Below are 72,089 nucleotides of genomic sequence, written 5' to 3'. Positions count from 1 at the left end.
TGTTTGAAAAGGAACGTTTTTAGGTCTTTGCGGAAAGAAACATAATGAGTGGCAGAACGAAGGTGGTCGGGGAGGGAGTTCCAGAAAGTGGGAGCTAAGGTAGAAAAGTTGGTCCCACCCCACTTTTTACGTTTGAAACAAGGGATTTGAAGGAGAGACTTGGAAGAAGAGCGAAGCTCTCTGGTGGGGACATATTCTTTTACTAGCGAGGAAATGAAGGCGGGGGCAGTGCCTTGGCGGGCCTGGAAAACCATGCAGCCGGTCTAAAAAAGGGAACGTTCCTTTACAGGAAGCCAGTGAAGCTCTCTGAGGAGGGGTGTGGAGTGGTGATAACGTGAGAGACCATAGACCAACCGGGCCGCCTGGTTCTGGACCATCTGGAGCCTCCGCAGGCTGTATGCTGGGATGCCGTTGTAAAGGGCATTGGCATATTCCAGCCGCGATATCACCAGTGCGGCCATGATCAACTTAAGTGCCTGGGGGGAAAAGAAGCGGGAGACAGTGCGGATGGTTCGGAGGGTGAGGAAGCAGGAGGAGACTACAGAGCTGATTTGTGAATGGAGGGTGAGCTGGTTGTTCATTTTAACACCCAGTGTTTTGACCGTGGTTGAAGGAGTGGGGGCGGGACCAAGGGAGGAGGGCCAGAAGAGAGAGTTCCAGGGACTGGAAGAACCACCGGTGAGAACCAACTCGGTTTTATCCGGGTTCAACTTGAGATGGTTGTGGTTCATCCAGTCCCTGATGAATATCATAGTGGACTGGAAGTTAGAGACAGAGAGGGGAGAGGAGGATAGGTCAAAGATGAGCTGGAGGTCATCCGCATAATTGAACACGGTGACCTCCAGCTGCTGAAGTGCGAAGATCAGAGGAAAGATATAAAGGTTGAATAGTAAGGGGGAAAGAGAGGAGCCCTGGGGAACACCAGTTTGATACGCAAAAAACAGAGGGAGGAACGGACATTATACTGGAAGATAAGTATCTGGAGGTTTAGCAAGGTGTGGCAATCCTGAGGACTGAAAATTCAGCACTTGCATCTGTGATATGAGAAAGGAACTGAAGGGAACCGATCATCCTTGTTCATGTAAGGATTTGCACTGGGATTAGAAAACAAGCTTCAGAAATTTTTCGGATTTGGGGGCGTGTTCGATGTTCTCAGAATGGGCGTGGCCTAAAAGTGGAAAGAAGAACACCGAACACACCTCCAAATCCGAAAAGGACGGAGCCTATTCGGAGGGACAGCTCTCTCTTCCAATGGCTGGCCTCCGTTTAGGAAGCCAGCCAATGGGAGAGAGGCAAAAACAGAGGCAGGACAAATCGTACTACTAAGAGTCATTAAATCTCGGTACTTCCGGTTCTGCCTACGGCAGACCGGATATTACCTCGACCTAAAAAGAGGTGGCCTAAGAGAAAACGAAACCTTAGTAAAGAAGGCCAAGCAGATACGAGGAATAAATCTTTGTTACCCCTAAAAACACCCACATTGAAAATATCCATTCAGGAGCAACGCTAAAAATACATTTCTTGAAGCTAAGCCTGAAGGTAGGCGGTCATAACTAATCGAAGTCTCTGAAACCTACTCTGCACTGTGAGTTCCATAGCCACAGAAGGTCCCGTGGCATCAGTTGTGCAGGTTATGCCGTACTCAGCGTAGTAGTGCTAACCATTACTCTGCCCATGCTGTTCCATCGCTGCCCCTTTACTTGATTGTTGTCATCTCTTTCTTCGTCTTTCTCTGTTCTTTTGAAAGTGTATTAATATCTCGTGATATAGACCCACTATAAAAGTACAATATAGGACTAAAGAGCAAGCTGTAAGTGCAAGTTCATGATTTCAGGCAGAGATCTATGTAACTGTACACCGTAAGCTCTTAAAAAACTTCAGCACTCGTAGTAAGATGAACAATAAATTGCTAATTTGAAAAGAAGTTAAGACAGCATCATATTTAAAAAGAAATAAGCCTTAAGTGAGCCATAAGGCAACGCGGTGAGACTTTTATGCCCATCAAAGAAACAAGGTCCATGTCCTAGTGAGAAAAACATTGATGGAGCACTGTGACCCTCTGTGAGAAGTGCATCCGGTTCTGATTTCCTGAAGCCTTCTCATTGGGGGAGTGAGTCGGGACCAGAAGTGCCACAGTGATGTACAGTGGACTTGAACCTGAATTCAAGTGTGTGAACTGGTTTAGCCCAAAAGGACAAACACAGAAGGTGAATGTAGCCAATACAATCAGGTTATAGTCAGGCAGATAACCATGTAAAGCAACCTCTCGCTCACAAGAACATGCTAGCTTTAGGCAGGCAGGATATATCCAGAAATATACTGAGGCACAATTTCTTTATATTGGTTGGTGAGTGCTTGGACAAAGTACCCAACAGAATTAAATAATATAATCATTGGCAAAGTCAATAGGTCTTGGTTTATGGTGCTAACGCATGCAACTTTAGCACATTAGAGTGATGTTTACAGGAAAGAGCCAAGAGGAATGTAGTAGTAAAGTAGCTCCTCCAAGCACTAGAGTGGAGCTAGATATATACACCCTGAGCACCAATAGCATTAGGTGAGAGATGAATACTTCCTGGGCCTGAGGCAAAACATGATTAACATAGTTCCAAGCCAAAGGAAGTGTTGCAATCAAATTTTATTGCGGGGTTGTAGGCACGCATCTGCGACACAATGCCCCTTAACTCTGATTGGGGAGGAATATTTTGAATTCCTCCCATAAGCTCATGCAACCAGTGCTTGCTCCACAAAGTGTTCAAGACATGTGCAGGGAGCCTTGGATTCTGCACTTTTCTCCCATGGGGAAGCGGTGGTTCACTCAGGATCGCATTGGAGGATGGAGCAAACCTGCAATTTGGAAGAACTATGGGGCATATTTTCAAGGGATTTATCTCTGCTTTTTTGGCTTTAAAAGCCAAGAAAGCGGAGATAAAATTATCTCCCTATTAGCAACAGGGTGCTAACACACTGTAACGGCGGGACCAGAAATGGGCAGGAGACGTGTTTTAGTTACTCGTGTTTTTAATCTCTCATACAGCGCATCAGTACAGGTCTTTCTGACAATGGGCCTCCTGGGAGATCGGCTTCTCTCTCTGTGTGGTTTCCTTCGGGTTCCCTCGTCTTTCCGCTGGACCGGACTCCGCCGCTCAGGGGGATCTGGAGGCTCCGTGCTGGCCGCCCACGCCGAGGCCGAAGGGGAGAAAGGAAATGAGAGGCAGGTATCAGTATAGTGCCGCTGTTGCTGCTGTGAACACAGGGAAGGGGTAGTGAGGGGAAGTCTTGGTTAAGTGCTACTGTGCTCGGGGTTTACGATCAAGGAGGAGGGCGAGTGCTCGTGCTTTCCCCCCTGGGGACCTCCCTCAGGATCCTCCCCCCTCGGCTCGTTAATCGTCGAGCTTTATCCGAAAACCACCCCAGGAAGCGTTCACGTACCTCCGTGAGCCGTACCCCTCCTGGCGTACGGCTGGGCGACGCGTGGTGTTGGCCTCCAGGCTTTCCCTGTTCTTCCGTGGGTGTCTCGATGTCTCTTTCCTCCGACCAGGCTCGGTTCTCACTGCTCTCGGGTACAAACTCCCAGGACCTCTCTTGATCCGCCGGCTCTCCCCACTGGAGAGGGGTCTCGTCTATCCTCTCGGTGATGGTGCTCCGCCGATCCTCGTTCTCTCCACTTTCTCCGCTCCGCCGCTCCGCTCTTCTCTCTCGTCCGTCTTCTCTCTGCTCCTCCACGCTGCTTCCCGCCACTCCGCTCCTCTTCGCTCTGACCTCTCCTCCGGTGTATAGACACACCTGAGGTTGGGCGTTCTCCTCTTTTAACCACCTGTGTGACTCCTCCCCTTCTTCACCTCCGGGCTCGTTAAAGGGCCACACATCCTCTTCGTCGCAACTGTAGGAGTCGGGGCTGTACCACTCCGAATACTGCGTGGGCTGTGGAAAGAAGAGGGGGGGGTCACATTGGGTCAGTTCGCGCCCTGCTGCGGGGCCTCCCTGGGGGACCCCGTTACACACCTCCCCCCCTGGACGCTTCCGCTCGGGAAGCGGATGTCGAGACAGGAAGTCAGCCCCAACATTGTCCACGCCACGTTTGTGGCACACTCTGAAGGAGTATGGTTGAAGGGCCAGGAACCATCGCATGATCCTGGCATTGGAGGATTTGTTCCGCGCCATCCATGTAAGGGGCGCGTGGTCTGTGTATAGTGAGAAGGGCCGGCCCTCGAGATAATAGGCCAGCTTGTCGACGGCCCATCGGATAGCCAGGCACTCCTTCTCCACTGTCGCATACTTAAGTTCCCGTGGGAACAGTTTCCGACTTACGAATAGGATCGGGTGGTCCAGTCCGTCCCGGCCTTCCTGGGACAACACCGCGCCAATCCCAAACTCGGACGCGTCGGTGTGTAAGGCGAAGGGACGCGTAAAATCCGGGGAATTCAAGACGGGGGTGGAAGTAATTCTTTTTTTCAAGTCATTGAAGGAGTCCAACATGGCCACAGTGGGATTTGCCAGTGTGGCCTGTTTGACTGAGGACTGCAGGGCATCCGTGAGGGGGGCGGCCACCTGGGCGAAATTCGGAATAAATCTTCGATAGTACCCGATTAGCCCCAAAAACGCCCTTAGTTCTTTTTTTGTGGTGGGAAAGGGGGTCTCCGAAATGGCACGAACTTTTTCCGTTTGGGGCTCGATCATGCCATGACCCAAGACGTATCCCAGGTACTTCACCTTGTGAAAGGCCAGACGGGATTTCTTTGCATTGATTTTTAGTCCCGCCTGGTTCAGGGTATCCAAGACTTGCGACAGGTGTTCCAAATGGGTCTTCCAATCGGGGCTGAACACCACAATGTCGTCTAAGTACGCTGAGGTGAAGGATGTTAGACCATGTAGTACGGTATTCATAAGTCTCTGGAAGGTGGCAGGGGCTCCGTGAAGGCCAAACGGTAGTACCGTGAACTCATAAAGTCCTTCCGTGGTCGAAAAGGCAGTTTTATGCCGGTCCTCCTCCCTCAATGGCACCTGCCAGTACCCTTTTGTGAGGTCTATCGTACTTATGTACTGGGCCTCTCCCAGCTTTTCTATAAGTTCGTCAATCCTGGGTATGGGATAGGCATCGAACTTTGAGATGGCATTCAGGGCCCTAAAGTCCATACAGAACCTACGAGATCCGTCCGGTTTGGGTATGAGTACGATGGGGCTCGACCAATTGCTGTGGGAGGGGCGGATGACCCCTAGTTGTAGCATGTCGGCTACCTCGCGACGTATGTCTTGTCTCCGGGCTTCAGGTATCCGATATGGTCGGATCTTGACCGTCTTTCCTGGATCTGTGTCGATGCGGTGTTCTGCCATCGTGGTTTTCCCCGGGAGGTCTGAAAACACCTGTTCCTGTTTCCGCAGGACGTCCATCAGTTCTTGTTTCTCCGCCTGTCTCAAATCATCGTTAATCACGAGAAGGGGTATCGTGGAGAGGCCCTTGTTTACATCTGGCTCAGCAAGGTGGACTGGGCGGGGTGGTGGTCCTAGCCATTTTTTTAGCAGGTTTATGTGGTAGACTTGTTTTTTTCGGGCGGTCACTTGTAGCCTGTAACTGGTCTTACCGATCTTCTCCACAACTTGGTACGGTCCACTCCATTCCGCCTTGAATTTCTGTGTGGATGAGGGTAACAACACCAGCGCCCAATCACCCTTTTCCATGCTTCTCCACTTCTTTCCTTTATCATAAAGGGTTTTTTGTTTGTTCTGCTGTTTCTCCAGATTGGCGAACGCCAGGTCCCTTAGTTTCCCCAGCTTGGAACGCAGGTTTCGAGCGTACTCAAGCGTGTTGGCTATCTCTTCTGGGGTTTCATTTTCCCATGCTTCCTTCGTCATGTCCAATAAGGTTCTGGGTTTTCTCCCGTACAACATCTCAAAGGCCGAGACCCCTAAACTGCTTTGGGTTTGTCCTCGGATTACATACAAAGCAATAGGAAGCACCTGGTCCCATTCGTTACTGTTGACTTCCAACATTTTCCGTAATGTGGTTTTTATGGTGCGGTTGTATCTTTCTACCAATCCGTCGGTTTGCGGGTGGTAGACGGCGGTCCTGATCTGGTGTATATGAAGCACTTTACATACGTCCCCCATGAGGCGTGACACGAAAGGAGTCCCTTGGTCGGTTAGTATTTCTTTTGGGAACCCGACCCGTGTGAATAGCTCCAGCATTTTGTCCGCCACGTTCTTGGAGGTGGTGGACGTTAGGGGGAAGGCTTCTGGGAACCTCGTGGCATAATCGACGATGACCAGGACATAAGAATATCCCTTCTTTGTTTTCGGAAGGGGTCCAATAATGTCCATCCCAATACGTTCAAAGGGGACACCTATAATGGGGAGGGGTTGTAATGGTACGGCAGGGGGCCTTGTCATGTTTCTAGTTTGACAAATGTCACATTTCTGGCAGTATGTTAATGCGTCTTTATATATCCCTGGCCAGTAAAAACATTTCAGGAGGTTCTGGGTGGTTTTCTCCGCTCCTGTGTGACCGGCAACTAAATGTGAATGCGAAAAGAATAGGACCTGTTCGCGGAAGGATCCCGGTACTAACAACTGCTCGGGGTCCTCTTTCCCCCCTTGACGGTACAACAGGCCGTTTTTGATAAACAGTCTCGGATACCTCCGTGGGTCCTCGTCTTGGGTGTGATGGGCCTTCTCCCAGGCGTTGACCAAGGTGGAGTCATTGGCCTGGGCGAATTGAAAACTGCGGTCCAGTGTCCAGGGATCCGAGGAAGCCAAGGCCGTCACCGCTTCTGATTTTCTTCCGGGTACCAGTGTCTTCGGGGCCTGTGCCAGGCTCCTCTTGAACATAGACAGAAAGGCCGGGTTGTCCGTCCCAATTATCAGATCCTCCGGGAGCGTCGACAATACCCCAACCCTAACCCGAACGGCTGATCCTTCCTTGGGTACTAGGGACATTAGCGCGACGGGATAGGGTTTCACATCCCCGTGGACACATCGGATGTATACTTGCTCGTGGGGTATAAGCTGGTGCGGTCTCACGTGGTGGGCCTGAACTACTGACTGACGGCAGCCAGAATCCAGGAGTGCCTGCACCGGGTTACCGTTTATCCTCATACTTACGCGGTAAGCGTGTCCCATCTCCGCCGAGTAGAGGACGGTGCGAGGCAGGTATCCAACTTCCATCGGTTCGTCTGCTGTTCTTCTCCTTGGGCAATTCCGCGCTATATGACCCCAGGTCCCGCACTCAAAACACTGTGGTCCTGTGTGAGGGAGGGGTTCGTTTCTCCAGGAACGCGGCCTGGGTGGTTCTGGTGCCCTCAGGGGTTTTTGTTCAGGTCTGAAGGTCTTCTTCCCCTTGTCGGTTTCCAGGGCCGGCAGTGGTCTCTGTTGTACTCGGGAATAAGTATTAGCCATTTCCACTGCTTGGGCCGTCGTCAGATCAGGATGTTGTTTTAGCCACCTCTGGGTGGCAAAGGGCAGCGCCTTCACAAATTGTTCCAGATAAATCCGGTCCATTATTTCCTCTTTTGTACTTTCCGTCGGGCTGAGCCACTTGTCGGCAGCCATCTTCAGTCTGACAAAGAGGGTCTTGGGCGTTTCTCCGGTTACCCCCCTTTCTCGCCGGAACCTCAGCCGGTAGGCTTCCCTGTCCAATCCAAGATGGTCCAGGATAATCCGTTTGATGTCTGTATAAGAGGTATCGCCTCTGGGATTGGCCACCTGGTAGGCGGCTTGTGCCTCGCCAACCAGCAGTGGGGCCAAAAAAAACGGCCATTTAGCTCCAGGCCAACCACAGGCTCTGGCCGCCCGTTCGAAGTTTAACAGGAAAGCATTGGGGTCCTCTCCCGGTTGATACTTTTGTAGAGAGACCCCTCCTATGTTGTGGGGTACGTTACTGACCGACACCGGGCCGGACGAGAGAGGGGGGTCTAGAGCACGGGCCGTCACGGCTGTTTTTATCAGCTCTCGATCTGCTTCTGCCGCCCTGAGCTGTTGCTCGGCCAACCTCTCTAGCCTCTCCTGCCCTTGCACCAAGGCTTGCACCACGCTCTCCATCCTCTGGTCGCAGATGGCTATGTTGCCCGCATTCTCCACCAATGTAACGGCGGGACCAGAAATGGGCAGGAGACGTGTTTTAGTTACTCGTGTTTTTAATCTCTCATACAGCGCATCAGTACAGGTCTTTCTGACAATGGGCCTCCTGGGAGATCGGCTTCTCTCTCTGTGTGGTTTCCTTCGGGTTCCCTCGTCTTTCCGCTGGACCGGACTCCGCCGCTCAGGGGGATCTGGAGGCTCCGTGCTGGCCGCCCACGCCGAGGCCGAAGGGGAGAAAGGAAATGAGAGGCAGGTATCAGTATAGTGCCGCTGTTGCTGCTGTGAACACAGGGAAGGGGTAGTGAGGGGAAGTCTTGGTTAAGTGCTACTGTGCTCGGGGTTTACGATCAAGGAGGAGGGCGAGTGCTCGTGCTTTCCCCCCTGGGGACCTCCCTCAGGATCCTCCCCCCTCGGCTCGTTAATCGTCGAGCTTTATCCGAAAACCACCCCAGGAAGCGTTCACGTACCTCCGTGAGCCGTACCCCTCCTGGCGTACGGCTGGGCGACGCGTGGTGTTGGCCTCCAGGCTTTCCCTGTTCTTCCGTGGGTGTCTCGATGTCTCTTTCCTCCGACCAGGCTCGGTTCTCACTGCTCTCGGGTACAAACTCCCAGGACCTCTCTTGATCCGCCGGCTCTCCCCACTGGAGAGGGGTCTCGTCTATCCTCTCGGTGATGGTGCTCCGCCGATCCTCGTTCTCTCCACTTTCTCCGCTCCGCCGCTCCGCTCTTCTCTCTCGTCCGTCTTCTCTCTGCTCCTCCACGCTGCTTCCCGCCACTCCGCTCCTCTTCGCTCTGACCTCTCCTCCGGTGTATAGACACACCTGAGGTTGGGCGTTCTCCTCTTTTAACCACCTGTGTGACTCCTCCCCTTCTTCACCTCCGGGCTCGTTAAAGGGCCACACATCCTCTTCGTCGCAACTGTAGGAGTCGGGGCTGTACCACTCCGAATACTGCGTGGGCTGTGGAAAGAAGAGGGGGGGGTCACATTGGGTCAGTTCGCGCCCTGCTGCGGGGCCTCCCTGGGGGACCCCGTTACACACACAAATTCGTATGTTAGCACCCTTTTTCTCTACGCTTCCCCTTGCATCTCTAATGAGATGCAAAGGGGGCGTTCCAGAGAAAAATAATAGGAGAAATGTTGTTAAGCAACATTTCTCCTATTATCAAGGATATCGCTAACCCTGTTAGTGATAAAAAAAGCAGCGCTAACCGCGTTTAGCGCTGCTTTTTTTACACCTGGTATTTTCCTGACTTAGCCATGATATCCTATGGAAGGTGGATATCATGGCTAAGTTTGTGAGCCCCTATCATCAAGCTAACGGCAAACTTCGAGAGATTATCGTTGTTTTTTCAGCGATAATCTCTCATTTGGCAGTTAGCGTGAGGATTTTTATCACTTCTGAGATAAACATTGCTAATAGCAAGTTATCTCAGCGATAATTTCCGACGATGCTTAGCGATAAAAAAATCGTTGCAAAGCCTAGTTAGCGATAAATATCACTACTCGTTGGTAATATGCCCCTATATTTCCCAGGTTGAGCCTAATGCTTCAGCTCAAAAATGTCTCAGCAACCCATAAATGCCACCTAATACACGTAGGGCCCGTTTCACAGAATGAACTTAAGACTCAAACCTAAACTTACTACTATTTTGGCATTTACAGAATGCACTTAGTACTTTTGGTATTCACAGAATGAACTTACTACTTTTGGTATTCACAGAAGTTAGGATTTTGTCTTAAGTCTGTCTTAAGTCTGTTTTAAGTCTGTCTTAAGACAAAATCCTAACTTCTGCGAATACCAAAAGTAGTAAGTTCATTCTGTGAATACCAAAAGTAGTAAGTGCATTCTGTGAATACCAAAATAGTAGTAAGTTTAGGATTGAGTCTTAAGTTCATTCTGTGAATAGGGCCCTCAGTCATCTGTTCAACAATGAACTTCAGCTACTTTGCTTCCAGGTTTGCAACTGTTTCAGTGTTGGTTGAGATACTATTGCCGATTATGCTTCATATCTTTGTATGAACCTGGTTATTGTATATCTTCTAATTAATCTACCCAATTGATACTTGTAGATTACTTCCTTGGGGCTATTTGAAATCTAATTAACTTGGCAGACCATTTTAATTTTCCTAGTTTCTGGAACCCAACTGCACATTCATCCTGAGCAAGTATATATCCCAGTGTTTGGTGTAAAATTGGCTATCACTATATATTTACCATTCAGTCCCTAATATAGTTTTCCCTTGTCCGCCTCGGATCCCTCCTAAATCTGCCAGGAATACTTCCATACCATCATCATTAAAAATATCTTGACGTTGCGAGTGTACCCAAGTCAATCTCAATTCACTCTGTTTCACCTAAATTGCCACCTGGACCTATGATTTGCTGCAATGCACAAGTACATTGATTCCTGAATGCATTTGATATGCAGGTTAAGTACGATGGCTGACTTCTGATAGTCTGGCAGCGGCTGGTCAAAGAACGCCAGTGGTGGAAGGTGGGGACCCAAAGCCTTCTCAATGTTTATGGTTAGCAATAGGTCTGTTTGACAACTGCACCATCAAAACCTCAGACCTATAAAGCAATTCAGCACACGGGGATGAGCAATGATGTTCACAAAACAGTGAAAAAGATATGGACCGACCTGGTGGCAGAAGAGGTAAACTGCAATGGGCAAAGCTTGGTTTCCATATCTGATGGACCGTCAGTTTCTGTTTCATTTTACAACCACTTAACACAGGGTGGCAAAACCTGACTGGAAATACAGCTATTCGTGTTCACAACAATAAAGTGCACTGCCAACTCCTGGCACATCTGTGATGCGTATTTGCTAGAATGTGTCTCAGAATTGCACTCGAATTGGTCGTTTTCTGGTTGTCATTGTGTGATAACTTGCGGCGCACCTAGTGTGGGGCACAGATAGACCGCAAAGTACGGAAAGTCACAACATTACTTTGGTGAATTGTCCCTTTAACAACAACTGAAATTCCATGTAATCTGCCAAACCTATTCATAGTGTTACAGCAAACAAATGATGGACGGAATGCTGACAATGCAAACATTCTCCCCCAGTCAAAAGATCTGGGTTATATCCATCGTTCTTTTGCCCAATACGCCACCCCAGTTTGGACCCAGTCATATGCAAATCAGTCTTGACCCTGTGCCCCATGGGAACAGTCCAAACCTATTCATAGGACCTCACATTTGACGGTGTCTATTGATCTCTGTACAAAAGATCTTTGTGCAACGAAAGCCGAAAGAGGCTCGTCACCATATAGTAAACCGGGAATTCTAAATTGTTTAGTGTCAGCTTAAACAATCTTACACAATCACACAAATTGTTGCACAATGTCTGCATTTTCAGCCGACTACCACAGAGAGGTCTAACGCAGGCCTCTGGCGCAAGATGGCCCCAACTCTGCAAGCACCACCCAACCCTTCAAGTTGCCCATTCAGTCCAAGGTCCATCAATATTGGTGTGATTTAGGAGACTTGGGGGCCCATCTTCACATTCTGCAGGGGGCCCCCATCATTTTGCCTTATGCCACTGCTATTCCTTTATTGTAAGTGTTCAGAGTCTCACCTTTGTATGCAATGACGCTGCCCTATTCAACAACTATGACTTTTTCTTTGCGAAATATGCGCAATTTTGAAGAAAATTATGCATGTTAATTCTGCTCGCCATCTCAGTAGAACCTGTGTGAGGTAATACTTTGTGTACAAAAGAAAAATTTTCATGGCACATATCAATTTAACAGCTGCAGCTAGACATTTTTTTAACTAACTCAGGTGTACAATAATGACACAAACACAAGTAACCGAAAAAAGGGGGCAGGAGGAGAGAATTAGGCAAAATACTTATTAGATCTGGGGGTCTCTAGTTGGCAATGGTATTCACCTTTGTCCAAATAGGGACCCTTACTTCTAAGTCAGAATAAAGGGATTACACTCCTTAATAACCCCTGATCACCCCCTTGGTAGCTTGGCACGAGCAGACAGGCTTATCTCAGAAGCAGTGTGTTAAGCATTTGTGTATATATACACAGTAATACAGTGAAAACACTACAGATGGACTCAACACAGGTTTTATAAAAATAAGTATTCTTTATATAGACTTAAACACAAGACCACAAACGACAAAAATCCACTAATACTACACTTAAGATTACTTAAAAGATGATTAAAGTTGCTTAGTTCAAGTTGATGATAAATGCGACAAAGTTCCCAACAAAGTACTTGGCTGCGTAACGCAAAGTAAACAAAAGGCTTGCAAAAGGGGAGATGCGTTGGTTCCGTGATCCGGGGGAGATGATGCGTCGTGCCTCAATGCTTGCGCAGAGTAGGGGATGCATCGTGCTTCTTACCTGTGCGGAGGTGATGCGTAGATTCTCGGCCTGCGGGCCCGTTGCGGTGCGCAAGACGGCACCTTGATGCGATGCGATGATCCGGCTGCGATGCGAGAAGATGGCGCCCTTGATGCGGCGATGCGATGATGATGCGATGACGCCCTGGCAGCCTTGCGACGACTCTGTACTTTGGAGCCGTGACAGGCTCTGCGACACGCTTCTCCGGTGATGCGATGGCGACTCTCAAGATGGAGTTACACTTCTCCGGTGATGCGACAGCAGCCAGCTTCGATGAGCACACGCTTCCAGGGAGATACGGCGAAGGCTTGCTTCTCCGGTGATGCAACGACTTCAGCTGCGGCGGCGAAACGCTTTTTCTCAATGCGTCACGCTTCCAGCTTCCAGCGACACGCAAGTGTCTGGAGTCAGAATTCCCAGCAAGGAAATTCAGTGGGGAGCTGGAGGTGAAGTCTTTTGGCCCTGAGACTTCAGCAGGAGAAAAGCACAATTCAAGCCCTTGGAGAATATTCTGTAGATGAAAGTCCTTACAAATTTCTTTCTCCTTTCCCTTGGCAATGAAGCAACCACTGCAGGCCAACCCAGCAAACAGCACACTGGCAGAGGGGCAGTCCAAACTCCTGCAGCTTCCTTGGTTCTTCTCCTTGGCAGAAAGGTTTCTTGTCCAGAAGTGATTTAATTTCTTGGGATCAGGGTCCCAATATTTATACCCCAAAATCCTTTGTTCTCTGAAGGCAAACCAGTTCCTGAGCACTGTGTTTACATGACTCTCTTCTTCTTTTCACTGTGCAGGGCAGAGATATCAGCCGCCCTACAGGAGGTGGAGCCAGCACAGGGGAGGGAAGATACAGCTCTGGAGCACTCTGTTGACATGATTCCTCCTCTCCTTTCACAGTGCAGGACAGAGACATCAGACAAGCCACAGGAGGGGGAGCCAGCATTGTAGAGGGAACGCCCAGCCCTATTCAGGTCCCAGGTGCAACTCTTCCCTCCCATCTAGATGCAGATCTCTCTATTCACCACTGGGCTGCCCCAGTCTGTCTCCTGGAATCCCCCAGCCCTGTCACAAACCCAGACAAGGAATACACAACACAGCAGAGGCAGGCCTGGATAGTTAGGCAAGAAAATACCTACTTTCTAAAAGTGGTATTTACAAACACAGAGTATTAAAACCAACTTTACTAAAAGATGTATTTTATTATTCTGAGTTCAGGCATACTAAATTCGAATTTCTACCATGTTCCCTGAGTCCGTTAGGATTATAGGAATGTAATATTCTAACTGCCCATTCTGGCCTATGTAGAACAGGTAGCCTTCAATATTAGAACATGCCACACACATCAGAGCATGTCCTACCTTATACTTATGATGCACCCTGCCCTTGGGCCTACCATAGGGGTGTCTAATATGAAGCAAAGGGAAGGTTTAGGGACTGGAAATTGGGTGCACTTGGCCAAGTTAACATGGCAGTGCTAGACTGCACATAGGCCTTGCAATGGCAGGCCTGAGACACACTTTACAAGCTCCTGTGGGTGGCACAACCAGTGCTGAAAGCCCACCAGCAGCATTTGATTTACAAGCCCCGGGCACACATGGTGCACTGCACTAGGGGCTGACAGATAAATCAAATAACCAAATCATGGAGTCACTAATTAGTACAGCAATTTCGCCTAGGGAGCACTTGCACTATGGCACTGATTAGCAGTGGCACAGTGCCCAAAGCATAAAACCAGCAAAAACATATCAAAACAGAAGAGGCAATCCGTCAAAATGGAAGGGAGACTCACGCCAATGATGCCAGGTCTAACAATACTCATAAAGCGAAAAACAGGAATTGTGCAAGATTTCCCTTGCATAATAACTAAATTCATATGGCCTATTTGAATCCTGGAATTTTTGTAATTGGACCTTGAGGACAAACATTTTTTTTTCACAGGGAGAGACAATTCCTTTCGTATGCGCAATTGAGAATAACTGTCCAGCTCTGGTCTTGTGTCGACTCAAAGAGGTAACCCTTGCAAAAGCTCTAGAAAATCACCGCTCCCTCCTATAGGGCGATCCTGCCTGCTGCAGCTCACCTCACTACTGGACTTCAAAGGCTTGACAGAGTAACACGTGTGCTTAAGGGGCTACCCTTGCTTTTTCTGCCCATATGAATCATCTTCAAAGCAAACTGCATCAAAACAAAGCAGTCAGAGTAGCCACTGGCTTCCAAAATGATGATATCTATGGTTCTCTGCAGCATCATACGCAACCACTTGATATAAGAAAGTAAAGCAAACATTGGCATAGCCAATAGGTCTCGCCTTTATAAGTGTTTAGTCATATATCACATTATAGTGAGCGCTCAGCCGCCAGGGATTAAAGTGCTATACATTTACTACAGACTGGGTTATGCAGTCTGATTCAGGAATACATGCTTGGCTCAGAAAACATTTATGGACAGATTCCACTGCTTTTTAATGGACAGACAGGAAGACATGTGCCTTGATACAAGTTAACAGCACTATAACATTTCAGCACGATGCAAAGAAGGTTCTTCTTGTCCATAGAGGCTATCACAGCTAACTAGGAAGAAAGGTTTGCTATCATCTGAGCGGCCTTCCCATGTAATGGCATGCCAGCAGTAATCTACCAGAGGTCAATACAATTAATTTTTCGGCAAATACAGGGGTAAGGTGCATGAGGTGGAGTGTAACATTATTTCATAGGATCACAAAATGCGTGCAAAACACTGGTGTAAATGGAAATATTAACCTCAGGATACACCATTGGGGAGGTAGAGTAACTTAGGTGGGGTTCGCACAGCATGTCCAACAGCAAAGTCAGTGTCAAGCTGTTAGTGGCTTGTCAACTCATCAAATAGTGGGAATGCATGGAATAGTTTTTCAAACTCTGACATGGCAACAACCTTAGTTTTATTAACTGTTCAGAGAAGAAATTGACAGCACTAGACACACCCTCAATGCGATGCAAAACCTTGTGGAGGAATTAAGGTCCAGCTAATCAATGCCTTAGTTCTATCACCACAAATATCTAGGTCTGTAAATGCTGGAAGCAGAAAATATCAAATGCGATTTTATATGACAGAATCTTTCTATTAAAAACGGAAAAACCGCCGCTAGTTTCTTGAAAATTGATCACCAAATAAACATCAACTAGATGACTACAAACCAAGGAGAGTGTGGTACACAACCTGGGGATGGAAGCCTGCAATCCATTGCAGGTCTCTGTCATTGGTGTTGACCTCCAACTAATGCAGTGAGAAAGTAGAGGCACGCCTTACAGCGGCGTGGCGCAGTTGCCAGCACCCGGGGACATTTTTAAAAAGAAAGTATTGTGGCCCCTAACATGTGAACCATTTGTTCAGGAAGTGCTAACAGTCCACTGGTTAGGGGCGCAATACTTTACTTTAAAACTTAACGCCCCTAAGAATTTTGCAACCGCCCCAGTGGACCCCTCCATGCTACGCCACTGCCGCCTTGCATATTCAAAAGACAGACAGGCTGAACCTCCAGGAGCTAAGCTTAGGACAACTAGGTTAGGACACCCTATGGATATTTTGGAACAAAGCACTGTATCGAAAGCTAAATATCTCTCACTGATGCATTCGGCCCAACACGTTTCAGAGCGTGCCAGAAAGAGTTACTATAGAGTGGAAACACTTTTCACATCAAAGACAACACAGGAAGTGAATGCACCTCAAAAGCTATACTCTACACACAGGTACAATACTGAAAGAAACAGGAGAACCAAATAGAAAAAGAGAGAGCTAGATGGGCAGAGGACCAGAGAAATAAGATATGGTTATGGGTTGAGGGACACTCCCTTCTTTACAAGGTAAGCACCACAAGTGGCAAGATTTAATATGGAATCCAGATTATGAAAAATCTGGTATGTCAGTAAAATCTTCAAATGTGCTGGTAACTCCGGAGAGCAGAGTATTATTTTGGCTGTACTGCATGACTATTTCTGACTCCCTCGTGAAGAAGCAGTCATTTTTAGTTTTAGAAAAAATACTTGATTGAGAGAAGCAATGGAGCAAGCCCCTGACACTTTTGGAATGCTTAATAAGTAATCTATTCCTTAGAAGGGTGGGGACCCGGAGCTGAACCTTCTGAAAATATCCATATCAGGCACCTTGTTAGCAAGAACAAACAATCAGCTGCGCTGCATGAGACAGACTATTCACAGTGAACGAAAACTTGTAAACATCCACAAAATACTGTTGAATGATCCAAATTGACCAATGGACAGTCCATCCAAGCAACCCCTGAAGAGAGCTCACTCATACAAGCCAATGACTGAAGAGTGGTGATCAAAAACCCCTTTCTGTATTTATGTGTGCATTTTGTGTATTAAACGATCTACGTAATGTGAGGTGTGTAGTAGCGACAACAGGGTCTTGCCAGATGGCTACATCTCTCTGAAGACACACCTTAAAAAGAGACTAAAAATATTTTTGTCCAGTGGAACCCATGAACTCCTCACAGCTCAAAAATGCATTGATTGCAACCTCAGCATCTCACTGTGGAAACTTTTGGCTGGCTTCCATCTAAAACATCATGCCATGATCAAAGCACTCTAATAGCTGAAATAACTCAAGTACATAGACATATCTATGTTCCAAGTACTGCCTAAAGGCGCTCGGTTGGTTTAGACCGGAACAAAAGAGAGTTCATGCATTTGGTATCTTGGTATGGCATTTTGTGTCATCTAGGCATGCTTTGTTTGTCCTTAAACGGCCTCTGTTGACATTTCCCGTCACTTCACAGAGTCCGCTGTGCAGGGACGTGCTGCAAACCGACCATCAACAGTTTCAGCATCCTTTAGGTCAAAGCCTACCAGACAGTGCACTTTAGTCTACAACACTTTACACCACTCTACACTATGGGCTATATTATCAAGACTGGGCGATAAAATTATCACCGCTTTATCGGCAGGAAACTGCCATTAAAGTGACGATAATGGGCTTGATAATATGCCTTTGTGAATTCCCATAGAAACCCAGGTTAGACACCTAACCTGGGCTTCTATGGGAATTCTCTAGGGCATATTATACAGCCCATTATCACCACTTTAGTGGCAGTTTCCTGGCGATAATTGTATCGCCCAGTCTTGATAATATGCCCCTAGGTCACTCCACCCTTACACTTCACTCTATACCACTCCACCCTACGCCACTAAACTGTACTCCACTCAGCTCTATGACACAGTACTTCACTCTACACATCTCTATTGTACATCAACCTATGCCACTCCACTCTAAGAGACTCTATGCCACTTCACTTTGTGCCACTCTACTCCACTCTACTCTACGTACCTCAAGTCTATGCCTCTCCACTCTATGCTCCTCTACTTAACTCCATGACATTCCACTCCACGACACTCTACTCCACTCTACTCTATGACACTCCACTCCACTCCACACCACTCTCCTCTATGCTACTAACTTTTAACCATGCTGAATATCAGCCTCGCTGGTGTGCAACATGGCTAAAATACATTGGCATAGCCAATAGCTCTTGCATAGGCGAGACCTGTTGGCTTTGCCAATGTTGCTTTCTCAGCTCTGGAGGGAGACCGGGTGGATGGGCTGTAGGAGCAGAACAAGAAGAGCAGAAAAGGGTAGAAATGTACAGAGAGGAGCCAACATGGATGCTAAAAGCTTTAATGTTTGTATCTATTTGTTGTAGCACTTAATTGCAACCCAACTGCAACACTTAAGGATTGTTAAATGAATGGGGCATGATCGTCAAGCATGGCTTTCATTGAATTTGGGCTAGTGCACAGAGGGAGCGGGTCATGAGAGATCACTCTGCTTTTTCTATCTTCTCTTACACACAGGTAACATGAGTGATTCCAAGGCAACATCTGACATGCTGATTGGTTCCATGCCATGCTGCGGCTTGAGATGCATTACGGGTATTATGAGTATCACCTATAAGAACATCGTGACAGCATCGTGGTGTGTATTTTTTGTATGACACATACTCCAAGGATGCAAGCCTGCAATCCACTGCATGTTTCTATCACTGGGATAGGTCCACCAGCTCCTGCAGCATGAAAGCACAGACCTACATTCTACATGTATATAAGACATGCAAAGGTAAACCTCCTGTTTTGAGGCAGGGAGGTACTAAGTTCTCACTGCTAGGAAATCATATGAAGATATTGGAATACAATTCAGAACTGGAAACTCAAACCCTTCTAATTCGTACATTTGGATCAATGTGTTAAGGAGAGCGCCTGCAAGAGTAGGACGCAAACACTTCAGTTAAGACGCTTCAGAACATGTGAATCCATGTAAAAAACTATATTTTTCTAAACAAGTCCTATATTAAATGAGCCAGGACATCCAAATGTGAAAGAGAGGGACGGGTGAGCAGTAGAGGCAAGGAATGTATCTGGAATGTGACGTGAGGATGGGTGTCTTCATTATAAAGCAAACTACACAAGTGTGCTTGAGGAGTTTGAAATGGCTGCATTTGTGAATGGGGAGCCAATGGAGCTCTCTGAGGTGGGGTAACATAGGTGCAGCATGTATCGTTGAGAATGAGTCTTACACTTGTGTCCTGTATGGTCTGGAGTCTCAGTGTGAGCTTATTGTAAATTCTGTCATACAATGTGTTGCCATAGTCCAGTCTGCTAGTGATTAGTGCTTGCGTGCCAGTTCCTCTGGTGTCCTGCGGCAGTCATTTGAAAATCTCATAGAGCATGCGTAGGATATGGAAGTGGGCAGTGCTTACTGCACTGACGTGCAGTTATGTTGAGCTTGTTGTCTAGGTTGATTCCCAAATTTCTGGTGTGATCAATTGATGTTGGTGATAGATCGGTTGGCCACCATCTGGATTTCCATGTGGAGGTCTTATTTCTGAAGTCCAGTACTTCTGTCTTGTTAGAGTTAAGTTTCAGGCAGTTGATTCTCTGCTACAGTGGTCATGCAGTTGGTGAAGTTGGTTCTGGTGGTGTTGGTGTTGTCCGTCAGTAAGAGGATGAGTTGAGTGTCGTCAGTGTAGGCGATGATGTTGATGCCTTGGGATCGGATGGTGTTTGCGAGAGGTCTCATGTAGATGTTGAAAAGGGTAGGGCTGAGGGAGGATCTCAGGCGGACTCTGCAGATCCGGTTTTTGGACACAGATGGGAATGGTGACAGTCTGACTTTTTGAGTTCTTCCTGCAGGGATTTGAGCAGATTCATTTGAGTGCTGGTTCTAGGGTGCAGATCTCGTGGAATCTTCTGATGAGTATGCCGTGTGAGACAGTGTTGAATGCTGCAGAGACGTCAAGCAGGATGAGGGCTGCGGTCTGTCCTCTGTCTAGTGTGGTCTGATCTCATCTGTGGCTGCCATGAGGAGAGTTTTGGTGCTGTGTTTTTTCTGAAACTTGATTGAGTGTTGTCCAACTGGTAGTGTAGTTCGAGGTGGGTTTTGTATTGCTTGTTGATGGTCTTCTCTATCACTTCGGCTGGGTAGATGAGCAGGGAGATCAGATAAAAGTTACTCAGTTGGTTTGGGTCAGCCGATGGTTTCTTGAAGAGGGCATGCTTCCAGTCTTCAGGGAATGTGGTGGATGTGATGGATGTGTTGATGTGGGTGAGGGTGGTGCTGATTGGTTGTACTTCCAGGTTGTAGATGTGGTGGGGCAGGGATCTGTTGGGATGGACTTCATGATCACGGCTTTGTCTTCTCTGGTGAGAGTTTCCCATTTGGTGATGTGGTTGTCTTGGTTGGTGATGGGCAGGTGGCCATGAGATTGCTAGAGCTTGGTTGGTGTGCAAAGTTTCTGTAGATGCTTGTGATTTTGTTGTTGAAGAAGTTTGATAGGTTGTTGCAGAGGTTGTTTTGAGGGGTGATGCTGTTGACAGAGGCTGAGGGTTTGGTAAAGTGCTTGTGATCGGGAAGATCTCCTTGCAGTTGCTGGTGCTCTCTTTGATGTGTTCAGTTAGAGGTCTTTTCTTGGTTTCTCTCAGTTGCTGATGATAGCATCTGAGTGCAGCTTTGTAAATGGTTCAGTTCCAATTTCCTTCAGGAACGGGGTACATCTTTTGAGAGAAAACATTTGCTTTACAAAACCCGCTAAGTGAGATCAAGGCATGTTTACCAAGTAAACTATATATTAGTGCATTCTACATAAGGGTGTGGAAATGGACATCAATCATCGAATAACAAACCCTTTATCACAAAAAAAAGGAACTGAAAGTGTTTATATGACAGTGGAACTTGTAAACTCCTCACTATTGAAATGATTATTTACTGCAAACCAAAGTCACCCCGGATTAAACAATTTTAACCTGATTCCAACTCAAACAACACGGAGTGATGAAAGTATTCAAATATCTGAAATAACTCAAGTGAAGAGACCTATCACTGTCCTGAGTACATCCTAAAGGCACTCTGTAGGTGTGGACAGGTACAGGGAGGGTGCCCATATTTTAGTTTGTCATTTAGTCTCATCAAAGCACTCTTTTGTGTCCTAAAGAACATTCTGTTGACACTTCACGTCACGTCACATTCTTTGCAAAGGAATGTGCTCAGGGTTCTACAAGGACACTAACTGGGTATTGTGCAAGTTGCATTCACTTTTTCACATTTGCAAATTCAGACCATTCACTAATGAGAATATGCCCACTATACCCAGATTTGTGAGTGCTAAAGAAAGAATATTACCTACTTTGCACTTAAACTAGATGGTATTTTCACTATATTTTAACCTGTATTCTTTATGTCAATAAATAAGGTTATTCTTCTACTGGATCTTAAGTGACAACAAAACATTCTCTACAGTAAACATATGCTGTCCTAATGAAGGGTCTGCCACATTATCTTGAAATTCTGAAATATCATGACGAATGCATTGTACCTTATTGACTGAAAAAACAAAAAGTTAATTTGTGTCACAGAAACATTATTGAATTATGCAACAAAAAGCATGCAAAATTAGTTCGCTCTCAAGACTTGTTGTCATCTGTGGGTTTACCTTTGTTTGTTTACATTTGACTGAATATACCATGCTTTGCTTTTTATCTGGTTACCTATTGCTGCCAATATGCAAACATATTCTTTGAATATATGTGATTACATGTATAAAAGTGAGATTGATTTGTACAAATCAGACTATTTTCAGTAGGTAACCCACAGATGATATTTCTCTTAGGACCGTGATTATTAGGACCATGTAGCCATGAACACAACAAGCCAACCTGCATTTTGAAATTGGCATCAGGCAGCGGTCTCACCACAGCTCTTTCAAGAAGGATGCTCAAGAACAGACCAATCTTTAAGTCATCTGGGAGAGCGCTAGATGGGATAGGGTGCAATAAAAGTATTGGGCAGTTCTCTCTGTTGGTTCAAGGCCACTTTACAGCAAGAACCCACATTTTTAGGTCAAAGCCTGCGATGGCTGCGCATGCGCAGTCTCACTATCAGGCTTTAAGTCCCGCCCCTCTTTCCCATTGGCCGGCGTCACCGTTCTTGCTAAACGGTGGCCAGCATTGAGAAAGAGCTTGTTGTGACGTAAAATTTTCTCTCTTTCTACCGTCCCACCTGGACTGACTGCCCTGACTTCCTGCTGGCGTAAAAGATTTGTTATCTTCTTTATGGGTCCAAACAGATGGCCCCATAAAGAAGATAATAAACCTTTTACGCCAGCAGGAAGTCAGGCCAAGTCCGTCCAAGTGGGACGGCAGAAAAAGAGAAAATGACGACGTCATGGCGAGTGCCATTTTTTTTTTCTTTACTGGGAGGCAAGCTTGTTTAATTTTCACGTTACACACAAGGCAATTTCTTCCCGTCCCCCCTCCCGCAGTCTGGTGCCTTCTCGCTCCCCCCTCCTCAGTCCAGTGCCTTCTCGTTCCCTGTCCCTCCCCCCCCCTGCAGTCCGGTTGCCTTCTTGCCCGCCGCAGCCCCCCGTTCATGCCTTCAAATGCTTGTTTATACTGACAGACCCTTGGTGTAGTGCATTAGTAAGATACTGATTAAGGTTTAGTATTTTTCTAGCTTTTGTATTTATGGCTCACAAAAGACAGACTGAATATATCACACAAAAGATTTGTGGAGCTCTTTGTGCTTGCTGAACGAGAAAACCAGTTTTGTCGACCGTATGTGGGGTCGGCGGCAAGGGCGGCTCATTTTTCAAGAACACCACCCTTGATGTAAAACGCGGGCTCTTGGCTATACAGCAATTCTAAAAAGAAAAGTTTTTCTTGCAGGATTAGACTGGCAGCTGTGTGACCCTGACAGCCAACTAATATACATTAATGCCCACAAGAGAGAAATTGAACTGCGCAGTGACATGAGCGAGTGACGTTAATAAGGAATAGTATCAGCCTCGGTCGGTAGTGGGTGTACCTGCAGGGCGGTGACGTGGGGAGGGGGAGTGGTAGGGTGGGGGGGTAGTAATGTATGGATAATGGAGCTTTACAGGTAAGTAAACATATAAATAAATAAAACAACTTTGTTGAATGCACTGCTTACCCAAATGCGATGCAGTGTGAGCAACAAAATCTGTTTTATTTATTTATATGTTTACTTACCTGTAAAGCTCCATAATCCATACATTACTAACCCCCCACTCTGCCCCTCCCCCTCCCCACATCACCGCCCTGCAGGTACACCCACTACCGACCACGGCTGAAAAGTATCACTGTTTATGTGTTTGTCTAGGTATACAACCTTTAGAACAAATCTTTTACCACGCATTACCATTACAACGCAGTCATTACAACGCAAACCATTACAACGCATTGCGCTGGGGGGAGCTCTAGGATAGGGAATACGTTTAATTTACTATCCAACACCTTTCCTAGTGTCCACGGGGATTGGAGTTGGAATAGTAAATTAAACAATTCACTATCCAGCACCCCAAAGCGCTATGCGTTGTAATAGTATGCGTTGTAAATACCGCATTGTAATGGTATGCGTGGTAAAAGTATGCGTTGTAACGTCATACATCTGTTTGTCTACAAAGCAATATTTTGATTCAAATCACCGTCCTGTGGCAGAATTTGTCATTCAAGAGTGACTTGTCGGTAATTTATAATGAGTGTGAAGGAAAACATGACATCCGCAAAAAAAAGAGTGAAGCAGGCAGGAAGCGAGATGTAGAAAGATTCCATGTTTGGGTCAAAAATAATTGATACAAGAAGAGCATTGTATCGAGATCAACGCTGCCATAAAACAGTGACATAACTGCAGCATAATGTTCAATTGCGACACACGAGTTCTTGCTGGATGGTGCTTTTCTCCGAATAAGCAGATAAAACCGCTTTCAATTCCGAGCACTGCCAAGTTGGTTACGGTACTCTGGTATGTAATTATTAAAAAGCTGATTGGCCAACTCTTTACCCTTTGAACAAAAAGGTATTGTAATGACATGCAGCGCGATGCATGGCATGAAGACCAAAAAGCATGCATGCTCTGCTAAACTCTTTAAGTATGGAAGAAGTGTTTAATAGTATCAGGCAGTTTACTATCTGCTAACACTCTTGACAGACTGTGGACTCGGACATTTCTGAGATGATGTTCGCATGGTCCATTTTATTTGACTATATTCTCATTTCAACCCTGACCTTGGTATGAATCTCTGAAACAGGAAAATGTCTAAAGCTGAGAATAGGGTGTTCAATCGTTTTCAGGTTAGGGGAGGCTGGAATGGCCCGTGATTTCATTTACAGCACGTTTTAGGACCAGTGCCATCATCTAGCAGTCTGTTCTGTTTTTTAGTCAGACTATTGGCAATCAGATGGCGGAAAGAAATCAATAGTGGAGAGGTGTATGAGTGCGTATTTCTGAGCATGGCTTAATGTGCCTATGAGGGTTGGTGTCTTTAGGTGGGTTTGTGCGTGGGGTTGTGTGCGTGCGTGTTGATGTATGTGTGTGTGTGCTTGTGTTTCTGTATCACAGTGGTTTTGTGTTTCTTTGTATCACCATGTTTGTGTGTGTGTATGTGTGCGTGTTTCTGAGTGCCCAAGAGTGCGTGTGAGCGTTTGTGTCTGCATGTGGTTTTGTGTCCAAGAGAGAGTGTGTGTGCGAGTGTGTGTGTGAAGTAAGTGAATCTTCGTTCATCCGCTATCACACACCCCTGATTATCATTCAGACAGTGCAAGCATGTACACAAATCAACCTATTTATTAATATAAAAGTCGGAATAAAGAGTGTTTTATGAAATATGTTGGATTTGGTCGTATTCGGCATCACTGTATTTTATGTGCCTTTATGTCACTGTGTTTCTGTGTGTGTGTTGTTTTTTAACTACCCCTGATGAGGCGTCGAGTGTTTGTGTGTCTGTGTGTGAGTGTGCGTGAAAGCGTGGATGCATGTGTATGAGTGCGTATTTCTGAACATGGCTTAATGTGCCTATGAGCGTTTGTGTGTTTAGGTGGGTTTGTGCTTGGGGTTGTGTGCACGTGTGTTGGTGTATGTGTGCGTGTGTGCGTGCTTTTGACTGGCGGCAGCAAGTGTGGGGGTATGTATGGGGCAAATACAGCCATGGGTGCAAGACTGCATAATTTCAGTGGAGATATACACACACACACAGCAGTGTGTGTGTGAGAGAGACAGCAGTGTGTGTGTTCTAGGGAGAGCATGGTGTGTAAGAGAGACAGCAGTGTGTGACAGACAGCAGTGTGTGAGACCTTTTATTTATGTTTTGGTTTTTGAAACATAAATAAAACGCATTGTTATTTGCAATGTCAATAGCTCAAACTTGCGTAAATATGAGACCAATTGCATTGCAAATGCTAGAGGTCTCGCATTTGCGAGAGATTAAGCTATTGGCATTGTAAATGACAATGCCATTTTATTTATCTGTTTTCAAAAGCAACACATAAATAAAAACGTTGTCATTTACAATGCCAATAGCTTTAACTTTTGAGAAGGCGAGACTTATTGCATTGTTAATGCTTGTTTTCTTTATATCCCTCACTGGTTACCTTGAAAAGGAACGCTAACCTGCCACCAGTGGCATAACAAAGGCCCCCACAGCCCCCATGGTGCAGGGGGGTCCCCGAGTTCCAGGGGGCCCCTCAGCACAGTACCCTGGCCTGAGAGCTCCTGAGTGTGGTCGGAGGGGGCCCCCTCCATGTAGTATGCATGGAGGCCCCTCCATTTTGTTACACCACTGCCCGTCACAGATACCTTGTCACTCACAGCGGCATACTTGGCTGTTTGAGGTGCATATTAGAATGGTCAAGGTTCCTCAGTCTGTTTCTAAGGGTATGGGCAGCAGCACATTGGAAATACAAGGTTCTAATGCCTGCAATGAAGTGCCCCCCTCCACTATACAACAGTAAGACCGGAAATATATTGCTACAACGAATCTTAACACCACATACTACACTTACCACACATGCACAATGAATACAGCATTCACATTCACCACAATAACGTTCACCATTAAACCATGTATTATATCACATTATACCATGTATACATAAATATGACGCTCGTCATTGGGTAGTTATAGTTCGATCAGCGTTTTCATCCCCTGGAGCTGAAATGTTAATAAAAGGGCAAGCGTTGTGTATTCCCTCCCCAAGCCTTAATTCCCCATTCCCCGGGACTCTCACACTAAATTAAATGAAAAGGAGGGCGGCCTCGCATCCCCACTCCCTAATGCTCTAAAGGTCTTAGGGTCCGGGACCCCATCCCCCAGAGCAAGCTCAGTGACTACTGTATCCCGGGGGTGGGCTCTCCAGGACACAGTTTCCTTACTGTGGACAGGGAAACATATGTTTGTTCCCAACAGGCAGGAGCATTTTCAAATCTCCTGCCAAACTGGAGCAAACCTTAATTCTGCTCCCAGCCGGCGGGAGAATTAAACATGCTCCCACAGGCTGGAAACAGACTTCTGTTCTGTTTCCCTTCCTGCACTCCTGTGGGCAGGCAAACAGAACCGATATTTCTCCCGCCTGGAGGGAGCAAGCAGAAAATAGCTGCTCTCTCCAGGGGGGAGCAATTCTGGCTTCAGCACCATGCGGGGAGCTGACTGGGTTCAGAGGGGCCCAGGGGCTCCCCCACCGTCCCCAATGGGGTACTTGGTGGGTGCCCTGGGCGGGCACCAGGGTTCCCACCTCTATTTTAGGCAGACCCCGGGGATGGAGTCCCCGGGCCCACAATAGGCTCGGGGAGGGGATACGGGGGCCTTACTTCCCTATGTAATAATGTGCAGCCCTGGGGCATGCTATGTTGTGTTACAGTTTCTTGTAAAGCGCGTAGCTAGCCAGAAACTGGCTTTCCAGGGCTGGCAAGAGTCATAAGGAAGTGAGTGCCTTGATTAAGTGAAATAGAGTAGATCATCCGTTAGTTCATGAACCTTAACAGATTCCCATTAGATCTGATGTAAATAGGCAGGGAGTTTCCAAAGCTTGCAGGATGTTATGAGGTGACTGAGGATATGTTGACCATGAGCATATTTTACCTTGTGTGCAATGCACAAGGCCTTGAATTCAATTCTTTTGTTTACCGGCAATCAGTGAAGGCTGGCTTAAGCTTGACACGCAGATTGTGTTTGTGGTAGGCCCAGCAGTACTCAGGTTTGCCGCATTTTGGATAACTTGCAATTTCCGAAAAAAGTACCGTGTTTTTTTTACGCCGGATGCTAAATTTGAAGGAATGTTTTCGTGTGTTTTTACATAGCGCGGACTACACCCGAAGGTGTCAGACTGCTTCTGCATTATATAAAAATGGGCTGATGTGAGCAACAATAACAATGGACAAATTACAAAAGCAAACATTAAGTTACATGGATCAAAAGTGACAATAGCGAGCAACCAAAATACATGAGGTAGCAATCGGTACATTCCTGGAGAAAAAGTGATAAGTGTGCAGGTTACAAAAGCATACAAAGCATACAAAGTACGAGCCAAAATAAAATAAAATACATTCTCAAAATGGCTATGCAGGACTGCGTTGGACTGCACTGGGCACTGGAAGTGGGGGTAGTCTTATACGGCGAGTATAGCACGAAACCTACATTTTATTAAGCAAAGTAGGGGGTCGTCTTATACGCCGGGTCGTCTTATACGCCGGAAAATACGGTAGTCAGGCCTGCCTAGGTAAATAAAATGACAGTAGTCTAAACATGGGCGTAGAAGACCTTGCTCAGCTACTCTCCGGGTATTCACAGGTAGCCACGCAATTGCCTTTCTAAGGGCTGCCAGGAGACAAAAGCATATCTCTCCAACTTACTTAACCTGGGCGGCCATCGTCAGGTCTTTATCCATTATTACCTCAGGCTCTTTACTTCCTTTTTGGGGGGAGAGTTCTCACCCAGGCACGAGGGCCAGACAGTGTGATCCCTTAGTGCTGGGTTGTTTCCAACAACCATAACTTCTGTTCTTTCGCTGTTCAGTTTAAGACACCTAGATTATATTCAATTGTTCATCTGTTCCAGACAGACAGACAATATCTCTGAGGTTAGGCTGGTGTTAGGTGATAAAGAAACAACAATCTTGGTGTCAGTGACGTATGACACCATGGTAAGGCCTGATGAACAAATAATATCTGCTTGAGGGCGGACATATACATTGAAAAGAGTGGGGCTCGATGATCGAACCCTGTGGCACTCCACATGTGAGCTGATAAACCTCCGACAGACAAGGTCATTACCTGACCTGGAAGCTTCCATTGCCCAGAATCGTGCACAGCCATTTTAGTGCTCCAGTCTGTCCGAGGGTAGTATGGGAAACGGTATCGAAAGCTGTGCTCAAATCAAGAAGAATATGCACAGCTGTCCCTCCCTGATCTAATGTCTTTTTGAGGTCCTCCGAGGCCAGTAAAAGGGCTGTCTCTGTACTGCACCCTGGGCGAAATTGTCGGATGCCGGAGATTGTGTGTTTCCAGGAAATCGGTTAAATAACCATTTGCCAGTTTTTCTATGACTTTGCTAATGCCTGGAAGAAGTGATAATTCTGTAGTTCTCGATCTTGTCCGGGTCCAGGAATGTTTTTTTCATCAGTGGACTGAAATGCTGCGTGGGGTCCCCGGGGCCCATGAGAGGTTGGTGATAGCAGCCGCACAGCCCCTCTCCCCTTTTTTTTCTTGAATTTGACCCTTGGGGATGGGGTCCCCGGTGCATATTAAGGCTTGAGGAGGGAAGTGGGGGATGCACTCCCTCCCCATAATATATTTGTTTCAGTCCGGGTTGATGGAATCTCCAGGGCCCTAAGGCCAACTCTATGATGTTGCATAAGGCTGTGCGTGGCATGGGGTTGACAGCCTTTGGGTGGGTTGGCCACAGGGCCTGGCTGCAGGACAGGCCCTATGTCCAACCCCCCACGGTGCACAGCCAAAGGTTGTGCGCAGTGTGGGATTCGTCGCAAGTGAGGAGGTTGGCCAGGCCTTGTGGCCAAATCCCCCATTGTGCATAGCCAAAGGCCATGCGCAGTGTAAGGTCGGCTGCCTGAAGGGCTTTGGAAGCAGGGCCTGGTACGGTGGGGGTTTGGCTTCATGTACAGTATCAAAATATTACTTTACATTTGAAAAAAGAGAAATTCACTGAAACAACCCAAAGGATAAAGTAATGTTATAGTTAGGTTCAGTAGCAAAGTAACATTTTAAACTAAAAGAAATTCACCAGTTATAGTTATCTCAAGTATGTACAATTCATGCCCTAAGGTAACTATAACTCACTCCCTCACCATGCACTGCTAATTACCGCACATATTGCATCACTCATGACATGTTCTATAACATCATTGATAACATCACTGCAACATCTGAAATGACATCATTAAGGAACAAGACTGTGCATGGCGAGAGCCGCGAGTTATGATTACCTCAGGGCACGAGTTATAGTTACTTGAGATAACAATGCACAGAAATTCAAGATTTATAGATGTCACTGAAATTTTGACTTCTGGCAGGCCTAAAGAGGAAGATCAAAGAATGCCAGTGGTGGAAAGAGGCAGACCCAAAGCCTGCACAATATATATTCTTAGCAATGATAGGTCTGTTTGACAGCTACACTGTCAAAATCTCAGACCTGTAAAGCAATTCAGCACACACAGGTGAGCAATACTGTTCACAAAGCAGTGAAAGTCATGAACCACCTGGTGGCAGAAGAGAGAGACTAGAAGGAGAAAAGTTAGGTTTCCTTATCTGATGGGCCACCAGTTCCTGTTTCATTCTACAACCACATAACACAGGGTGGCAAACCTCACTGGAAATACAGTTATTCGTGTTCACATAAATAAAGAGCTCTGCCAACTCTTGCCACATCTGTGATGCGTATGTGCAAGAATATGTCTCAGCACTGCACTCCTATTGGTAATTTTCTGCTTGTCAATGGGATACTTTACGTCATGCCTAGTGTGACACACAGATAGACCACAAAGATGCACAACATCACAACATTACTTTGATGAATTGTCACTTTTAGTAACTGAAATAAATACCCTGTGATCTGCCAAACATACTCAAAGGATTTGAAAAGACCTGACATACATATACATTTATATATAATCCCTAAACTGAAAATATTATTACGAACCCTTCAACATTACTGTACTCAAACAGAAATAATCCCTTTGAAACCCTCCTAAGCAGAAATGACTCTACTACCTCAAAGCACTACCCATCCCTAACTCCCAAAAACCCTTAAAGCCTTATTACCCCTTAACATTTCTCCTCCCTGAACTCTAAAAATCTCGTACTACACCTTAAAGCTACCCTTCCTTGAACCTTACTACCCCTTAACCTCACAAACCCTATAATATCCCTTAACTACCCTTGTCGCTCCCTATAAATGCCTTACTACCTCCTAATTCCTCTCTTCCGAGTAGCAGAAAAACCACTTCCCAGAACCCCAAAAACCCCTTACCACAACTTTCCGCAACCTTTCTCTGAACCCTAAACACTCCTTACAACCTGTGCATCTACCAATCTCTAAACTTAAAAATAACTTCACTACCCCTATCCATTATATTTCCCTTAACCCCCAAAACTAATTACTACCCATATAAACTACCCACCTCTAAACTAAAAAAAAAACATGTTCTACCCCAAAATACTACCCATCTCTGAACCCTAAAACCCCTTTCAACCCATATACAATTTCAACTCTTAAACATGTTGTAATGGTAATATGCTGTAAGTTTACTGCGGTATAGTGGTAAATGCTGTGTTAGGCCTTCGTTGCAGTGATTATGCATTGTCATGCACGCGTCGTAATCACCACCAACCACAAAACCATAATAATCATCCAGAGAGAGCTGGATGATTACCATGTTCCACAAGGCCTTCCCGAACCCTCATATGTTCTGATTGATTCACTACAATATATGCCTGTGAATCATGGGAACATGTTCCTTACTCAGCAAACATACTGACATCTTTTTAAAGATTAGTTGACTGAGTTGCTTTCCTTTCATGTACTGAGCAAAGAAAGAAAGGACAGATTGCGTACGACTTACTTCATGCTTGCCTGGATCAGGATTGAAAAGAGAAAAGGGACACTGCAGTGGTCCACTGACCCTGCTTCCTTGTGTCACTAAATGTATTATGAATAAAGGGATATCAGGTATCCATGAGCCAGTTTTAAACTACCTTTGTGAATGCACTTTGTCTTATCACTGTACCCAGTCTTGTACTGACACGTCTTGGTTAGTACACTGTTTGTCACGTTGAGTGTTTGTGATTTCTTTACGTTATATGTTCCCCCTCCCTATGCCCCGCCCTGCACGTGGCTACACCAGGGCGTTGCAGCAGACCCGATGATGAAGCATGTCACACACATTTGTGTGTGAGTGAGGGCAGTTTTTTCAAACATATGAGTTTGTCACTGTTTGTAAAATTTTACTATTTGTGGTTTTCCTCTCCACCCCTCTACGTGTGTAGTATAGTGATTTAGGGGGTTCGGTGGTAGAGTAGCTGTTTGATCCTCTCCCCTCTATTGTGTGAAAAAACTAAATGTAGGCCAACATGTTTCTGCCAACTAGACCTTCATAAGAGGTGTGTTAGCATTCATCAGGACTGCAGGTTTTTCTTCTACTCAATTAATGTGCTCATAAAAATAAAAAATACAAAACCAAGGTGTTCCATAGTGAGTTTCAAAAGTAGAGCTACTTCTTTACAATCCACAATCGTCAGTTGCCTCAACTCGAGGGACCCTAGCGTGGGGCTCAGAGTGCACCCTGTCCATGATATGAGGCCCCTAAAATGTCCTACCAACGTCAGGTCCTCGAAAGCTGCACGCCTGCTCTGGAGTCAATTGTAATTACTTCTTCATTTTGTGCACGCTAAGCAAGCCTCACCACCCTTGAGCACCGGCTACACTACTACGCTATGAGACTATTTAGATTATAAGAAGCAAGCTTTGGCAAAATCAATAGGTTAGACATTTATATGGCATGTGGCTCTGACAACTCTATGCACATCAAGCCTCACACCTATTGCCTTTGTCAACAATGCTTTGCCATGCAGTACTGGCAAGTGAGAACAGGCAAAAGAATCCCCAAAACAGGGTACTACGGAATATAAAACAACTTTTCTTTCTGCAGCAGCTATTTTTCATTTGCTTTTATCAGCTCATGCACGTGAGGGCTACCAGGCTGCTTGCTGGCGGATTTCAGATGTACAGTAGTCCCTTGTGCATTTAAATGAAGCAAGAAGGGCAGACCAAAGAGCCAGTAAAACACGGTGAATAAAATCCTCCTGTAAGTTGATGCAAAATGTGATTGATAATGTCTTATGCCAATAGCTAACGGCTGCTGGACAAAAGAAGTCAACATTTGAAGGAGAATGATGAAAAGCCCTTTAAAGAAAATATTGAATGCAATATGTTTGCTATGAATTGTGCAAGTGCAATACATGTCAAGCCTAACAATGTAGAATGTTTTTTTTTGTAGTGCCAGGCTATGCGGGTAACCGTCAGCTATCCTTGATGTTGTCATCCTAACTTAGAGCCAATAGCATGAAGCAGGCTGGGATTTATAAGAAAGCAAAAATAGGCAAAAGTCAAACCGTAAATTCCAGTATGCTGCTACAGGCTGTGAAACGAAGACTAAAGATATCATTATGACATGCCAAGGTTTTTAAAGCTCAAAATGTTGGCAGAAAACTTTTGAAAAACATGTTTCCCATCCTTAATTTCTCAGCCCTAAATTCTGTTATCTTTTTAGGTATTGCCTACAGACTGCTTTAAGCTGTATGTTGTTGAAGACCTATTATGAACAATACCAAACCTTACAGTGGGGCATTGGATCAGTCCATTGCTTAGCATTTGTTGGCTTTCTTATTCAATAGATTTCCTTCATTTTCTTGTATTTGCCCCTTCCCTGGAGAATAGCTTCCTTCTTTTGTTTGACTAGATGATGTCAGAGCCAGTTTGGGGTGGCACCGAGCGTACAGGGGCTACTGGGTCTCAACTGTGTGGCTGAGGTCGCCTGGCACTGGTGTCTTCTTGTCCGTCATACTATGGCTCTGCAAACTGGGCCAGTCACAGGCTTCTCACTAGTTAGAGTGGGGATCCAAGTTCAGAAGTCAACAATCAGGCCAACAACAAACTATTTATGTCCAATCAATGCTTGTCTTTTGGAAATAAATAAAGTCCTTTTAATCACACAGCATTACTAAATACTACACAGTTACAACTTCCCTGATGGCACTATGCCTTCTTCTTCCCCTCAGTGCTCTATCCCACCCAGGTGACACTATCTTCTAAGATCTCCAGTAAGGTGTCGCAGGAGCATGAATGAGGCACAGGTGCAGAATTTGTTTCCCAACAACTCAAATGTGCAACCAGTTCTTTTCATTACCCCTGATGATGCATTGGTTAAGATGGTGGACCATAGTCATCATGCTCACCTCGGCGCGATGCAACCGTTGCTTCTCAACTGTAGTGGGTGCTTCGGATTCAGAATCTACTCTAATAGAGATGGCAGAGGAGGCAAGGTGCAGCTCAGGTTTTTTGCATGCACCGCCTCTCAAGTGAGAGAATGGGGATTGCTTGAAGCCTTTGGTGTCCTCGGCAGATGGGTCATGGTTCTGCGACAACCACAATTGAGGCTTGTGGGTGTGGGAATTCAGCCCTGCACCCCTGGGCTTTTTGGGCGGGTGGTGCAGTCAGGCCCCAAGGAAGCCAGGTATTGGCTTTAAGGTTAGGGGGTAGGGCTAGGAGGGTTAAGGTGGAGTGCCAGTGACCATCAGTGTGTTTTAGTTAAGTAGCATATCATTTAGAGAGGATCGAAGTTTTCAGGATTTTTTATTTAACAGGGTAGGCCCACAGGCAGCATGGCGAGTGAACAGTTTAAGAGGGTCGTTGATGCTCGCCTTAAACTGGAAGCGGAAGGAAGATCCAGGAGTGTTGGACCAGGCATGGGTCCCCAGGAGGCAGCGACCAGCGAGGTGATCAGTGGGTGATTTGGCAGCAGAGGTTCTCGCCTGCTTGCCACCAAAAGTGAAGGTCAAAAAAGAAGGGCCTGAAATACGAGGTGAGGAGGATGAAGGTGGCCCGCCAATGGCCGGCCACCCATAACGGGCAGAGAAGCCTTGCTGAGCGGCACAAATTAAAAAGTGCGTTATAGTGAAGGGAGCGGGGAAGGCAACAGCAAAGGCATGGAGGCAAGAGGGTCCAGCTTACTGTTGTAAAGTTGTTCTTACTTTGTTTGCACATTTGCTCTCTCATTGTAGTGCTGTTTTCCTTTTCTATGCCTTGTAGAACCTTGCCTAAAAGTTCAATGTTATGCTTTAAGCGGGAAAATTCCTGGCTGGGCAGTTGCTGCTGACGAGCTGAGGAGAGGTCAGTTTTCTGTCTGCTCCGTGCTGAATAAAGATATCTGCTTACCTGAACGGCGTGGAGCCTATCTTCATTCACAAGACTTACCGTGTGTAGCCACCCCGACTGAGCAGTGTTGTGGCCCGTAGTGGCCGTAAGCGAGGCGGCTGCGCACTTGAACCAAGAGATGAAGCAGGGGAAGTGCGGTGGCAGGGAGCCAGTACGAGCAACGGGCAGAGCCAATGAAGAACATGGCCTGCAGCTAGACCTATCAGGTGGTGGCAGGCAGAATTTGGCATTTAGGCAAATGCAGGCAGTAGTGGGGTAAGAGAGAGAAATGCCAGGCCTTGGGGATTTAGGTTTTGACAGTGGCCCCCTGCAAGGCTTGTCAAAGGTGTGTGGCCCATCTGCAGGGCAAATTGCATCAGGTCAAGAGTGCGGTGGCTTGGATGTCCCGGCAAGCCAATCGAGTGAGACTTGCTTTGGAAGGGGAAATACTGCTCAGGGATGGGGGGGAGGCAGCAGCTCAGGAGGACCTGGATTGTGACCCCGGGTATGGCCAGGGGAAGGCTGGGAAGTGGGGGTCATAGTGTCCCCCTCACCCTTTTGGCATGGCAATGGGCAATATGCACAACAGGTGTGGGTCACAAGGAAAGTGGAAGTGGGTTACAGAGGTAGAAGTGGTTGCAATAGAAAATGTGGCCAAGACAGTGAGGGTAGCTGACCAGGTGGGACAGGCAGGGGCTAGTCCAACAGTGGACCAGTTGCACAGGCGCATCAGGGAGAGCAAAGTACAGTTTAAAAACCCTGCTCCGAAGGAAGGACTCGTGTCTGTGCGGCCGGTCCTGGGATGACGAGGGACCTGAATGGTGCTTTTGAGGGAAGGCTTTTGGCGGCCTCTCCCCAGCGTATGGATGCATATGATCAGGTCTATGAGGCCCAGTTTGGCGATGGTGGTGTGGGTGATGGAGAGTTGCCTGGCATAAGTGCGAGTGCGTGTGATGAGTTTGGTTGAGGAATGGATGGGGACTTGTTGGATTATGAGGAGGATCATGAAGAAGGTGAACTAAGGGACACAGAAGACAAGGAGGCCGAGTGGTGGTCGGCACCTAATGATGTGTGTCATGGTCGCCCAAGGGCTAATGGCGACAGAGTTGGTGTCTTGCAGGTATGAAAAATCTGAGGAGTAGAAGGAGGCATCCATGCAAACGAACAGACTTGGGAAGATAGGCTTCAGGATGCTCCGCAATGTTAAAGCCAGCTAACAAAGGCTGTTCTCGCTTTGCTAAGCCTTGTCAGTCGTTGGGAGTGTGGGAGGGGTTAATGGGGCATGGGTACACTTGGTACAAAGTAAATATGTACAGGATCAAGGGGGAGAAGGCTAATGCCAAAAAGGGGAAAACATCAGAAAAGTCCACAGGATCTGGCTTAGGGGAAATCACTGATTTGGTGAAGGAGGAAGACGGGCCAAAGAGAGTAAAGATACCAAGCACAAGAAACTTCCTTATATGGGGATTACCAAGCCTCATGGGGCTCTTCTCACAATCTCCACTATGGAGAGAATTTTGAAAGGGGAGTTATTTGAGATGTTCAATTAATTGCATTGAGAGGTAAGGACCAAGGAAGGGTCAAAGGAAGAGCAATATGAGTTGTCTCTGTGTCCATGTGTGCGGGGTTATATAGAAAATTGAACCAGTGCTTTCTCGATAGGCGCCAGCGTATACTGCAAAAAATGTCCTGAGTAATGCATGCCATTGTTCAAGTATCTAGATGTGTTGAGGAAGGCCCGGATCACCTTCAGGGGTTGGGCATTGGTGAGGTATTATGAGGAATTTAGACCTTGGGTAGCAGATGACACAGGTAGTGTATGGGGACAATTGGACGATGAATTGTTTCTCCAAACAGTGACACCCGCCTGGTCGGTGCCCACAACATACACAGCGAATGGGTGGTCGATTATTTACAAGCCTTTAGCAACCGCCCTACCGAAGGAGGGGTTGGGTGAAGGGGGACGAGGGCAGGCAAACAGCTTTGGTGCATGTTGGGCATATAACAAATGCACATGCAACAGGGAATACTGCAGTTTTCACCATGAATGCTCCCAATGCAGCAGGAATATCCGGTCTTGCAATGTGGACCGCAGAGAGGAATGAGGTCAGGAAGCAGACAAAGGGGTGGTTACAACATGAGAAAAGGCACGTATGCCAGTTAATAGTGACTGGCTGAGATATTGGTTGACACAAGGTGATAATGGTTTCAGGTTGGGCTACAAAGGTCCAGGAGAAAGTCGCCGGGCTGAGGAGTTGTGGTCCATCCAGGAGCAACAGTAGATGGTTTGGAACAAATTGTTGAAAGAAGTGCGTGAAAGAAGGATGGTATCCCTTTTACTGATTGGCTGCTGCCACATTTGTTAAATTCCTACCTAAGAAGGAGCAGGGGGAATTTCAGATGGTTCAGCATTTGTCCAAGCTTGAAGGCCATTTGGTCTATGACTTCATCATGGAGGAGAGGAGTAGGGTGCACTATGCTTCGGTGGACTCTGCAATTACATTGTTCCAAAAAGAGGGACCTGGCGCCTTAATGGCAAAATGTGATGGTCTGCGTTCAGATTGCTGCCAGTTCTTGAGCTACAGGGGATATAGTTAGCAGGTTACATATTTGTTGATGAAGAGTTGCCAATGGGCTGTTCAGTTTCTTGTTCTCTGAACCTTTCAGTACTATGTTACAGCACTTGTTTAACATGGTTACGCATTCTCAGAAGATGACGCACTACTTGGATGACTTTTTCATTGTGGGTGCACTACATTCCTCGAATTGTGAGGATTTGTTATAGAAATTTCTGGAGATTTTCAAGGATCTAGTGGTCCTAGTGAAAAGAATTTGTGGCCAGGGGAGGTTTTGACCTTTCTTGAGATAGAGCTGGATTTAACAAAAATGTAGGTGAAGCTGCCCACGGAGAAAAAATAAAGATCTTTATAGGCCACCTTAATTCGCTTGCAGAGAGGTCAAGACAGGGCACACTTTTTGTAGGAGGTTGGGATTGGCTCTGTTGGGGGCTTCCTTTCTGCATCACAGAATTTGATTAAAGACAGGCGTGAAAGCTGATGTGAGGTTTTGGCAGGGAGGTAAATGACATTCCTTTGAAAGGGATGGGAGCAGAACCAGAATGGGCAATGGAGCGGTTTTCGGATGCTGCAAGCCGTGTGCGGAGCATTGGCCAGAGCATTGGAGAGGTGGTGGCCACATTATCATATTTTTTAAGTTGTATCCATTAGTGTTGGTGGTTTGTGTGTGGGTCAAAACATTTTCAATAAAGGTGCTTTTTCATGTGGAGAATATGGAAGTAGTTGACATATTGAATAGACAGTCAGCAAGGGACCTTCAAGTCCTTAAGAAGTTGAGCTTTTTTCTGCTGGAGTGTTTGCGGTTGAATGTCATTTTTAGATGAAGGCACATTGCCAGTATGGATATTTATTTATTTATTAACAGCATTGCTGATGCTCTCTTATTCTCAGAGGCAGAGATTCCGTGGGCTACCGTCTTTGGTGGGTGAGGTGGGGACTCCCATGATGGAGAATCTGTAGATCATTTAAGAGAGCGTTTGATGCAACTGGTCCGAGGGTCCTTGTCAGATTCCATGTGGTGCGCATACAGTCAGGCTTGGCTAGAATTTGTGGTGTCCGGGGCTCAGAGGTGGAGAGAGCAGGCTGGAGATGAATTATGGCAGGCAGATGTGGTGAAGTGTATCATGCTTCTGATTAAAAGAGGTTTGTCTAACAAGGGGCCTAGGTATCTCAGTCACAGGCTGTGCCCATATCTACCTAAACACACTCTAAGATTTAACTTTCAGCACTTGCTATGTGTACCCCGTTTTGCTAAGTCTCGAGAGGGAGGCAGATCCTTCACTGTGAGGACAACCAAGTTATGGAATGCCTTGCCAGCGCAGATCCGTGTGGTGGATACGGAACAGGAGTTTAGGCAGCTCCTCAAGACCTGGCTTTTTAGCCAGGATTAGCGCATGTCCAGTTACCCTACCTGATTTCCACAATAGCACCGGAACACCTCTGTGGAGGTAGCTGTTGCACTGTATAAATGCCACTATTATTATTATTGTCTGCAGTGACGATTGTGGGTCAGCTGTATGGGTTGGCCTTTTGTGGTAAGCTGTACTAGGGTTACGAGCCATTGGCAGGTGAGTTGGAAAAGCAAATGTTAGAAGGAAAGGCCAGATGACGTGGGCCAAGGGAAAGGATTAGGAGGCCAGTGAGTTTTGCAGTTATTGAAGAGACTGGTGGAAGTTATCCTTGGATGTGTCAAGTGGAAGAAGGGAGCAGGCTGTTTTCAGTGGGGATGGTATGGTTCTTCTTTGGGGCATTTCGCGTAGGTTAATAGATTATAATCAAGGAGAAGGAGGGCTTACAAGGAGTGAATGTGTGGATACCCCTTGCGGAAGTCCGGGTATTGTTGCCTCGATGTAAGACAGATCAGAAAGGATATGGGAAGTGTGTCAATCTGCTGACTTATCCAGACGAGAGGGTGCGTCCAGTGCAGTGGTGGGGGAAGCTCATTAGGGTAAAGGTCTTAGAAGGAGTACGGTGTTGACATCACAGGTGCTGGGAGGGCTGAGGAAAGCACTGCATGTACAGGGTATCCAGGGTGGGGAATTTGGTACTCCTTCTTTCAGAATAAAGATAGCAACAGAGGATGTGATGCATGGTTGGCAGGGGCACGATATTCAGAAGGTTAACAGGTGGAAGTCTAAGTGCTACAAGCGTTACAAGAGTTGGAGCCTAACTCCGTAAGGACAGTTTAAATTTCCTTTTCTATTTGTTATAGATTGCAGTGCGGAACTAATCAGGAGCACATCAAGGCCTGTATTTGTGGGCACTCTATTTGTGAAATCATCAGAGAGGCAGATGGATTCGAGGAAGTTAGGTAACAGTGGAGTTTGATGGCTTGAAAATACAGTTGGAATTGTTTGGTAAGAGTGGCATGCATTAGGTGGAATTATTGCAGATGTTGGAGAAGAAACTTTCATTGTCTTGATGTGGTGGTCCTTCATTTGGGTGAGAACAACTTCGTTAAATTGAAAGTTTAGTTCTCACAAAATGTGTAACGGTCGAGATAAAATGGATGTGGTCAGGGACTACGTTGCTGTGGATCTCCTTTTTACCAAGGCGGATTTGGAGAGGTGCCCAGAGACCTGGGATGATAGACAAGACGAGGAAAAAATGCAATCAAGACATTACAAGATTTTGTAAGGAAGAAGGGATATTTGTCTTTGAGCATGGTGAGATAAGGTACGAGGAGATGACGGAGTACACTTATCAGTTCTAGGAATGGATTTCTGCCTACTTCGGTTGAGGACAGTGTTGTCTGAAATGTTGGAGGAACCAGTTTGTAGCGTGGTGGAAGCGGGGCAAGAAAAACACACAGGAGGGTTTTCTGGAGGCGGGTAGTTGAACAGGCTTAAAAGATATTTCAAATAAGATTGTCAGTTTAAGAGACAGTTGGAAGATGCAGAGGCAAATGGAAAGGTAACAGGAAGGTAAGTGTATGGATGACATGCAACAGCTTCGGATGGGTGAAGTTTGGAGCGAAGAGAGATGAGAGTTTATTTGTCAGGGGCTTTTGAGGGGTTCTAAGGGGAGGTAGATGGATAGTTGTTATAATGTCTAGTGGGGCTGGGCTTTTGTAGTTTGTATGGTGAGAAGCCAGGGTTTTTGTATAATTTGAATATGCACCTGTTTCATTAAAGCAGCCTTTTTCACACACAAGTATGGCTCCCATGGTTTTTTAATCCGCCGCCCGCCTGATGAACACACAGCACAGTAGGTGCAGCCCACAGGACAATGCAGCACCACAGTACAGCAATGGCAACTCAGCACGGGCTGGAGCAAATTCACACAGCACCACAGTTGTAGCCCAACAAGTGCCAGTTCAGGATTCACACAGTCCGGCATTTGCTGCATGACAAAGGCTGAAGCAGGATTCAGAGCAGCTGCACCCAACATAGGCCAATGTGGACCCATGACAGTTTCAGCACAATATGGGCCACTGCAGAGCCACGCAGCACAGTAGTTGCAGCCTGCCATGGCCGTTATGGTTCTCACCAGGAATGTGGAGAAAGACCAGGAATCCCTCCGTAGCACAGACCCCTTCAAGACTCTCTCTCTTGGTACTCTGCTTCCACTGGGTGTCCCTCGACCAAGAACTTTATGTGCCTCTCCTGTTGGAAAGTCTCTATTCTTCAAGTGTCAAGGAGACTTCTTTCTTCTTTCAGCAGACAGGCAGGCTTCTAGCCACTAGGCAGATTCTCAGCTCTTCCAGTGGAAAGTGCACACTTAGGGGCAGATTTATGAGTTCTGGCGCATCTCTCCAAATCAGAAGGGATGCGCCAGAACTAATGCGTCACGCAATTCCCTCCTTGTGGCACCACAGATGCGCCGCATTTACAATGCGGCGCACCATGGTGCAAGGAAGGGCAGATGCGTGACGCATCTTGTGGTGTACGGGCGGCGCATTGCTGGAGTAGCGTCGCAAGTGCGACGCAACTCCTGCAATGTACAGAGGCCACCCATACATAACGTGGTGCGTCACTCCTTACACCTGCTTCAAGCAGGCGTAAGGATTTGACGCAGCAGCGTCGTAAAACTGGCTCAGTGAAATCTTGTAGATTTCACTGCGTCAGTTTTACGGGGCTTTCCTACGAGGGAACGCCCACCCTGCGACAGAACGCCCACATGAAACCTGACACAGGTTCCATGTGGCGCAGGGCTTTACAACGTGACGCATCTGCCTAGATGCGTCACGTTGTAAGTAGGTCGCAGGGATGCACCACGTTTCCGCGCTGTTGCGTCACGCAACGGCGGCGTAAACGTGGCGCATGTCCGACATAAATCTGCCCCTTAGTGTAGCTACAAAATACCCCTGGTAGACTGGCTGTCAGGCAGTCACAAGCCCTGGGCATGCAGCAGTCCTTCAAGCACTGAGTAGCCCTTCCTTCCTAGCTGGAACAAAGTGGGGTGGTTTAGATCCACTTTTAAACTCATTCCTTTTTAGACAAGGAATGTGGTATGCATTCTATTTTGGCCTATGCTCTTCAGTATCGGCACGAAACATTTTTGTTTTCCTTCTGCTGATGCTGAAAATGATTGGCAAAACTTTTTTGTCAAATCCAAAACGGTGACCTATTGTGTTTGTCAATGCTTGTTTTCTTTTTTGGTTTTATATCTCACACTGCCAAAAGGCCACACAACACATGTATGTCTTCCAAACAGCCAATAAGCCAACAGCACTAAGGAGACTGGGGCTTGTAGTTTCACTTATTCCATTATGAACATCATATTGTATTGTATTTTATTATACTATATGGGATTCTGTAATCCCTGTATAAAGGGCAGTCCCTAATTTCTATACAATCAGTGACTTGTGGCACACCCAGTCACCAATTATAAGTCAGACCTTGACTATTATAAGTTATTACAGTCCAGTTCTGATGCCACAATGCCTGTTGTTAGAGCCAGCAGTCAAGGTGAAAGGCAGGTCAGGTCACAGGGCATAATTGAAGTGGTTGTTCTAAGCAAAGAAACGGGAACATTGCTTTTGCTTTTCTGCCCTATTTTAATAGCTTACAGTAGCAAGTAGAGAGAATATGTTTATTTTTTGCACTCCTGAGATAGGTAAAAGCTAGATTTTTTGGCATGTTTCTACCCATTCTGAGCTTCTGCAGCTTTTTTCTCAAATTTTACAAACTGACTTGTATTGAACAGTTTCTAATATCCGTTTGTGTAAAATATCTAACATGTTTTTGATGTGTTTCATTTTGCACTAAAGTTTTTATTTTTATTCCTCATGTTTGCAAATATGCTCGCTTATGAACCAAGGGATTAAGTGGTTTGTGGAAAAGGTGATGGTGTGATCATGTATTATATGGTGTAACGTACCCCCTGGTGTACATGATACAGATATTGCAAGTCACCTCAGACTTCCATAACCCTATAAAAGAACTCTGCCTTGTTCCTCTATATGGTTATGGCACTCCTCAGTGAGTATGCCATGGGGTACTTTAGTCTTTAAATATTGTAACATTTATAAAGCGCTTACTATACCATGTGGGTTGATTTTATTTATTTTATTTATTTTGAAAGTTTTATATAGCGCGAACAGGATCTTTGCAGATATCAGAGCGCTTTACACGGCTGGGAATGCCAGCAAGAGATTGGGGTTACATATAGGTAGAACAGCACATCAATAATATAAATATAACAGTTAAATGTGTGCATAGATAGTCAGTAGCATCGATAATACAGGTGAGATACATAGTCATAAAGTTCGAACAGCGATTTAAATGTGTGCGTAGATGGTAGTAGCAACAATAATTCAGGTGAAATACATAATCAAACATGTTCATACATGCATAGAGTTCGAGCAAAGTAATACAGGTCGGAGTAGGGTCTTTCAAAACAACGTTAATCGGTCAAGTGTATTTGGCCATAAAAATAGCTTTTACTTCTTTCTTAAAAAGAGTGAAGGAGGAGATGAGCCTGGTTTCAGGGGGGAGTGAGTTCCAGATCTTGGGTGCCATTCCTGAGAAAGAGCGTTTATATGTTTTTACCTTCCGGAATCTTCGAGGTTTTAGCAGAAGATTGTCTGTGCCTCTAGTGATTCTAGAGCCGCCAGAGATTGACAGCTTCTGAGTGAGGTATCTGGGGGAGCTCAAGTGTAGAGCCTTGTGTGTCATGCAGGTGATTTTCAGATGTATTCTGGCTTCAAAAGGCAGCCAGTCCAGTGTTTTCAAATCAGGGGTGATGTGCGAGTGTTTTTTTGATCCAGTGTATTCAATTCGAGGGATTACTAGAGCTTGTACTGCAGTTTGGAAGTCTTTTGCTGGCAGGAAGGGTTTAAGCTTCCTCAGTGTATTGATTTGGAAGTTCGCTCCCTTAGTAGCCTTGCTTATATGATGTTGCATGTTAAGGTTGGAGTCGAGGGTTATGCCTAATGATTTCGCTGAGTCCACTATGATAGGTTGGACATTGAGTGCAGTTAACTGTTTAAGCCAGGTTTGCGTGATGGGGATCTTGGTGGGGGGTGTGATCAGCAGGAATTCTGTTTTTAGAGCATTGAGTTTGAGATGATTATCAGCAAGCCAGGATTGGGTGCTTCTGATCGTAGAGTTCAGTAGTAGAATGTCGTTGGGGGATTGTACTTTGAGATATAGTTGGGTGTCATCTGCGTACATGTGAAAGAGTACATTGGATGCTTGGAGCAAGGTGGTGAGAGGTTCCATAACTAGGTTGAACAGGGTTGGTGATAGGGAAGATCCTTGTGGGACGCCTAACGACACAGGTATTGGAGAGGACATCCGGTTGTTACTCTTGAATTTCTGCGACCTGTTGTGTAAAAAGGAGGTGAACCACTTGAGAACAGTCCCAGAAAGACCCATTCTTGTGCTCAGAAGCTCGAGTAACTTCTCGTGTTTGACAGTGTCGAATGCCGAAGAGAGATCAAGCAGGATGAGGAGGCAGGTATCACCTTGATCTAGAATTTGAAGGGTGTCGTCAATTATGTGCGTCATGGCTGTTTCAGTGCTGTGTCCTGCTCGGAAACCTGATTGATGCGGGTTGAGGAGATCAAACAAGTCGATATGTTTAGTCAGTTGTAGTTGAGCGCATTTTTCCAGTAATTTGGCGAGAGTGGGAATATTGGTAATGGGACGGTAGTTGTTTAAGTCGGATGGGTCGGCAGTAGGTTTCTTTAGCAAAGGTGTGACTTGTCCAATTTTGAGGGAGTCAGGGAAAGTTCCTTCTTGGAGCGAGCTGTTGATGATTTTAGTCCAGAGGGGAAGGAGCAGTGGGATGAAATCTTTGACAGCGTTGGCAGGGAGGGGATCCGAGAGGTGATTGGAAGGTTTCAAGGTGCTGAGCAGTTTGCCTATTTCTTCTTCGGAGTAGGTTTCAAAGGTTGACCAAGTTGCATTGTTTTTAGGTTCGGTGGGTGTTATGCAATTGAGAGTGCTGTGGAGTCTTGCATCCGCGCGGAGGTCATTCTTTATGTTGTCAGTTTTTTGGGTAAAGAAAGTGGCGAAGTCATCACATGAGGGTGCTTCGTGCAAGGTACTGACAGGTTGGGGTTGTTCCTTGGTTTGTGTTCTGATTAACTCAAACAGTTTTCTAGGGCGATTTTTTGCTTGGTCAAGCTGGAGGCTGAAAAAGTTTGCTTTCGAGCGCTTTATTTTCTTGAAGTAGGCGTTTCTCTTTGTCTTCAGGGTTTTTAGGTGTAGTGCAGAGGGAGCTGTCCTCCAGGTGCGCTCTGCCAGTCTCATGGCTCGTCTATCTTCATTGAGACTCCCGTCGTACCATGGTTTGGATATTTTAGCGGGGACTCTTTTTAGCTGCATGGGAGCAGCCTCATTAATTATTGAGGTCACTGCGCTATGATAGTGGTCAGTCAGAGATTGGACATCTGTAACGCCAGTAGGGGGGAGTAGGAGGTCGCGACTGTTCTGAGGTAAGGATAATGGGTTGAGTCTTTTCAGGTCTCTTTTCCAGACTTTAGGTCTGGTGGGTTGAACAGAGTTGAGTTTGACTTTTTCATTGATGTGAAATGTAACAATATGATGGTCTGACCAGTCACAGCGTTGAATAGCCTCAAGTTGAATAGCGCCCTCTTTGGCGATGATAAGGTCGAGGATAGAGCCTTTCTCGTGGGTCGGGCTGTTGCATAGTTGTGTGAGGTCCAGGGCGCTGAGGAAGCTTTTAAGACTATTTACCACCGCATCGTTAAGATCGTTCCAATGGAGGTTGAAGTCGCCCAGGTATATTTGGGTGAGCTGTCGTCCTGCGTTGGATGAAATCAGGTCCATCATTTGCTGGGCGAAGATGAGGTGGTCTCTAGGAGGGTGGTAAATGCTATGGAGAGAGCATATCGGTTTGCCATCACTGATGACATCGAGGCAGATGTATTCGCAGGAAGTTGGAGAGGGTAGGGACGGCACGGGGACTTTCAGAACAGAAAGGCTGTTCCTGTATATGCATGCGATACCGCCACCTATCTTGCCAGACCTGTCAAGCCTAATGATGTGGTAGTTAGGGGGGACCAGAATGTCCATTATAGGTGTAGAGGATTCGGTTAACCAGGTTTCAGTCAGGATGATTAGGTCGAGGTCCAATCTGAGGATGAGATCAGCGATGGCGGCGGAGTGTTTAGAAGCCGATCTGCAGTTTATGAGAGTGCATTTGAGACGGGGTGTGTCTGGAGAGGAAGAGGGTGCTAGAGAGAGGGGGACTTTTCTAAGGTTATTTGGGATGGATATTCTGTTGTTAAGAGTGGAGGATCTACGGGGGTTTGAGTGTATTGTGGGGATGGGGAGGTGCGGAGCCGTTGTGAGGTTTAGGGGAGCTTGGTCGTAGGAGCGGAGGAGGGAGAGAGTGTCGAGGTCCGAGTGGGGGTTGCATGTACGAAGGGGGCGGTTGTTGCGATTGTGGGCGGGGATCGCGGTCCAGTGAGTGTGGCGGTTGTGCTTGTTGCGATTGTGGGCATGGATCGCGGTCCGGTGCGTGGGACATGGCTTAGGAGCGTCGTCAGGACGGGAGGGGAGCATGTTGAGAGGGGAGGTGGTGGTGAGTGAGGCGGGTCTAGGGGGTGTGGTGATCAGCTCTTTGATGATGTGCATGTCTTCCTTGATAGTGTGAATTTCTTCTTTGAGTTGTAGGAGGAAGGACATAATCTTGTCTAGCGTGGGGTGAGTATTAGTGCTGGGGGTGGAAGTCATGGTTGGGTGGCTGACCTGGGACTTAGCGTGCGGGTGGGGGGGGGTTAGTGTTCATGCAGGGCTCCGTGTTGTCGTCGTGCGGGTTGGTGTTAGGGAGAGAGGATAGGGGGGCGATGGGAGTGGATGAAGTATGAAGGAGATTGGGGGCGTGGAGGCGGGGATTCATGGCAGGCGGAGAGAGCGGGGGGGAAGTGGAGTGTATGATGGTGGTGAAAGGGGAGCCTGAAGGGGAGTAAGGGCTGAGAGTGGGGGGGGAGTAGAGGTTGGAGATGGTCCTGTCGTGGGGCGGGGGAGATACTATAGTAGATGTGGTGTGCTCTGTATGGTTAGTTAGCGTGTGGAAGTGGGGGCTGAGAGAGGGGGGGACAGGGTGTGGGATTTGTCGCTATGTGTGTCGATCTGGTGCTGAACTAGGTTAGAGGGGTTGTGGGCGGGATCTATGATGTCAGGGGGGAGAGGATGGGTGGGAGTATTATGAGTGGGTGTCACCGGGGTGGGAGTGTGGGGTCGGCTGATGTGTGATGGGAGGTTATTTATGTCTGTGATTGCGGAGTGTGGGGTGATTGCAGCAGGTGGGTGAGTGGCTGTTGTGTTGGGGGAGGAGGTGAGGTGTATGTCGTTCTGGTGTTGAGCTAGGTAAGAAGAGTTGTCGGTGGGGGCTGTGAGGTCTAGTGTGATAATACTGGAGGGGATGTGAGTGGGGGTCCGATGGTTGGGGAGGTTCTCTTTGAAAGTAGGGAACAGTTTGTCTAGTAGTTCCAGGTTCCTGTCTGTGGATTGAATTAGGACAATCCCGTTATTGTAGATAGTAATAGTGGTTCTACCTAGGAAGAGTTGGGAGGGTGTGATGGAGAGAGTGAAGCAGTGAGCGGATTTCCTGGTGGTGGAGACAGTGAGAAGTGTGAGGAACATTTTTCTCCATTGAGCTCTGCGAGAGGTGTGGAAAATTATATCGATGTTAAGGGATCCATTGACTGGTGAGAAGTAGGTGTCGACAAAGGGGATTTCAGGGTGAGACCTCAGGAAGTTGTGTTTAAAGCGTTTAGCGGCTTTTTTGGTGAGTGCGGATGGGTAGATGATTTTAAATGTGTGCCTGCCGATGGGCTCCATGCTAGGATGGCGTTATATGTGTAGGTGAGTGTGGCGGTGAGGTGGGTGTGGGAGGGTAGATGATAGTGCGACAAACAGTGTACACTAATGAGTGAAGAAATATGAGGTAGCGGATGGTACAGCTTAAATAATGTAGCGAAATATGAGGTAGCGGACGGTTCAGCTTAAATAGTGTTGCGAAATATACAAGAATATACAAGAATATAAAAGTATGAGTGGTGTCAAACGGTGCATAACGAGCAATATTAATACTAGTTATTCACCAGAACAATTTGAGGTAGTGCTAGGTACATTGACAGTGAAGAAGAGTGAGAAATGTGCAAGTTTACAATAAACGAAAATGTACACAATACAGTATATGCGTCAAAATCTGAATCAAAGAATCGAAGGTGACATTAGTTAGTAAACAAACATAAATGGGGTCGCACTCTGAGCGTTATGTTCAGAATATAGGTGGAATTATAATACTGCAGTAATAGGCAGACATTCATTCATATATGAGGTAGTAATCTGCATTGCAAATGTTCAGCATATAGGTAGGATTATACTGCTGCAATAATAGGCATGTATGAGGTAGCAATCACAAGCAGTGCATTACAACGCTTTACAATACAGGTAGGGGAATAATAGTTTCATATACGAGGTAGCAATCTGCATTAACACTGTTCAAAATATAGGTAGAATTAAAGTACTGCAATAATAGGCAAACGATAATAGGCAGCCTGTTCAAAATATAGGTAAAATTATAATACTGCAATAATAGGCAGCCAATCTTTCACGTATGAGGTAGCAATCAGAGGCAGTGCATTACCGAATAACCATCAAACCAACAACCAACAGACATCCTTTCACAAGATGGTGTGAATACATAACTGAGCACAGTAGTTGGTAGTTGAGATTAGACTAATATGCTATGTTCTTAGTGTCTGTTCGGATAATGATCCCCGCCCGAGAGAGACTAGTCAAAAATGGCCGCCAAATAACTGGGTTAGACAGTAGTCCTCTGTTTGTTGCTGTTGCTTGGAAGAGCAGTTTCCCTTCCTCTACATGCAAGCAGTGGAGGTGGAGATATTAGTCCTCTGTCTGCTGCTGTTACTTTGAACATAGGGGAAGGAATTTCACTTTCTGTCCAAGCCAGCAATGCCCCAGCTCGCTGGGTGGAATGCTTATCTCTGTGTGGGGGAGTTAACTGAGGAGCCTCGTGGACAGAGGTACCGGAGGGGATTTATTGTTACAGGTTTATGGCTCCAGCCATTTTGAACAAAGGAGGTATTTTAAAGGTGTGCAGGCGGGAAAGAGAAATAAATACCTTACGTCTCTGTGTGCTTTTTGAGTCTGCCAACAGAACTTTTGAAGCAGTGGTTTAATCCATAATTTATATCCATAAATACCTTATGTCTCTGTGAGCCTTTTGAGTCTGCCAACAGAACTTTTGAAGCAGTGGTTTAATCCATAGCGTGACTCAGTCTCTTCCGATATATGTAAGTTGCGTGTAATTAACCTCCAGGGATTAGATCATGGCTCCAAGTCTATTTACCGTGAGGGCCGCGCAGGCAGTGGCCCGGTATCCAACAGGGCCGAGGGGGGCAGGCTCCGGTCTTCAGTCGCATCTACTGTTCTAGTTGTTGTTGCTCCCTTCAGCCGTTCCTCGCTGGGTGGCGGCGGCGCCTCAGCCTCCGGTCGCGTCCCTCTCTTGAGTCCGTGTCCTATCTCCGGTGCTGCGGTGCGAGGGGAGGGAGGGGGGACTGCCACATCCCGTTGCACTCCCGACGTAGCTGCTGGTGATCTCCACCGCGGACTGGGGGGGGGGGCACTTAACACTCCTCCGGCGTGTAGCTCCTTTGTTGTGACGCGGCCGACTTTATTGTGCTTTTTTGACAACAAAACCCCGAGTGGTGGTGCGGGCGGGGGGTGCCGGCTCATCAGGCACACTGAGCTTTGGCGAGGCTGCTCTCCTGAGCTGGCGGGGGAGACCTTCAATGCTGCCGCGTCTGCCTTTTGGTCTTCTATGCTGCTGAGGGAAGATTCTGCAGCCGTGCTCCTGTACCTTCCAGTGCTGTGTGGCGTGCGGGGGGCCTCTCTTCCAGCCCTCCGGTGTCTTCGAGTGGTGTACCGGGGGGGGGGGGCACCTCTTCCAGCCCTCCGGTGTCTTCGAGCGATGTCTTTCCAGTCTCCCAGTGCTTCAGCGATGTATTTCCAGTCTCCCAGTGCTTCAGCCGTCCCTGCAACGCGCCAGGGGTGCCCTCTTATGCCGCCTTGGCTCAGATGCTGGGCTGGTGGTAGGATCGTCCGCAGTGTCGGCTCGGCAGTCCGATCGCAGGGCTTTTCAGGCTCCAACCTCCGTTGATCCGGACCATCGGCAATCCAGTAGTCAGTCAGTTAATCTTTAAGCTTTCTCCTTTCTTTCCGTCGTGCTGGTGGGTGCTAACAGGGATAATGCCCGATGTGGGATCCCAAGCACTGGGAGCTCCTCTCAGGAGCTCCTACCAGGCGGCCATCTTGCATCAATTGTGGACCTCAGACTTCCATAACCCTATAAAAGAACTCTGCCTTGTTCCTCTATATGGTTATGGCACTCCTCAGTGAGTATGCCATGGGGTACTTTAGTCTTTAAATATTGTAACATTTATAAAGCGCTTACAATACCATGTGGGTTGATGAAGCATGTGCCCTCATGAGTAGCAAGTAGGGTGTGTGGTGACATGGGTGTCATGTTTGATTTGATCCTATGTGCGAAGTGTTTCAATGTCGTACATGATGACTGCTGAGACAAAAGCGTTTGGCGTTTGGCAGTGTGATGGATAAGGAACCACTATTGCCCCAAAGAAGTGTAAAATAACTCTCAACATTTTGCAGGTCAGACCAGTGATCAAAAATAATCATTTACATTTAATACTATTCTCAATTGATTGACTTTATAAAACTAAATAAAATCTCTAAGGCACTATTGATGAGTGACCTCTTAAGTCTTAGCTTTCACATTTAAGTGTGCTTGATGAAAGAAAAAAAAACGTTTTTTTATGGCGCAAACTCACCTGAAGGCATTGGAGCGCTTTACATCAGGGCTGGACAGGCAATAGCGGGCATCAGGCGTTTGCCTGGGAGGCTGGGGGTTGGTTTTGGAGAGGTGGGGGCCGGTTTTGTTACTGGGGGGCGAACTTGCAGCGATGCTGCAATATCGGTCCCCAGTAACAAAAGCAGCAGTGCCGGTTTTGTTACTCTTGCAACCCCTCCCTCGAGGGTGGGGGCGGTCTGACAAAATTACCAGGGCTGCTTTGAGGTCCCAGTCATGCCTTGCTTTACATGAGCACCACTTACATTACGCAAGGACACATTCACGTTTTGCAGGCACGGGGAGATGAAGTGACTTGGCCAGAATCACAGTATATTGAGCCAACGGGGGGACTCGAACCAGTTCCACAGTTTCAAAGTTGGCAGCTCTGGTTGTACCGCCACATCCTCTCCTAAACTTTGCTGGCAAATTAGGGCTCAATGAAACACAGGGAAAGCATTGCAAAACAGAAATACGTGTGGTAAAAACTGAAAAAATTTACTTATAATTCCTCACCTTAGTTTAAAACTCTATACATAGCTATGTACCACTATAGGCTTGATGCGCATTGCTCCTCATCATCCCCACGCTGGCACGTGCTCCATCCTCACCTTGGTCATTATAGTTCATAATTGTGAGAATCTCTGATAAGATGCAGACATGTACACCTGAACGCCTAGTTTTGACCTGGTATCCCCGGTATTGACAAATTATGTGATCCGGGGAACATTGCTTTAACTCTTGCACCTCAGTTACCTTATCTATCACAAACTTTAGAGCTTTCACTACACTAAATACATCGAATGAAACAAAAAGCTATTTATTGTGCTTTCATCTATCTCACTTTCCACATCTCCGGTGCACATGCTGGTTGCTGTCATGGCATCACATAATTCTGGGAAGTATGTCTTCAGATATATGTACAAAGAATCTCAGAAAGGATTTGTGACGTCCTTTTGGACTTGGCCCTTTTTGCAGGGTCATCCCTGAACTTTTTGCCCTCCTCCTGTATTTTGTCTGACCTGTTTTTGTTGGTTTTATGACTCTAGGCACTATACCACTGCTGATCAGTGCTAAAGTGCATATGCTCTCCCTATTGTAAATTGATGTATGAATTAGTGATTCCATGATTGGCTGGTTTGGTTTACCTGACAGACCCTAGTACAGAACACCAGGATTGCCCAGGGCTTGTAAACCAAATGCTGCTGGTGGGCTTGCAGCACTGGTTGTGCCACCCACAGAAGCAGCCTGTAAAAATGTGTCTAAGGTCTGCCATTGCAGAGCCTGTGTGCAATCTGGTACTGCCATGCTGACTGGGCAAGTGTACCCACTTTCCAGTCCCTAAACTTTCCCTTTTCTTCATATCAGACACCCCTATGGTAGGCCCAAGGGCAGGGTGCATTGTAAGTATAAGGTAGGACATGCCCTGGTGTGTGTGGCATGTCATAATAGTGAATTACAACCATTTTCGTTTTTCACTATTGCAAGGCTACCTATTCTCCGTAGGCAAGAATGGGTAGTTAGATTATTCCATTTTATAATCCTGACTGACTCAGGGAACATGGATGGAAATTCGAGTTTAGTATCCCTGGACTCAGAATGATAAAATACATCTTTTAGTGAAGTTGGTTTTAACATAAATCTAACAAGTCCCATGCATTTTATTTCCACTTGGGCGCAGCCTTTCCACTAGCTACAAGGACATTTTTGACTTTGAGGCCATTTGTTTCATTCTGGCCCCCTCTAAGACCATTTGTAGTGCAAAGGAAGGCGGCAGGCAACAATAGACTTAATCTAGAAACAACTCTTCACGTGCAATATTAATATATATGTGAGACATACTTAAACCAAATACATGAAAATAAGCCAAGGAATGCCATTAAGCGTTGGTAGCAAGTTTGATTTCACTCAAAGAGTGCTCAGCATGGAAGGATTGTATTGTATTGTATTGTTATTTCATTTATACACCACTCACTACCCCATACGAGGCGTCAAAGTGTTTTTTCGGCGAGTAGCACTCTACTTCGGAACCCATAAAGGACTAGTACTGAATTAGTCTAGTGAAAAATTAAAGTAATTTGAGTGGTGGATATGTTAGTCAGTTATTTGGATTGAGAAGGATAGTGGAGGAATTGAAGAGGGAAAAAGGATTGCTTTTATATAGTGCTTTCTACCCCTGATGAGGGGGAAGATCTTATGTTAAGAGGCGTCAATTTGACCTCTCCCTGTAAAGGTCAAATCACTTTTTCACTTCAGTCTTACTTTCTCATGTTGAAAGTGAGACAAGTGTGACTTTATTTTGAGATGCAATCGTCAGGCCTGGTGTGAGTCAGAGCACTGGAAGAAGCCCAGACAGACACCTCACGCCTGGAACATACAGGGCGGAGGAAGGAAGGCCACGCAAGTGGAGGCTTTCATGTCCGCCCAGTCCCAGCACTTTGATGTCACGGGCGGGCTGTTAGCTGGTGGTTGCCATGGTTACTAGGGTGGCTGGCGTGTTCTAGGCCCACCATGATATAATTATTCCCCACATGTTCAGAAATCCAACCTTTCCTATGAATGCCCGTGCGTCAGACGATTTTCCAGTCTGGCACAAACTAAGGTCACAGCACAAAACAGAAGAAATATTCCTCCTTGAAACTAGTCCTATTAAAAGCAGTATGGTCTATTTATAAACTAACACAAACTGAATTTCCTCATACAAAGTAAAAAATGTTAATGCTGTGAAGGGGTCAGTTAAATGACCTGCAAATCCAAGGAACACTCAAAGGCGCTATTTAACAAAGATGCGTCACACTTTCTCGCCTGTCTCACTCAAAGGGAACCTCGCGTCACTTCCGGCCAAGTGACTTCAGTGCAGGTGTCCAATTGGTCGCGCTATTGTCGGTGAATGTGGATTGCATCCCAAGTTGCACAAACCCTCCGAAGAGCCGACGGCTTGACTCGCAAACACAAAGTATAAGCAAATTCCTCAAACGAATAATAATGTACAACACGCAGAAGTGTATAAGTAAAAAATGATATAACACTTTAGCATTATTCAAAGAAGTTTTTTTTGTTGCAATTTGGGTTTTAAACAACACAATAGATTGCATGACTGTAGTGAGAATTTATTAAACTCCACAATTTTCGAAAATAATGGTTTGGAAACTGACGAACTGATACTGTTGACATGCCCTTTATAAATAGCCAATTTAACTGTTACATATGAAATATATACTGTAGTGCTATGAAAGCACACACACCCACCCACCCACCCAAAGTTAGAGTGGTGTATTGGTTAGGTGTTGAAAGAAGACGAGACAACTATTGAAATGCACTAGTTATAGTTTAGTCAACTAACTACAACTAATCAGTGGCAGCTCACCGAGGGAGTGATGCAGGGCGGTGGGGTGGGGAGGCGCAGGGTGGGGGGGGAGGGTAGTGGAGTCCGACATACGACGGACAGGAGTAAAGTAAGTAATGAAATAAATAAAACAATTTACCTTGGGTGCGCTGCATCGCCGAGTTGGCGATGCAGAGTGCGCAAGGTAAATCGTTTTTTTAATTCAATTACTTACCTTACTCCTATCCGTCGTATGTCGGACTCCACTACCCGCTAACCCTGCCCCTCCCCCGCCCCACCGCCCCGCAGCACTCCCTCGGCGAGCTGCCACTGTATAACTTGCTTCCCCATCATACATTGCTTATGTCTTCACATATTTCATCACTTATAACATACGTACCCAATCCTCCTCTGCATGTGTTCATTCCCCATCCACAATCACATTTGTTTTGTTAAAATTGTTTCTAGGGGACGCAATTACTAAAAACTCATACCTTCCTTCATGTTGTAGCCCACTGGTTTCATAACTCCATTAACATTTCAATGCTTAATTAGTTCAACCTTCTCCTCAGGAAATGCTTTACAATCAACAGATCCTATTCCAACAAAATGGCATCCAGGTGCACCTGACTTTTATTATGAATACATATTTTTTAGCACTCCAGTAGTTCACTAGAACTCTGTGGTGAAGCTGCAGTTGTTTACTAGGGAGTTCACTGACAGACTACTGCTGGCGGTGGAAGGACTTTCCCTCTGATTGTCAGAATGTTTTACTGACCTGGATGAGGAAAATAATTAAGAGCTGATAGAAGTTGTATCCTGATTTTTGCTTTCTAGCGCTCTAACCACAATTTCTGTGACTAAAAGAAACCTCTTATTTTTTTCATTTACTGCAGTGTCCTCTGTAGCAAATGTTTCGAGTTTTACAGTTTTGATTCCCACCGGATGTCTTCTGGTGTGCCACACTTTTGTTACAAATACAGAATGTCCACCCTCTTGTTGTCCATTAGAAGTCTGTGATGAAGCTGCAGTAGAACACTAGGGAATCAACTGACAAACTTCTGCTGTTGCTGTAAGTACATGTTTCACTCAAACTATCAGACTTGTTTCTCACGCAGCTGAGGAAGATAGCGAGGGCTTATAGAAAAGGTGTTCTCAGTTTAGCTTCTAGAGAACTATCCATGACCTCTAAAAGAAAATCAAGATCAAGAGAGATAAACATTTTCTCTCAAGCATGGTTCACCAGAGGACTAGGACTACCATTTTTTTCCCACAATGTAAAATCACCTAAAATCACACCACAGTTCTGAAAATTAGTAAGGTACCAGCAACAAAAGATTTATGTTGTGACTAAAATATGTTATTACCCTTCATAAGTGTTTCTTTTTGTGACTCTCAAAAACATGTTTCACTACAATAAATTTAAATGGGAACAATGTCCCTGAGGCCGGTAATGGCTGCCAAAACTTGTTGTCCATGTTATGACCAGCCAATGAAAAGAGGGACTCAAACCCCTCCCTATCCCCACATTCCCCTGGAGGTCAGAGTATGCTCACCCTGCACCTGCACATTTTAAAGTTTATTTTCAGGACGCAATGACCATATCCATGAGCCCTGTAATGGCTGCCACAACATATTGTTGATGTTGTGGCCAGCTAATCTGGACTGACCAACCCCCTTTAAATTGGTCAATCAGAGCATATGTGGACACCAGTTGTCCAGATATCACTAACTTTCTCTGGAGGTTAACCCCTTCAGCTCATCCCGAACATCTCTGTAAATACTATTTTCTCTGAATTACTGCACAGATTTACACAAAATAACAAAAAGTAGGCTTTCTGAGTACTAATATAACTGTGCCAAATTTGCTGATTTTCCAGTCAGCTGTTTGTTTCTGTATCAGAGAGCAAACCTCCCTAGGAGAATTAAAAAATAAAATTGAAGTTTTAGGCACACCGCTATTTTTCTGGAGAGGACATCACTTATAACACCAGAGTCCTTTGTAGCATAGAGATATTGAATGTGCACATATGGGTTCAAGGAAATAGTGTAAGCCCTGGAGGCAAATGGAATTGTGATTGTTGAAAGCTATATGGTGCTTTATTTACAAATCACTAAAGTTTGTGGTTGAAGTATTACATCATGTTAGACAAGGTAAATTCTGAGAGCAACTGATGTAGATTGCAGAGGTATGTTTGGAAGTATGTTGAGGCTTACATGTAATGTAATGTAAGAGACTCTTGTATAGCGCGGGCTTAAATCCAAGGAGCATCTTGGCGCTTTAGAGAGGAAAAGGCAGGGGGCAGCGGGCCTTGTTGATGTTAAAATAGAGGTCAGCATTTTCAGATTAGGCTTTTGCAATGGGTATCCGATAGGTTGTATATCCAAGTTCTAAATTCTTTCTGAAGGCTGTTTCTTTAGTAATTTGCCGGAGGGGTGGCGGGAGTATGTTCCAAGCTTTGGAGCCCAAAACTGCCAAGGCCTTTCCTCCTCTCGTTTTCAGTCTGAATTTGGGGATGGTGAGGAGGTTGGCTTTTTGGGATCTCAGACAACGCGAAGGAGCGTAGTGTAGGAACATACTCTGAATGTAGCTAGGTCCATTTCCATGGAAGGCCCTAAAGGTGATTAGGAGGATTTTAAAAAGAACTCGTTTGTGGATTGGCAGCCAATGTAAGATGTCCATTGCTGCTGTGGCTGACATCCTCCTGTTCCATCCCAGCACCAGTCTTGCCGCTGCATGTTGCACCATTTGCAGTTTATGGCAGACCGTCCTATTTGTCCCTGCATATAGGCCGTTGCAGTAGTCGAGGCGTGATGTTATAAGCCCTACTGCAACTTTTTTTCGTGCCGGGAATGGTATAATGTCGAAGAATTTTCGGAGCCCCTTTATGATGCCAAAGCAGGTTCCTGCTACGGCCACTGCTTGTTGTTTAAAGTTCAGAGAGGAATCAAATCTGATCCCTAAGTTTCGGACTGAAAGAGCAGTGTTTGGAGGGACGATGGTGTCCTCCGGCCACCATAACGTGGGGTTGAACATATTCCCTTTTCCAAATGGTAAGATCTCAGTTTTCCCAGAGTTGTGTTTGAGGTGGTTCATGTTCATCCATTGGAAAGTGGCTTTGAGGCAGTTTTTAAGCTTAATTTCAGCCTCACAGGTATCATCCTCCATTACCAGGATGAGCTGCGTATCATCCGCATACGAGATGGCATTTATATTGAAGGATGATATGAGAGCAATCAGGAGGGCCATATATATATTGAAGAGTGTCGGGCTCAGGCAGGAGCCCTGGGGCACTCCTGAGCTGAGTCGTTTTTCTTCTGACCTGAAATGACCTAGGGTGACCACTTGTCGCCTATTTGCTAGAAAAGCCAAAGCCTGTTCCAAAAATATGTGATAAAACCAAAGCTTCAGTTGACAATAGATTATCCACCAGTAGGTATCTAGGTGCCTGCCAATAATGTGCTATAGACAAATTCTAAGGGGGTGTTTATAAGAGATGGATGTTTATACGGTGTGGATATTTATTTCCAGAACTTCACTGAAGATTTTGAGGCACTGCACATTGTTTATTAACATAACATGCAGTGGTTCCCCACTTAGGTATGGTTTATCTCACACTGGTGTTCAAAGCATGGCTTTAAGAGGTTGTTTGCCCTTGTTAGGAATGTGTGTAGTGTACTTTACTAAACTATGGCACCTGAAAGGTGGTTAGTAGCAAATATATACCCGTCAGCCTAGATTTTAAATTGTGGGTCATGTGAAATCTTGAAGAGGATAATCCCAATAATTTGAACAAGAAATTGTCCACAGGTGTAGCGTGTTAAATTACTTTGAATCCTCCTGGATGGTGTCAGAAGGACTTCAACACGTCATCAGTGATGCCATCAATGATGTTATTTAGCATGTCATGACTGAAGTAAAATGTGAGGTCAAAAGCAGTGCATGGTGGGCGTACAAATTATAGCTGGTTCAGTAATGTAAAACTGCTGAATTTCAGTGTTTGTGTGGTTTTTAAACAATATTTGTTATCATATTTCAATACTTAACTATAATATTACTTTAATCTTTGTTTTTTAGAGTGAATTTATACAGCTTTTTTTAACATAAGCTAAGATCATATTACAATTCCTAACTATAATGCCCCTTTAACCTTTGTTCAATGAATTTCTGGATTTAAAAAAAAATTATATTCAGCCAACTCCCCCACTGCTCAGGGCCATCAGATGTGCGCTGTGGTGGGTTGGTCAGACGGTCTGGCCACTCGCCAGGCTTTCTGTCCAACCCCCGCTGCAAATGGCCGAAGGATGTGTGCAGTGGAGTGCTGGCCTCTAGGCCTGGCGGACCTACTGCAAATCCTGCACATGTACCGCAATATCGAAAGGGCAGACGGGGGAAAACGCTCCCTCCGTCAGTCGGAAGGCTCTACTTTTTCAATGTTCAGTGCCACAGGACTCTCACTGGACCACACATTCAGATATACCTAACTGTTTAAATGTATATTTCTCAGAAAACGACTGAAAGGGTTCATGCCAACTAATAAAAAGCACGCTTTCCAAGTAAAGTTCTAACCTCTTGCAATTTTGGTGTAATTCTGTGCAGCCATTTTTTGAGGGGAAATCTGTGTTTTGGAACTGCCCATTTTTCTTGGCCTCCCAATTGACGGATCAACCAGAAACCTTCCAGGAGATTGATCAACTTTTGTTTTGGAGCATTTTGTGCAGATTCGCCAAATGGTGCCAAAGTGTTTAGCAAAAAAGAAACGCTCTTCCCAAGGAAACTCTGACTCAACTCTAACTACACAGTGGCGGCCGCCACCCTGTAATATATATGAATGAAAGAGTTTTATATAGTGCATACTTTGGACTGATTTATTTCTAGGAACCTTCATATTTAGTTAGGTTAAATGAGACTGAAGTAAAATGATTTTGCCAGGGATCCAACCATTAGGGCATGTGGTTAAACCGGGATCTGATCCTCGTGAATGTAATGAAGTGATGTAGTGACATTGTGATGCCACGTAGAATGGTGGAAGGAGGACTGTTCCAGGGTAGAAGGAAAGGGTAAATTCAAGGTATTACAAGTCAGTTGTGTGGGTAAGTACATGAGATAAGCTGTACTGATCAGACGCCACAATAAACAAGAATATAATTCTTTGACTGGAGTCTCTCCTCAGTGAGGACTGTTATAGTGAACCCAGTGGTACAGAGTGAAACACACTCACATAGCAGTATCTCATTGATTCATTCATTTACTGACATGACATTACAGCCTCAGGTCTCTATTTTTACAGTAAAAGGCCATGCTTGGACACAGCTGTTTTTCAAGACATAACATTGCGTTCATTTGAGATGACATGAAAAGTGTATAATCACTGAATGTTATTTAACTCAGGGAGCAAAAGCACAAAAAAGCCTATTTGGCTACAAAGTAAGCAATAAACCATCTTGCAAATTAAACAGACCAAAAAAGCACCTTGGCTGGTCTCCAACGCCCGAAGTTAATTGTAAGAATTCAGAGCCCTGCATATTTGTATATTACTGAGTTTCAATGTCCACACTCCTACATAAGCAAAAAGATTATTAAGACAATAGGATCCCATGATGTCCCATAGAGCTTGTGATCAGGCTAAAGGCTTGGGGCCTTATTTATGAAAAGTGACGCATCGCTGCGTGAAAACAGCGATGCGTCACTTTTCACTGCGCACTCCTTGCGACACCAATGATGCGTCATATTTAATGTATGACGCATCATGTCGCAAGGACTTACAGATACGTCAGTATTTCTGACGTATCTGTAAGCGCAAAAGTGACGCATTGCTGGAGTGTGTCACAAAAGTGACACAACTCCAGCAATGCGTCCTTTCACATGGGGAAAGCCCCATGTGAAAGGGCTTGCGTCAGTCTTACGCCTGCTGTGAGGCAGGCGCAAATTTTGATGCAACAGCGTCCTAAAAGTGACGCAGTGAAATCTCATAGATTTCACTGCGTCACTATTACGAGGCTTTTTGCGGGGAACACCCCCTCTGCATACATTATACCTGACGCAGGTATAATGTGGCGCAGGGGTTTAAAAAGTGACGCATCTACCTAGATGCGTCACTTTTTAAATATGGCGCAACAAGGCGCATTTTTTACGCGGCTGGTGTGTCACAAAAAGTGACGCACCGGCGGCGCAAAACTGACGCAAGGCCTCATAAATGAGGCCCTAGATTTGGGACGGATCTGTGGAACGTAGCGTGGCCAAAGTTACTAAAAATTGTTTCAATTTCTTGTCATGCATTTACTTTAAACTTCAATTTCAGAAAGCACTTATTTTGGATTTTGTTGTATTTCACGTTGCTTTACAACAGCTCTTCTTCGTTTAGGTGGGTGCTACATACCTATGCTCTTCAGAAAACTCCTTATGGTGGACTGCCATGCAAATTCAAATGCAGTGTAGAGCCAGATAATAACATTTGGCTTCGAACAGGGTTGTGCCTGGCTTAGCCCACTCATCCGAATGAGAGCCATTATTGCACCGGCGGAAGTGAAATTCTACTCCATGTGTTCTGCAGCATGTGTGCTGGAAGGGAGACATCACTAACCACCAAGTCTGTGCATTTAATAAAAACATGTGCGGTGCATACTTTCTTCAGTATGTCAAACTCTTAGGGTGCAGGTTAAATTGCAACACACCCAGATCATTCAAGAATATATAGGTGGCACCTGAGATGCCCTGCAACCGCCACACACTGAAAGAGGGCCGTCCTGCCTGAGACAGCCAGTGTGTGCTGGCGGGCCAAGGTTCCCATCAAGCAAGGTACAGTCGGTCACAACAAACTCCTTAGGGGGATATTAGGCCATACAATTGAGCTTGTGGACAGGGTGCAATGACGCACATATATACAGACACTGCTGCTCCGGATCCAGATCAGTAACTTCCCCTTATGAATGACTCAAAAGATCATTAGCATGGTGCTGACCCCTCACAGGTGTAAGTTTCAGACCACCTAAAGTGGATTATTATGTGTGCCTCCCAAGAGCACTACTTCTCCCAAGCCCGATCCCTTGGTCTTTAACAGCACAGCGCTGGTAGGAATGGTTTACACCAGCAGCCGCCCAAGCAGGTAAGAGGAGTGGAACCGGTTGGTGAGGCTGTGGGGGGGCTTGACAGACGACGATGGGGGAAAATTAATAATTTCTTTAATTTTCACTCATGGTAATCTGTCGAATCCCCCTCAACGCCCCCCCCCCAACCTTGCCCCACCGCTCTTACCTGCATGGGCCGCTCCTGGTCTGCACAAGAAGAATATCCCTTTCTTTAAAGCTCTATCAGAATGAATTCATATTGCATATTGCAGACGGGCTAAATAGGGTTTTCTGTGTTGACAAAGAGCACTAGGCACAGTAAAATAGATACAAACTAAGGCGAGCATTTAGGATTTGGCAGATGGGGTAATCTACTGGAAAACCTATCATAACCATTTTAAGAAATCATGACGTTACACAAAAACAAGCTTTTGGTCAACTTGCTATCATAAATTGGTTTCATATTTCAACCAACACTGAAATATATCAATTATTCACAAATTATTATAAGGCAAATTCACAGCTCTGCATGTACACTTTCAATATAGTGGAAAGGTGTGGGAGTTTGTGGTCACCACAAATACACAGGGGACATTTCTCAAAGGCATACATGACTATGGGTGGTATCACAGGAGTCTACCTCCCCGTGTTGATGAATACCTTTGTGAACTGGCCCAAAATAGTCAACTCTGAAATAGTGAAGGTGCAAAAAAGGGCACAGTCTCTTCTATTCTGTACTAGCTGGTTATAAATATTTCCAGAATATTCCCATTTGAGATGTTTCGGAGCTGATTCCTAAAGGCTTTTAAGCGTACTTGAAATAGTCTTACAGGAATACTACTTCACCTACTCATGAATGCTCTGTGAATTTGCCCAGTGGGTGCAGCTGCCCTGCATTTAAAATGGAAAGTAAAACTACAAGTACCACAGTACAGTGAAAGACCAGGTAATGACACGAGGCAGCTCGGGATCTCGAGGAGCCCTCGGCTTCTGCCATAAGGATGGGGCTGGACCGACCACAAAGACACAGGCTCAGAGCTTGGCACAGGTGAGTGAATGAGAGCAGAAAAGACTTCTGGGATGTAACTGCTGTTGCCTTCTTCTGTCCCACATCATTGAGCTGCGGAATGGGTTTCATGCACTTAAAGCCCCATTGGAGACGAGAGCCCCCCACTTTCTACTACCTATTGGACCTGAGTGTCCTATACCTTAGGCCATATCAGTTAATCATTGTGAAGGTTTTAAATATGTTGACTAGAAATAACTTTTTATTTTTCTGAATGATAGATCTTACATTCCCAGTTTGTAAGAAGATTTAATATTGCCTTCTCGCCCTACCTACTTTACTCAAAGAACAGTAAAATTGTAGCGCTTGGAGGGTGAATGGGGTCCTTGACCCACAAGTCTGAGAAACAAAGCCTGAAATTGACAATACTTGTTTAATTTCTGGTTTGGACAAAATTCCACTGACTATTGTGAGATAGGAAGGATGCCTTTGTGCTCAGTACACAGCAGCATGATGAAGACAGTGGTTAGCTCATGTAATTCACAAAGTGCCCTTTGTTTACAGAATGTGCGTTTTGCAGTTCTACCTTTTTAAAGGTATTAAAACCTTCTTAGTTGTCTTAGCCAATGGTCATGCTTCCAAGCAGGTGAATGAGGAGACCAGGTCCTTCATGAAAACTGCGAAAAGTAAATAATCGGGTGATAGGAAGGTACCTCAACATAACTGCCAAATCAAATTCAATAGACCCCCTCATCAGAGGACAGAACAAAACGTACCCATGTCGAAAAAAGAAATGTCCCTGGTATAAGACGTGGATGAAAACTACAGTTGTAATATTTATTTTTTATATCAGTCATGGTAACAGGTTTTCAAAATAAATGTTAAGTTCTGTACTGCCCAAAGGTTGACTTTGTCTAGACCCCTTTTTCATTTTTTCTTCATTTTACAGTGGTCATATTTATTCCCGTTTGAAAAAGTAGAAAAGTTGAACGCCAGTTTCAAACGGTCCCTTTGGATAACTCCTATATCTTCAAAGCGGACAGTAGTCCATCCTGAGAGGAACCATATACCCATGCCCATCTATCTTACAAAGTAAATACATTGAAAATCAGAAAGCTGCAATACGAAAATGCTAGATTTGGGTTGTTTCATAGCTGGTCAGTATCCATGCTAATCATCTACAAGACACGCCCCATCATAGACACAACTCACATATCTCTATTTCTTGCATCCAAAATGCTGGTTTTGAAGGTTGAATACCACAGAATCAGCTAACACACCTCCTGATGTCATAGACAATCAAACGTAACCATCACAGACACGTAAACTAAACCAGGTCTGAAGCCCAGCAATCAATCTTTACTCGAGCTGCAGCTGATGGTAGAGTTGGGAAATTTAAAACTGTTGAGAACTTAGGAATGACGGCGCGTGATGCTTGAGATTCTGCACCGAGGTATTCCAAAGGCGGCTTGGTGGAGAACAATAGTGCCCAGGAGACACGTAAAAAGTACATTTATTGACAGAGAGCTCTGAGCATAGTGCTCAACCATGATGAATGAACGTGCATCTACCGGGAATGAGAATGACAATGCACAGAAGCTGACATTGGGAAGACGCACACGGGCATATTACCAAGCAATAGCGATAATTATCGCTATTGCTTGGTTAGAGACAAAAATTTACCGCTAAGCTGCGGCGATTTGTATCGCAAATAAACCTTGGTATTACCGAGGTTTATCGCAAATGCGATAAAAATCGGCCACAATGCATGAATATCGCTGAAAAGTCAGCGATATTCATGCATTACTTAGCTAATGCTCTTAGCCATGTTATCCACCTCCCATTGGATAACATGGCTAAGAACTGCTCAGGGCAGGTGTTAGCTTTTGGAGATATTCGCGCTTAGCGCGAATATCTCCAAAAGTTGGTAATAGGAGATAGCGATGTTAGCGACTGTTTCCAGTCGCTAACATCTTGGCACGCCCACTTTGCATGTCATTAGTGATGAATATCACTGACATGCAAAGCGGGGCCCAAGTTGGTCGCTATCTCCTACTAGCTGTCGCTAACTGGTGTTAGCGACAGCTAGGTAATAGGGAGATAATTTTATCTCCGCTTTCTTGGCTTTTAAAGCCAAAAAAGCAGAGATAAACCCCCTTGATAATATGCCCCACAGTTCTCATAAGAAAAGATAAATGAGGACAACACACAGCTCTTGTCCCCTGAGAAAGAGGAAGATACCTGGCATCATGTTTTTGGTGGAGCAGAAACACCCATTTGTGGTAAGAAAAAACAGTGCTAACAACCCAGAAAAAGAAAACATCTCTCACTTGAGTAAGCAGGTGGTTGAGAGATTCGGCTGCTCTATTACAGATGACAAAAGGGACAATCAACGTAGGGACATAGATGTCTTGGATGTCGCACTGTTATGACCACCTCATCATGATTTTTGTAATTTTAATTAGGATTAACATGCCTCGAATGGTTACAATTGATTATTTAAGATATTTCTGCTTGTGAAGTGTGCACCATATATCGTATTTGCTCCTAACCATCTTTAGTAAATTTACTGAAAATAGGTGAAAACATTGAGAATGATGGAAATCAATGGAAAACGAGAGGAAAGGATCAGGAAAACGTTTTGCTGGCCATCCTGGGCTTACAGGAACAGCCATTGGCCACAGAGGAAGAACAGAGTGAAGAAAAGCCCAGCCAGAATAAATCATAGATGGAGGCAAGCTACTGATAGGTTATCAGTAGGGCCATAGAGGATAAATACGGAGACCCACGGATGCTTGAGCTGAAGTGGGTAGATCGACAACCCTTATTGATTCTCCCATGATGTGGCTGTCAGGATAATGCATGGCCACATCAGTGGCCTACAGAAACATTTGAGGACTGAATGTGCCTAAACAGAAAGCAGGAATTAACAAAGTGCTTACAACTGTATCATGTTACCTACCAGCTGATCACCAAAGATCTCCTTTACCTTAACAATAGATTAGGTACACAAGTGACTACTACATCGCCCATTTATTCATGTCTTACTCTCCCCCACTGATATTTCTCCATCGACCTTCTCCTTGTCCATGGCCCACTCCATCACTATTTGGTTTAAAGTCCGTTTCAGCTTTGGAGCCTCCGGGGACCCGAGCAAAGGCATTCATTGATGTCCTACATATTGTTGGAAATAGTGGAACCCAAGAACAAAGCATGCAGAATACCTGCTAATTGAATTGGTGCCATGGTCAACAAAAGCATGTCTCTGACAGCTATAACCAGTGTAATTTTACCAGGTATCAGTGCTTAATTTATAAAAAATAAGTGCCAGGGCCCTTGTCAGGCGGCAGCTGCAGCTCGCACCACCAATAGCACCTGCCGGCACTGCCAATTACGGTACCCAAACAACTACAAACCATCACACTGCTACAAAAGAGGCAATTCCGACTGTTAGAGGCCCACAAACCTCAAATAATAGTATGGGTGGCGTGCATTAGTTCTTTTCATTTACTAAACAAATGTTGTCCTACTCATCTCTAAATGACACAAAAAGCTGGCTGCTGTCACAACTGCTGGTGTTGACAATTAAGTGCCGATGCCGAGCACAGGAAACTAACAAGCATTGCCAGGTCTTATGCTTCTTGTTGCATGCAGATTGGAGGTACTTCCATGCATGCAAGCTTCTAATATCATATGCATAAAGTAAGATATATCAATAAAATGTACGTTTAACAATGCGGGCAGTGACAAAGCCTGGGCACGGTTCTGCAATTTACCGTTCCTATGCAACAAATCTACATTTTGATGCAAGTCCGACTTTGCAGCCAATCACAGATTCCCTCTTCCCTCTCTATACCTGAAACTATCATTTAACGTTCCTACAGTGACAGCTATGCAACACATTGTTCACACTTGCAAACTGTGTGGTCCTTTTAAATACCGTTGTCTGCGAGTGCATGGCATACAAGTAGTAACAGAGACCCGGAGGGCCAAGGGTACATTTGCTTGTTGCCCATTTGACTACAGCCATTTTGGTTGGAATAACCAAAAAAACATGTGTTACTTAAATTAACTTGGCATCTTCCTGACCGTGCAGTGAGGGGAATGGGAGAGTTATTACCTGCCACATATACTTCGATGATCCAGCACTCTACACACAATGTTGGGTCTCAAGCAGTACTCAGGTAGATTTTTATACCCGTACGCCTACTCAAGATGTGGTGGGATTTTCTCCTTGTGTAAAGAGCTGGAAATGCCCCTCCCCTCAGTTTACAACCCCTGGCTCAGAGTGGGAGAGTGCCTTCCTCTTGCTCTCTGGGGCCCTGGTAGACAACACCAGCCCCCCCCCCCCCAGCCCCCTGATATTTTACAGCACTAAAATTGCAAAACTGTGGTAGCAAGTGTTTTGTACAAAAGAAAGTATTATTTTTTAGAAAATGTACTAGAATACTGAATGAAAAATATATTTTTAAGAAAGATTTCCCTTTTTAAGAGAATTTCCTTTATTATTTTAATGTACTTTGGGGCGTAGCAGCACTGATCTGCAACCATGGAACAAAGGATAACCTGAAAGAAAACTAAGGAGGATATAGCGCTAAGGGGATTGCGAGAATTGCTGAGCTCCCATTTTGAACAATGAAGCCCTCCACTGTGAATGAGGTGTTGCAGCATGATTTATAATGCATTGAGTAATAGGATTTGGTGCTGTTTAGCAGGATTAGGCGAGCCAAAGAAAGGCCCTATTTACTACAAGCCAACAATAGAGGGAGAGAATGCACAGTGCCCTCTGTTGTCATTTAAAGCAATTTACAGGATTATATGCTGCTGGTGGGGTGCGGGGAGGTTCCCCCTCTAGGTGGAATGTGGCACCAAATGGTGATAGTTCTATAATTTCTTTTTAGTTCATAGTTTCATAATGGCCTCACATGGACTGGCAAATCGCCACAGTGAAGCGGGAGGCGGCAGGAAGGGCAGGAACCAATTAAAGTTTTCCTTCATAAGGGCACTGACCCCGTGACCCCAGCCCTCCAGTTTTCAGAACTGCAGCACTCCAATGTTCTTGCTTTGTTTCCAGGATCTTTCTGCTGACGGTGCGACTTTCTGCAAAGGCAGGGTCTGCTGACAGGGCAGCAGTGTTGGAGCCCTCTTGTTAAATGGAAAAAAGAAAGTAGGTTTCTGCTGGAAGCAGCTCCTGTCGAGGCTCTCAATTGTGTGGCACTGCTTGGAGAGACAGGAAAGACACTGCAGAGGCACTTAGGTTTCTGCCCCCGAGTTCATCTCAATTCAAGCTCAGCACATGACTTAGCTAACAAGTGGGTATTCGCTTTTGAAATTCATAAAATGCGAATTTGCACTTGTTTTACTCTTTCATAGTATTATCACTGTATGGGGTTGTGTGGGGTTACAATATTCCACACAAGTAAATCATCTTCATGACAGTGATGCAATGAATGTTTTGTGCCCAACCACAAACTCACAATGTTGTGGTTATTTACAAACGTGTTGATTGACTATTTCCACCCTGAAAACAAACAGTTAAAACTGTACTCCTTTTAAGGGCCGGATTAAATTAGTTTTCAGAGAGGAAATGGGAAGCAAACACCCGCAAAATTGTTGCTCCTTGGTGAACCTTTGTTAATCATTTTTCTTAAAAAAAAATCAAGGACATTTGACAAAGTTAAATAACAATTACTTTCTTTTTATGCTTTTGTAGCTAGTTTTTTTTACTAAGAAGTATTTACTTGGCTGGTTGAACATTTAAAAGATCGCACATACATTTAAAAATAGGGTACAATGTGACAAGTGAATTTGCAATATCATTAAAGACAAAAGCCCTTTTTATATAACATGAAGGATAAGGTACGCAAATTATTATAGAAGTACAATGAGATCTATAATGTGTTGTCCAGCCATATTTAATATTCCAATTATACACAAAGAAGACAAAACAATGAAGTGAAAACACAAACCCTTCGACAATTAAAACATGAAAGGAAACTCAGGCGTTTCTTGGTGCTTGAAAGAAATCAGGGGATTTGTCAAGCATAAATTAATAAAAACACCTTAGCACAAATAAATAATGCATAAAACCATGTCAAGGTGTTACGTAGTCAACGACGTTTTGATCAGTCATATGATTATGTCATTGATTATGAGTCATTGACTCATGATCATGACATGATTATTGACAGTCATGAGATTAGTACCTGTTAGAATGAGGAGAGAGGGGTAAGGGGAGGGAAAGAAAAAAGAGGGGGAAAAAAATTAAAGAATTGGAGTAAAAATAAAAGAATAGGAGTAAAAATAACCATGCAGAGTAAAAGCTCATTGGCAGTCATGCCGGCATAGTGATACTTCACGCTATATATCTTATTGGGTGGTAAATGGGCCTTATAAGAAACAGAGAGGCATATTATCAAGGGGGTTTATCTCTGCTTTTTTGGCTTTAAAAGCCAAGAAAGGGGAGATAAAATTATCTCCGTATTACCTAGCTGTCGCTAACACCAGTTAGTGACAGCTAGTAGGAGTTAGCGACCATCTTGGGCCCCACTTTGCATGTCAGTGATATTTATCACTAATGACATGCAAAGTGGGCGTGCCAAGATGTTAGCGACTGGAAACAGTCGCTAACATCGCTATCTCCTATTAGCGCTAAGCGCGAATATCTCCAAAAGCTAACACCGGCCCTGAGCAGTTCTTAGCCATGTTATCCAATGGGAGGTGGATAACATGGCTAAGAGCATTAGCTCGGTAATGCATGAATATCGCTGACTTTTCAGCGATATTCATGCATTGCGGCCGATTTTTATCGCATTTGCGATAAACCTTGGTAATACCAAGGTTTATCTGCGATAAAAATCGCCGCAGCTCAGCGGTAAATTTTTGTCTCTAACCAAGCAATAGAGATAATTATCGCTATTGCTTGGTAATATGCCCCAAAATAACTGTGGGTAATTGTGAGTAAGAATAAGAATATACCTTTTAGGTAAGTCTAACGTGATTATAATATTAACAAGCACATAGGTGAAGTGTTGCGCTAAGGGGTGACAAAGTGAGGCACCTCCTTGATGTGAAGAAAATTGCGCAAAGGGATGCTTACCACTTGCAAAAAACAGTTGTAATCCAGCAGGAGTCTAAAAAGAACTGGGAAGTGTAAGAAACTGACTCTACATATACTGCACCAGAGTGAGGTACAGTGTGTATAGAGTCCAAGGGTCTCCAGAGGTTTGACAGAGGTTAAAGGTAGATAGAACCTTACTCTCTAAAGTGGTAGCTTGGTCGAGCAGTAAGGCAGTATCAGAGGACAGTGCTAGGCATTTGATATACACACTCATTCGGCAAATGAATTCACACACTCAAGAACTGAACTCTAGTACAATTGTTTTTATATAAAAATTTACTGTAGTTTTATTTCTATAACCAATCAGTACTAAAGCAGTACTAAATTACTTGTGTGAACATAGTTACAGTTTAAGTAAGCAGTTTGCAAAACTTAGCAGGTATAGTACCTTAGAATGAATGGGCTTTTAGGTAAAATGCAATTAATTACTTTTCGGATTACTATTTCTAACATTGTGCTGGATCCTAGATTCTGCACTGGGACATTTCCTGAAAACAGTTAAGCAAATGCATTTTAGTTAGTTGTATAAATATTCAAAGAATATTCTTGTATTTCAAAAGTTGACACTTAGAAACATTTTCACATAGAACCACCAATGTTATCCTATGGAAGGAAATTCAATTCACAGGTAAGTTACTTTTAAGTTACTTTTCCTACTCAGTGCTGGATACCTAGATTCAGCACTGGGACCTGTCCTGCAAACAGTTGAGAAAATTAATTTAGGTTATTTGTGCGATTTTTAAGGCATATTCTTAGTTTTCAAAAGTCAAAACAAACTTTTTGGGAGAAAAAGTGTCAATGACATCCTATGAGGAAAAACAGGTTATCGGTTTCGAGGTAAGTACTCAGTCTTTGGAGTTAGGGTTCTGGGGTTAGACTCAGGGGTCTCGCAGGGTCAGTGACGCACTGTTGTTGCACCCTCAGTGGCACTAGGGCGGTCATGTGCAGAATGTTGAGGCCCAATGTTATCCTATGGAGGATAGGGGGCTCCCTTTGGTGGCTGCTGGCAAGCAGGCCACGGGTTGTGGTAGCAAAGCTCCTAGGGTTTAGCTCAGGGCAAGTTGGGGACTAAGTTAGCACAAAAGGGGCACACTCAGCGGCACTAGGGTGGCCAGGTGCGGGGTGCTGTTTTGAGGTCGGGTGCCCTGTTGATTTCAAAAGAGATTCTCTGGGGCAAAGAAGCACTGCAGGTTCGGGGACGAGGATCTTCCTGGAGCAACCACCACTTCGAGGGGTAAGTTGGGATGTTGAGGGATGATTAGGCACTGCTGGGTTGGGCACACAAGGCCATGGGGCGTCGGGTGCAGGGGTGCCTTTGGAAGTCAGATTCTCTTATCCGCTGTGGTGGTGGGGTCCTCTGGATTGAGGCTGCAAGCGTTGTCAGGAGGCTTGAGGCAAGTCAGGGGGTCGCCGGATCTCAGGTCAGGATTGCCGGAGGGACCTCCTCATGGTATTTTTCCACCCAAACTCAGGCCGGGTTCGGCGGGTGCAGAATGGGCTGGATTCGCGGTTCCTGACTGGCACCAGAAGCTGCAGTTCAAACACGTCCAGTGTTCACGGGAGAAACAGCCTTGAAAGTGAAGGCAGACCGGTCCTCCGGGTTTGTGAGGTTGCTGGCTGCTGGACACGCCAGGGTTTTGCAGGAGCAGGTTTGAGGGGAGACAGGACTGTAGGGCTGGGGCCAAGTCAGTGGGCGTTGTCCTCTTGTTAGATCTGCACAGCTTCTTGTCCTTCTTCTCTTCTTGTGTTGTGGTTGCTGGATCTGCGGAAGGAGATTTAGGGTGCCACTAAATACTAAATTTAGGGGCGTTACAGGTAGGTAAAGGACAGGGACCAATGGGTCCCTTCCCTGGAGTGGGTACACCCCCTATTCTGCCACTCTCCAGTGGGAGGGGGGCAGGAGCCTGTCGCTGGTTGGCTGGGTCCCCCATACTCAAGATGGTGGGTACTCGAGGTTGTGCTTCACCTCGCCTCCATCAACTTAGTGGTGGAGTTGGCAGAGGTGGGAACACCTCTCTTCTTCACTGGTTTTTCCCGCCAGTTCTCCGCCCAAAGTGGGGGGTAGAACCAGTTGGGACCAGTTGCTGAAAGCAGCAAATGGTCTGGAGAGGCTCACAAAGGCGGCATGCCTTTGAAGCTTCTCCTTTGTGAACCCTGTAAATTCTGGGGGAGGGGGCTTAGAACCTCATCCCAGGATGCGCATTGTTTCAAGCCCCCAAGAGCAGCAAGCTCTCGACCCAGGAGTCCAGAAACATGTCTGTGGTGGCAGCCTAGTCAGCCACTCTGTGAGGTCACTAGAGGTTGGTCGAGTTTCAGGGGGCATCTCTAAGATGCCCTTTGTGGTGCATTTTACATTAAATCCGACACTGGCATCAGTGTGGGTTTAAGGTGCTGAGAAGTTTGATACCAAACGTCCCAGTCTTCAGTGTAGCCATTATGGTGCTGTGGAGTTCGTAACGACAAACTCCCAGCACCATATACTCTTAATGGCAGCACTGATGTATGTCAGGGCAGTGGTTTGTGGGCATGGCACACAGAGATGTGTGCCATGTTGACTCTTCTTTTTGTTCTGCACCAAGACACAAAGCCTGCAAAGGCAGTGTGTGAGTGTCAGGGTACAGGGTCTCTAATGGTGGCACAATAAGTGCTGCAGCCCATAGAGGCCTTCTCTGGTTACAGTGCCCTGGGTACCGATGGTACCATTCACCAGGGGCTGACATGTGGCCAGAGATGCCAATTGGGATTAGGCTTCAATGCAGTTTCAGGGAAGGAACATAGGCCCTGGGTTCCTGATTAGCAGGAGACCAGGGCACACTCAGTCAATAACATCAGCAATTCAGCAAACAGTGGGGGCATACCATGCAAGAAAGAGGGCACTTTCTCACAGGAAGGCAATTGAATGCCAACTCTAAAGCTTACTAAAGGATAATATGGGGGTTTAGAGGGAGTGCCAGTGTAAAAATAACCAATAGCTGAAGAGTGAGGGGGACGATTCTTACCATATTCGCGGTCCGAAATTAAGGTTGAATAGAATTGGCAGCATTGGGCAATCTATGAAGGAAGTAAGAGGAATCATGATGTAGTAATGAGGGTGCTACATGCTCAGTATAATCTGCAATGGTCCTAATGACTTACCAAAATTGTAAAAAAGCCAAGCAGCAGGGTGAAACCTCAGCAGCAGTATTGATACGACCAATCAAGTCGACCGTGAGTGTCAGAGTGAAGTGATCGTGGAATCTATGTTTTGAAGAAAACGGAGTAAGGTGTCTTGTGACGGCGGCACGCCGGTCACGTGGGGGATGTGATAGTGCGAGGTGAGCCAGTAAATGGGAAGAGAAATTAGGCGGCCATATTGGCAGTAGGGAAAAGGTGGAGTGAGACAATGAGTTTATAGAGGAATGATTCAACAATTGGCGGCAAAACGGCCATTACAAATAATCCTGAAATTTCTCCATCGCATACATTTCTGCAGCATACATTTGTCAT

Source organism: Lissotriton vulgaris, chromosome 1_2, assembly GCF_964263255.1.
Source record: "Lissotriton vulgaris chromosome 1_2, aLisVul1.2, whole genome shotgun sequence".
NCBI lineage: Eukaryota > Metazoa > Chordata > Amphibia > Caudata > Salamandridae > Lissotriton > Lissotriton vulgaris.
This window is presented reverse-complemented; position numbering follows the sequence as displayed.